The sequence below is a fragment of the Grampus griseus genome, assembly GCF_964374135.1.
Source record: "Grampus griseus genome assembly, chromosome: 17".
Classification (NCBI taxonomy): Eukaryota; Metazoa; Chordata; class Mammalia; order Artiodactyla; family Delphinidae; genus Grampus; species Grampus griseus.
The window spans coordinates 98,895-159,842 of record NC_139011.1 but is presented as its reverse complement, the minus strand read 5'-3'; the positions used below and the strand labels follow the sequence as shown (position 1 = coordinate 159,842).

The window sequence follows — 60,948 nt, the reverse complement described above, 5'->3', positions numbered from 1 at the left end:
GCTTTGTACTGAGTTGGCCAAAAGGTTCAGGTTTTTCCATAAGATGTTACAGAAAAACCCGAACGAACTTTTTGGCCAACCCAATAGTATTGTCTCAAATCTGGGACGGTTATGCTTCCTGCTTTATTCTTTTTTATAAATTTATTTATTAATTTATTTTTGGCTGCATTGGGTCTTCATTGCTGGAACTTGTGTCCCCTGCATTGGCAGACGGATTCTTAACCACTGCGCCACCAGGGAAGTCCCCTGCTTTGTTCTTTTTCCTCAGGATTTCTTTGGCAATTCTGGGTATTTTATAGTTCTATATGAATTTTAGGATTATCAGTTCTAGAAGTTTTCGTGTGGAGTCTTTAGGGTCTTCTACATATTTAGTTGGTGAAAAAGTGCCTTTGGCTTTTAAGTAAAAATAAAAGACACACTTTTAATTTTCACCAAGAATTTTATTGAACAACGTATTCACTCTTTCGTTCTACCTTCCGCCATTTTTCAGGCAACTTCATAATTCCATCTTCCCAAAACTTTTTTTTAAAAATATTTATTTATTTAATTTATTTACCTTTGGCTGTGTTGGGTCTTTGTTGCTGCATGTGGGCTTTCTCTAGTTGCGGCGAGCAGGGGCTACTCTTTGTTGTGGTGTGCAGGCTTCTCATTGTGGTGGCTTCTCTTGTTGCAGAGCACGGGCTCTAGGCGTGTGGGCTTCAGTGGTTGTGGAATGCAGGCTCAGTAGTGGCTCCCGGGCTCTAGAGCACAGGCTCACCAGTTGTGGTGCACGGGCCTAGTTGCTCCGCAGCATGCAGGACCTTCCCGGACCAGGGCTTGAACCGTGTCCCCTGCATTGGCAGGCGGATTCTTAACCACTGCGCCACCAGGGAAGCTCCCACAAAACTTTTTGAGCAAAGAACTGTTCCAGGTGCCTTTTACAGTCTTCCAGGGAGTTGAAATTTTTTCTATTAAGAGAATTTTGTAAAGACCTAAATAAATGGAAATCCAAAGGTGCAATGTCTGGTGAATATGGCGGATGAATCAGAACTTCCCAGCCAAGTTGTAGTAGTTTTTGCCTGGTCATCAAAGAAACTAGTGGTCTTGCATTATCCTGATGGAAGATTATGCGTTTTCTGTTCACTAATTCCAGATGCTTTTCAATGAGTGCTGCTTTCATTTGGTCTAATTGGGATCAGTACTTGTTGGAATTAATCGTTTGGTTTTCCGGAAGGAGATCATAATAGAGGACTCCCTTCCAATCCATATACACAACATCACCTTCTTTGGATGAAGACTGGCCTTTGGTGTGGCTGGTGATGGTGCATTTCTCTTGCCCCACGATCTCTTCCATTTCACATTATTGTACAGTATCCACTTTTCAATCACCCATCACAATTTGTTTTAAAAATGGAACATTTTCATTATGTTTAAGTAGAGAATTGCATGGGAAATACAGTCAAGAAGGTTTTCTCTGCTTATGTGGAATGCAAACATCAAAGTGATGAACATAACCAAGCTGGTGCAAGTGATTTTCAACGCTTGATCTGGATATTTTGAGTACGTTGGCTATCTCCTGTATGGTATAATATTGACTGCTCTCAATTAATGTTCTCTGTTTGATCGCTATCAACTTCAACTGGTCTACCCGACCACAGAGCATCATCCAGCGAGAAATCTCCAGTAAGACTTTGCAAACCACTTTTGACACGTTCGGTCCGTCACAGCACCTTCTCCATACACTGCACAAATCTTTTTTTGCATTTAGGTTGTGTTTTTACCTTTTTTGAAATAATAAAGCATAATATGCTGAAAATGTTGCTTTTTCTTCCATCTTCAATATTAAAATTCAAGAGTTTTGATACGTCTTTTTTTAAATGCATGCTGATATGACAGCTGTCACATACAGGCTAACGAAATTGTTTTTAATGAAGTTAAAGACAATTAAGTGCTACTGAGCCATCTTAAAGAAAGAGCCGAATGAACATTTTGGCCCACCCAGTAGTATTCAGATCATCTGCAAATGATGGCAACTTTACCTCTTCCCTTCCAATTTGGATGACTTTTATTTCTTTTTCTTGTCTGATTGCTGTGGCGAGGACTTCCAGTACTATGTTGAATAGAGGTGGTGAGAGTGGGCAGCATTGTCTTGGAACATGACTGTTTCTTACTCTGACTTCCACACGATTAGGAATTGTGTCCTGAGTAGTGGTGGGCTCAGCTGAGTAGCACTGGGAGTCAGATGCCAGTCATGGACTGAGTCAAAAAGTTTGGTAGCTTCCCTGTGATCTCAGTTCCTCTCTCATGTTACACCTGAGTGATGTAAGCTCCTCTCAGCAGTGCCTGCAGAGAGGGGAAAACAAGCTTTCACCTGCATCAGTGATTGCTGTGGACCTAAGGATCAACACTCTAGGACTTCCCTGGTGGCACAGTGGTTAAGAATCCACCTGCCAATGCAGGGGACAAGGGTTCGAGCCCTGGTCTGGGAAGATCCCACATGCTGTGGAGCAACGAAGCCCGTGCGCCACAACTACTGAACCTGTGCTATAGAGCCCAAGAACTACAGCTGCTGAGCCCGTGTGCCACAACTAATGAAGGCCGTGTGCCTGGTGCCTGTGCTCTGCAATGAGAAGCCCGCACACCAGAACTAGAGAAAAGCACACGTGCAGCAACAAAGACACAACACAGCCAAAAAAAAAAAAAAAAAGTGATCAACACTCTGGTCCTTGATTTTTCCTGAGAAGCTGATATGTTCTCAATAGAGAGAAAAAACTTTTAAAAATTATGAATAAACTAGATTACAGTATACGACAATGAATACTAGACTCTCTTGGAACTAGGAGTAAAAAATGAAAGAAAACCCTCAGTCATAGCAAAAGAAATATCAGAAAGATTAAACAAAAAGCTATTTGAGAGTTTTGTTTTAAAAGTATGTGCCAGGGGCTTCCCTGGTGGCGCAGTGGTTGAGAGTCCGCCTGCCGATGCAGGGGACACGGGTTTGTGCCCCGGTCCGGGAGGATCCCACATGCCGCAGAGCGGCTGGGCCCGTGAGCCATGGCCACTGAGCCTGTGCATCCGGAGCCTGTGCTCCGCAGCAGGAGAGGCCGCAGCAGTGAGAGGCCCGCGTACCGCAAAAAAAAAAAAAAAAAGTATGTGCCGAAGAACTGTCTTTTTAGTAACACTATTTTTGGGAAACACCATAGTGTATAAAGAGGCACCCACGTGGTGTAGCAGCTGTAAGGTCTGGGCTCTGAGTGTGAAGAGGCCTCCTAAGCCTACATGGGCCCAGAAGCCCAAGACATCCCATGATTTCTGTGCACAGGTTTTGAGGAAAAGATCCATTTTTGAGTTGAATCTTCACTAATAAGTAAGTTAGGACCTCCCTTCTTCTGATCTTGAAAAGTTAAAGGAGTAGATGAAGGGTTTTCTAAATTTACATAATTTCTCACTAATTAATCTTTAGAGTCCCGCCCCCCCCACCCCCCCGCCACCCGGTTTTCATACAAAACAAGTGGTTCCACACACACAGGATTTTCAGCCATAATACATTACGACACTTAGTGACAATCTTTTTTATGTCATTTTATCCACACAGTATTGTAGTGCTTAACAGAATACTGAAAATATCGTCCAACATTCTAATTTTAAGTGCAATACTCAGAACAGTTGTTGAGTTTAGGAAAAAGGCATATAATGTTCTAAGAAAAAACCCTCTATTTGGAGTGTGAGGAAGTTTTACTGTGACAGTAACTTCCTTTACTTCCTCACTTCTAATAAACTAACGTTAAATAATGAATTGTAACTGTCTTCACCAAAATTCTCTACAATTGTGTAATTACTCTGCAGTGTAACCTCAAGGAGTTGAGAGAAAAAAATGAGGCATCCTCTGAAGTTCTTCCAGAGACATGTCAGTGCTTCCCTTCTCAGTGATACCTGGTGACGCTGACGGGCACCTCCCTTGGACTGGAGGCTTCCTGGGGCCGGGTGCCCAAGTTCCCAAGTGCAGGCTCGCGTGCGGCCAAGGTCACAGCTTCCTGTGTACCTTCTGGTGCTGGATCAGGTGGCCGTGCTGGTTAAAGGCGCGGCCGCACTCCCCACACTCATAGGGCCTCTCGCCTGTGTGGATGCGTTGGTGCTGCACGAGCACCGAGTACTGGCTGAAGGCCTTGCCGCAGCGGCTACACTCATAGGGCCTCTCGCCTGTGTGGGTCCTCAGGTGCACGATCAGCGTGGCCTTCAGGCTGAAGGCCTTGTCGCACTGTGCACAGCGGAATGGCCTCTCACCCGTGTGGACCCGCTGGTGCTGGACCAGGGACCTGCGGGCACTGAAGGCGTGGCCACACTCGCTGCACACGTAGGGCTTTTCGCCGGTGTGGACCCGCTGGTGCTGGGTCAGGTGGGAGTGCTGCACGAAGGCCTTGCCGCACGCGTAGCAGCCATAGGGCTTCTCCTCGGTGTGGATACGTTCGTGGTTCAGGAGGGTGGAGCGGTGCCGGAAGGCCTTGCCGCACTCGCTGCACTCGTAGGGCTTCTCGCCTGTGTGCACGCTGTGGTGCTGGATGAGGACGGAGCGGTCGCTGAAGGCGCGGCCACACTCGCCGCAGGCGTAGGGCTTCTCCCCGGTGTGGACCCGCTGGTGCTGGAGCAGCGTCCTCTTCACGCTGAAGGCGCGGCCGCACTCCGCGCATGCGTGCGGCTTCTCCCCGGTGTGCACCCGCCGGTGGCTGCGCAGCACAGTGCTGTGGTTGAAGGCCTTCCCGCACACGCCGCACACGTAGGGCCTCTCCCCGGTGTGGATGCGCTGGTGCTGGAGCAGGTGGGAGAGCTGTGTGAAGGCCTTGCGACACTCGAGACACTCATGTGGCTTCTCCCCCGTGTGGATCTTGTGATGCTGAGCCAGATCTGAGCTCACTCGAAAGGCCTTTCCACACTCGTGACACGCGTAGGGCTTCTCGCCCGTGTGGATCCTCCTGTGCTTGCTGAGGACCGAGCTCTGGCTGAAGGCCTTGCCGCACACGCCGCACACGTAGGGCCTCTCCCCGGTGTGGGTTCTCTGGTGCTGGAGGAGGTGGGAGCTCCGCCCAAAGCACTTCCCGCACTCCACGCACCGGTAGGGTCTCTCCCCGCCAGGAACGGCTGGTCGCTGAGCGACAGGCATGCCCTGACTCAAGGCCCGGCCTTCAGGGGGGCCGGCGTGGCTGGGACTCAGACAGAAGCTCTCCTCGGGCTCGCAGCTTCCCTGGTCACTCCACTCGGCTGGCGTTTTCCTCAGAGCCGTTGGTGCTTCCTGTGAAGTGAGCGGCCTCAGACTCAAGGCTCTGCCCTGGTCCCGCTCCGTGTTTTCACAGCCTGAAAAAACAGAACCAAAGTGAGTGTGTTAAACGCACTTGAAACTGCAGAGCAATTGCCGCCCTGAAGGCGCTTCACTGGAGCAGGGAGGCCCCTGAATGCCCGTGGCTGAGAAGCCACCAGCAGGTGGCACAAAAGGTGCCCAGGCCAACCGTGTGGCTGGAGAGAAGGCCGGCTCCAGTCCGAGGGCCCCTGTGAGGGGCACACGAGGTCAGAGCCCACTGCCACCCCAGCCCCGCCCTCCCTGGAGTGTCCAGAGGCCATTGGAGGTGGAATCGAGGCAGGACCACACCTAGGACCGTGGTGGGTGGGAAGGGGGCTGCTAGGGAGATGCGTGAGCACTGCGTGCGTGTCCAGAAGACTGCTTCCTGGGGGACAAGACAGGGCTTTCAGGTGTCAGTGAGGGTGGCAGAGAACGCCAGGGGATGTTTCTACAGTCAGGTCAGGGGCTCTGTAGGCTGAGTGGGCGGAGCAGGGGGTGCCAAGGACATTTTTTTAAATCTCGGAGACAGAGCCGCTGAACTGACATCACCAGGAGACAGGACTGTCCTGGAGGACGGCCTGCTCAGAGCAATGTCCATCAAGGACACTCAGCAGGTGGAGCTGGCCCGAGGCAGGGCTGTGACAGCACGAGATGGGGGACAGGACGGAGCCAGTTCTCCCACGATCCTCCCAGTGGGCATCTCAGCTCCCACTGTGCTGCTGCCTCTAGCTTCCCAAAGGCCTCGCTGGGGACAGTGTTAAAAACGGCGGTCGCTGAGGGACATGCCAGCGTGAGAAGCCCCGGGGGCCGAGGAAGATCCGAGGAGGGAACTCTCACTCCCTTGCCACACAGGACACTCCTGGGGCCTGTGACAGGTGCCAGGGCCGGCAGCCCTTGGGGAAAGCAGACTGACAAATGCTATCCCAGAAACACCAGGAGATCACGAGCTAGAATGGCACCAATGTGCGTGCCCGTGGTGCCTGCCTCTCCCTCCCCTCCTCTGGGACTTCTCAGCTCAGGGGACCTGCATTCTGCTTCACAGTGAAGACCCAGAAGCCCCTCCCTGCCTGAATCTGGTGGTTAAAGGTCTTTCTGGAGTTTCTGATTAGGAAGCATACTGAATGGCAACCAGGCATGTTGTCACCAAACTGCTTTTTCTGTAGTAAGAATATTTTCAAGTCCCATCAGCTTCTCTTTTCTTTTCTTTTTTGGTGGTAACAGCATTATTGAGATATAAGTTTTACTTTTTAATTCACTCAGAACTTGGTTTGAGAAGACAGGGCTCCCTCAAACCCCAACCAGGACCCTTGGAAAATAATGGGCTCGGAACGCAAGCAGTCCCTCCACCAAGCAAGGGAGCTTCTAAGGTAGTCTTTGACTGAAGTGTTTGGAAAGAGATTTGTGCCAACGGGGTCAACATGTGCTTGATTTGACCTGTGATGTCTTGTGACATCCAGGAAATGGTTACCTTGGAGGGACTTAGACATACCAAACGCTAATACTTCTTGCAAAAGGATGGAGGCAGGGGCTTCCCTGGTGGCACAGTGGTTGAGAATCCGCCTGCCAATGCCGGGGACACGGGTTCCAGCCCTGGTCCGGGAAGATCCCACATGCCGCGGAGCAACTAAGCCCGTGCGCCACAACTACTGAAGCCTGCGTGCCTAGAGCCTGTGCTCCCCAACAAGAGAAGCCACTGCAACGAGAAGCCTGCACACCGCAGTGGAGAGTAGCCCCGGCTTGCCCCAACTAGAGAAAGCCCGTGGGCAGCAACGAAGACCCAACGCAGTCAAAAGTAAACATAAATGGGCTTCCCTGGTGGCGCAGTGGTTGGGAGTCCGCCTGCCGATGCAGGGGACACGGGTTCGTGCCCCGGTCCGGGAAGATCCCACATGCTGCGGAGCGGCTGGGCCCGTGAGCCATGGCCGCTGAGCCTGTGCATCTGGAGCCTGTGCTCTGCAACGGGAGAGGCCACAACAGTGAGAGGCCCGCATACCACACACACACAAAAAAAATAATAAAATAAATTTATTTTAAAAAACCCCAAAAAACATTTAAAAAAAAAAAAAAAAGGATGGTGGCAGCCCGACTGCAGCAAACCCTCAGCAGAGGGTCATCTCAGAAGAGGCAGGACCAGGGCTGGGGAGACTTACCCAAAGCTCCTTAAAGAAGTCACACTGAGGGCGAGGGGCCCCCACAGTGGTGTAGAGGCTGGGGCCCCACCCCGAGCTTCAGCTGCCCCCGACACGGGGACATCCTGGCTTCCCCACCCACACTGCTCTCCAGGGCTCAGGTGGGTGTCTGCCTGCAGCCAGGCCGCTTCATCTGGAGGGGCCACCAGCACATCCACATCCAAAGTCCAGAAGGGAGCCTGGCTCCTCCCCCTGCAGCCGGGGGCCTTCAGGACCCACGCCTCTCTTCTGATTCCCTTGTTTTCTGGCCGCACCATGTGCCACGTGGGATCTTAGTTCCCTGGCCAGGGATCAAACCTGCACCCCCCGCATTGGAAGCGCGGAGTCTTAACCACTGGACCGCCAGGGAAGCCCCTCTTCTGTTCTTCTCTTCCTCCTCCAGCCCCAGTGTCCAAGCCCTTGTTCCTGTTGCCAAACAGTCACCGCCCTCTGCTTCCAAGCACTGCCTCTTCATCAGAGACAGTGGGGGCCCCTCCCCGGGACCCTCGGAAGAACACAACCTCAATCTGGCAAAGTCTCGTGACTGCACTGACCAATCCAGCTGTGATTCCCATGTTCTTCTACCAGTAATGTCATTATTGTATTATTTAAGACAACACGCATTATTATATCATTTTGTTAACGGCTTTCCCCCAGGGGCTAGAAACCTGGAAAGAGCATCTCTTCCACCCCGACAGCAAGAAAAAGCCAGACAATCTACAAAATCTTAACTTTTCTGAATCCATCACAGAACTAATGTCACAATAATAACCAACTGAGCTGAAATCTAGGGGAAGACAGGTGCTTGGAGACAGGTGTGTGGGGTGGCCCACGGCTGAAGGGAGGGTGAGAGGAAGATGGAAGGCAGGGCCACCACACAAGAGGCTCGGAGACTCCAGCTAAAACCTCAACAGATTGACAGAGAGCCCCTGGGAGCATGGGCACGAGGGCGCGGCTCCATGGACCGCCCCTGGGGGTAGTAGCACAGGGAGCCTCCCTTGGGGGTTCAGGTCTGAAAGAGGGGGGAGCCTTCTCTACAGAACAGAAGTTGTGAGTCACTGGGGGAGGGTAAGCAAACTTGACACTCTGGGGACAGATGAAAATCAGGGCTGGGGGAAGGGAAGACTACCCTGTGCTTGGGGGGTGGGGGTGGGCAAGGGGCAGGAAACGACCCTGGGCCCAGACAGTTAGAACCTCCTTCAGCTGGGGGAGGGCTGAGCCCAAGGACCGACCAGGACAGCAGGGGTGGCTCCATCCCTGCTTCCCCAAGTCTAACAAGTGCTGAGCAACAAGCCACAGCAGGCTACTGCGGGTGGAGGAAGCCTCTGAGGTACAGAGACACACGGGAGACTGAGCGTCCCCGGCCTGCATGAGGAAGTGCCTGTGGAATCTGCATCTGGTGGCGCCCTGAAGGCAACTATGGGCACAAAAGAACCCAGCCCAGCTCCTGACTGAACTGACTGCCTTTCACACTAAGTTGAGCAGGAGAGGCTGTGCTTCCAGACAGACAGTTTGCCTCTTTCGCTGTCCCATGAGTGATGGCTGACATTCAATAAAAAAGTAAGAGATACCAAAAAAGAAAAGGTTGTGTGAGTGCACGCACATGCGTGCACACACACACACACACACAATCAAGACACTAAGTGGCAATACGCCAGGCTCAGAGGTGACCCGTGTGTTGGAACGACCTGCATGATCAGACACAAGACACAGCGACAGAGGTAAAGGATGCCTTTGATGTGCTCCTCATTAGACTCAACTCAGCTGAGGAAACGACCAGGGAGCTTATAAATAGGTCAACAGAAATTATTCAAACTGAAACACAAAGAGAAAAATGAACAGTAAACAATAAAAACAACACTAAACAGAGCTGTGGGTCAATACTGAACAGCCCAACTTGCACGTTGTTAGAATCCCAGGAGAAGACAGAGGACAAGGAAGTAAAACATCTGAAAAGATAATGGCTGGGATTTTTCCAACAATAACGGATGATATCAAAACACAGATCCAAGATCAAAGAAACATAAACATGTTTCCTATTCAAACTCCTAAAAACCAAAGAGAAGGAGAAAAATCTTAGACGCAGCTACAGGGAAAAAAAACCACAGAGAACACAGAGGAACGAAAGTAAGAAATACAGCAGACTCGTCATCAGAAACCTTCACGTCAGAAGACAATGCACGGACATCCTTCGAGTGCTGAGAGGAAAACGCTTGTGAATTTACAACTCTGTGCCCAGCAAAAAATACCTTTCAAAAAAAAAAGATAATTTTTTGAAAAGAAAGAAACCAATGGACAGAGTTTCCAACCATGAAATCCACATTAATGTTAAAGGAAGTTCTTCATGGGGAAAAAATATACCTGACAGAAACTTGGAATCGCACAAAGAAATGACGGTTTTTGGAAATGGTTAAAATGAAGGTAAATATAAAAGACTACGAAAAAGTTTGCTAAGTCACTCTAAAAGGCAACTGTCTAAAGCAAAAACAGTAGTTACGTATTGTGGTTTTACAACATATATAAAACTTAGGACAGTATCATAAAATTGGGGAAGAAGGAACAGGGAAGTTGTTAAGGACTGAAAATTTGTGTCCTCCCAAATTCGTATTCTGAAGCCCTAACCCCCAGTGTGATGGTATTTGGAGGTGGGGCCTTTGGGAAGTGCTTAGGGCTAGTTGAGGTCATCAGGGCAGGCCACAGTGATGAGAACAGTGTCCTTATGTCTCCTCAGGCACAGAGAGTCAAGTGAACACACAGCAAGAAAGTGGCCGCCTGCACAGTTGGTAAGACTCCACGCTCCCAATGCAGGGGGCCTGGGTTCAATCCCTGATCAGGGAACTAGATCCCACACGCATGCCACAACTAAGGAGCCCATGTGCTGCAACTAAGGAGCTGGCAAGCTGCAACCAAGGAGCTGGCAAGCCACAACTAAGACCTGGTGCAAATAAATAAATAAATATTGAAAGAAAGGGAAGGGAGGGAAGGGAGGGAAGGGGGGAAGGGAGGGAGGGAGGGAGGGAGGGAGGGAGGGAGGAAGGAAGGAAGGGAGGAAGGAAGGAAGGAAGGAAGTACAGTCTGTCAGTCAGTCTGCCTTTGGCCCCTGCTTCTCTCTATGCGATGTGTCTTTTTCTCTGGCTGCCTTTAAAATGTTCTCTGTCACCAGTTGTCAACATTTAATCATGATGTGGTTTAGTGTAATTTTATTCATGTTTATTATGCATAGGGTCCCTTGAGCTTCTTAGATTTCTGAGTTTATAATTTTCATCAAATTTGGAAAAACTTCAACTGTCACTTCTTCAAATATTTTTCCTGCTTTGTTCCCATCAATGATATATATCAGGCTATTTCAGGTTCTCCCACAGCTCACCGATATTCTTCAATCTTTTTTAGCCTTTGTCCTGTTTCCTTTTCAAAAGTTTCCATGCCTTTGTTTTCAAGTTCACTAATCCTTTCTTCTGCAATGTTTAATCTGCCACTAATTTTACTCAGTGAATTTTTCATCTCATCGTTGTTTTCATCTTTAGAAATTAGATTTGGGTTTAAAAAAAATAATCTTCCATGCCTCTACCTAATACACTATTTCCTGTAGCTCCCTGAACATATGGAATTTATTCTGTTTTAATATCCTTGTCTCCCAATTCTATCATCCCTGTCATTTCTGGTCAGTTTCACTTGACTGGTTCTTCTTCTAATCATGGCTGTATTTTCTTGCTTCTTGTTATCTCTGGTTAGATGCTGGACATCATGGATTTCCCCTTGCTTGGTGCTGGATACTTCTGAATTTTTATAAACATTATTGAGCTTTGTTCTAATATGTGGCTAAGTTACTTGGAAACTGTATGGTTCTTGCCTTTCAACTCTGTTCAGTCTGACCAGGGCAGTGTTTAAGGTTATTTCCCCCCAATTAGTGAGGCAAGACCCTACTCAGTACTCTACCTGATGATGCCTTGTGAGTTACAAGGTTTTCCACTCTTGCTGGTGGGAAGAGACAGTGTTCCCAGCCTTGTGTGAGCACTGGGAACTGTATTTATTAGCTTACAGTTCTGTAGGCCACGATTCTGTATGGCGGGGATGGGTTCTCTGCTCAGGGTATCACAAGGCTGAGCTAAAGTGTCAGCCAGTCTGAAATCCTGTGTGAAGGCTCAGCTCTTTTTTATTGTTGGCAGCATTTAGCTCCTTGGAGCTGCAGGGCCGAGGCGACCATTTCCCTGCTGGATGCTGCCTGGGGGTCACTCTCTGCTCCTACCTGCATCTTTAAGGCAGCAATGATGCATCAAATCCATCTGCTTTAAAAAAAATTTTTTTAATTAATAAATTTATTTTTGGCCACACAGAGCAGCTTGTGAGATCTTAGTTCCCTGACCAGGGACTGAACCTGGGCCAAGGCAGTGAAAGTGCTGAGTCCTAACCACTGGACTGCCAGGGAATTCCCTCCTCCTGCTTTGAATTTGACTTGTCTCTGACCTCCAGACCCAGATTTAGAGCATTCTCTGTTCCTTAAAGGCAACAGTGCCATTTCACATAACCTAATCATAAAACACATAACCACAGTCCTGCGGATTATGCAGGGCATGTATAGCAGGGATCAGAGGGCAGGGATCCTGGGGCTATCTTAGTTGGCTTGGTGTCCTCACAAAATATCATAGACTGGGGGGCTCAAACAACAGGAGGCTGGGAAGCCCAAGATCAAGGTGCCAGCAAGGTAGATTTCATTCTGAGGCCTCTTCTGTTGGCTTGCAGGCGGCTGCCACCCTCCCATCTGGCCTCTCCGTTGGTTCTCTTCTATTAGAACCTGTTCAAGTTTTGTGCCCATTTTTCTTATTGGGTGTTTCTTCGTATTTTATTCTCTTCAGAGCAATTTATTTATTAAGTGTGCACTGTACTCATAAATGGTAACGGTATTCGATAGGTTCTTCATTTAAATATCTGAATTCACTGTCATCTGTTTAATAAGATTTTTACATGTTCTTAAAAACTTATACTATGTTTTTTTTTAAGCGGAAAACAAGTTTTAGTTCTTTTTTTTTCACTTATGAGCCTCATCATCACAAGAGTAAAGCTGGTAGGTCAAAGAAATAATTACTCATTTGCATGGAAAAGTATCATTTCTAATGTTTGAAGCTTCCTGAATGGGTGGCTTCTGGCCTGATGCCAGAGTAACAAGACAAGAAAGACGACTTTAATGGTGAAGAATAATTGAACATTTCAGGAGGTAACTCCCTCCATCATCCATGGCACAAACACAGTGCACAACAGACCCAGGCTGCCGTGAATGCGGGGATGGGCTGCCTCTTGCCCCACACTCTCAGGATGGCAGCTTCATCGTTGTTTCAAGTGTACAGCAACAACAAGACAAATAAGGGGGAAAAAGCAAGTCCACCGAAACCAATTTTTTAATTTAACCCCCCCCACCGGCATTCTGTAGAGACTGTGTGTGCTGTGTAATGAGAACACACACGCTGCATCACAGCAGCCTGGGAACCTCCTCGTGTTCTTGTGAACCACGAGCCAGACACGTCAGGGATTTTGTACTGGATCGAAAAGAAGATGAGACACACACTCACCCCAGGGACAGGACGTGCTGTCTTGTTGCACACAAGCTGTCATGTGGTCATACGTGAAGTTGTCTGCAAAAGGAACAGAGAGTTGAAGGGACAACAAAACTAATGCCTCTCGCAAGAGTGGAAAATCCTCTCATTTGCTGTTATAAGACGGAAGTGCAATTCATTGGGTTAAGACAGCAGGGCCAGGCAGGCGCACACGCTTCTCCCTTTGAGGAGCCGCTGGGCGAGGCTGAGGCACATGGTGGCGGCCCGGGCTGCAGCAGGCAGCTCCTGCTCTGTGCACACCCCTCATTTCTCAGACCCCGTCCTCTGGGGCCTGCGGGTGGGGGGCAGAGTGAGCAGGTGCTTCTGTGCGAAAGCTTCTCTCTCCAACCCACCATGCTCTTGGAGAACAGCGGTCTCTTTAGCATCAGATCTGAAGGGCACTCGTCTTAAGACCTCCATCAGGTGAAAGCACAGCTGGTCCACCAGGGACCCAGGTCTGGTTGGGGGCAGCTGTTTTCTTGCCCCCTGCAGCTGCAGTCAAAGATTTGCTCAACATGATGCTGTGCCTTTTCTACATTCCCTGGAAAATCGCATTCCTCCGGGTCCAGTGAAGTTACTGCTCCTCTGAGGATACCTGATTCTGCGGGTCAGTAAGAGGCGGGCTGTCTGTAACACCTGGTGTCCCTCCACACAGTACCTAGAGACCTGGAGTGGAGCAGCCATGGGATTGGTGCCGTGCTGTCCTCACAGCCAGAGGGGCCACGTCCTGCAGGGCAGGCTGGCTGAGGTTCCCTGAGACTCCTGTCCTTGTCCTTCACTGGATGTCGCCCACCCCCACCCCGCCCTAAAGCAACTGCTGGCCACTGCCCTCAGGACTGGACGCATCTGCCAGCACCCTCCCTTCTACACTTTCCTCCATAAAGTCTGGTACTTCGTCTGTTAGATTAACTACTGGACACATCACCTCTCTGATGCTGCTGTAAATGTTATCTTTAAGAAAATCACATTTTTAAAAAAGTTTTTTTCTCTTTTGCTGTTGTACCTATATGAGATGGTGGATGTTACCTAAACTCATGGTGGTTATTATTTCACAATATATTTAAGTCAAATCATTATGCTCTACACCTTAAACTTGTAATGTCATGTCAATTATATCTCAATAAAACTAGAAAAAAAATCATACCTTTGGTGTTGATAAATAGAAATAAAACTGATTCTGTACCTAGCAAACTCTCTTGTGAATTCTAGTCAATCTTACAAGAGAAAATCATATGATTTTCAACGACTTCTTTCCAGTTCTGTAGCTTCAACCTTGTTGCTGTGTTCCGTCTGTCCTGCCTTATTCTGGGTGGGACGGCCGGACGGCGCCACGTGGCCGTGGATGGTAGGCTCCCCATCTCAAATAGCCCCGGCCCCACTACCTACCAGGTTAAGAAACTTCCCTTCTACACTGAGGGTGCTTCCTTCTTCCCTCAACCAACAAGGTATCCCTCAAACTCTGGATGTCCCATCAGAACGGGGACCGGCAGGCGCCCGGTCACCATGGGTGCTCTCCCTGCTCTGCCTGGGCCCAACCCACCACCAGGCTGCACTCGCCTCTGTGCTCACTCCCTGCCTGGCCCCACCTGCCCGCAGGGTCCCTCTGCCAAATCAGACCCCAGGAGGAAGCCACTCCGGCCACCTCCCATCAGCACTCGCAGGTGCTCAGCCCTTGGTGCAGGAAGGCGGCTCCCCACTCACCTGAGCGGCCAGTGCCCAGGCCCCAGCGCCCCTCATTTCCCTGTTTGTCCAGGACCCACGGCTCCTCTCCTCGCTCCAGCTGCGAGATCACCTCGGGCTTGGATCCTGGAATTCCTGCTCATGGGGAGGGAAGGCCTTTTGTCTACACAGCATCTGTGAGCACCCTAACCCCGCCCTGGGCAGAGCACACAGACAGACGAGGTCTGCAGAGGGGCCTTACCCACGGAGACCACGTTCCCGTAGGTTTCCATCATCACATGTCGGTAGAGGCCCCGCTGAGCAGGGCCCAGGCGGTCCCACTCCTCCTGGGAGAGGAGCACGGCCACGTCCTCGAAGGTCACCTTGGCCTGGAATGACAGGGGCTGCTGCAGGTCGACTGAGTGTCTCCATCCGAGATGAGGTGGGTGCAAGCAGCATGGGGGTGTGGGGATAGGCTCAGGGATGCGGGGCAGTGACAGGAAGGGGCTGCAGCATCCAGGATGCAGTGATGCTTAGGCTGCCACCAGGAGCCCCCGGCGTGGCGCTGCGCGGGCCTCGGGGTAACTCACCTGGGGCACCGCCGGTGGCGGCAGGAGCCTGGCCGCTGCCATCACCTGATCCCTGGGGTATCTGAGGAAGATGGAAATCGGAGGAGCCTGTGGGACTGAGGAAGAGCAGGGAGCACATGACGGGCCCAGCTGGGCCCCCCGTGAACTCTGACTCCAGTCCCAGAGCTGCACAGATGGACCCCGAGCTCTCGGGCCCAGGAAGGTCCCACCTGAGACACCTGGGGACGCCGTGCACCCCTAGGGCAGTGGGCCGTCTGCCCAGCTCACCTGGCACGGCCTGCAGTGCACGCACAGGCTCGGGTGAGCGCGTCCTCACAGGAGCCAAGCTGTCATCCAGGGAGGCACCGGGCCTGGCTGCCTCCAGAGAGGCTGGGCGTGCACAGTCCTGCCAGGGCCGCACTCCTGTGGGGACCCCATGCCAGGCCCTCCTGTGGCCCACCGATGCCCTGGCCACGCCTGGTTCTGCCCCGGTGGCAGCTCCAGCGGGGGTTGGGTTCTGGTGGGAGTCCAGAGTGACCCAGGGATTTGGTTTGAGCACCTGACAGGGAGGCCCGACGGTGGGCAGGTTCTGGGGAAATGCCAGGCCAAGTAAGCTATCTGTCACCCCCCAACTGCCACACAGAAGTGGGGACCAAGAGCTCCCCTGGCAGGGCGATGGGGCTGACATCACCTGGAGGCCGAGGCGGGTCCGCAACAGGGACACAGAAGCCCAGCAGGCAGATTGCTCGGGGAAAAACGACGCAAGAATGAGGTCAGCCCCCTCAGGCAGGCAGCTCACCAAGCAGGACGCCTCACCTCACACTGTGGGCCTCTGGGGGAGCATGTCAGGGAGCCCCCACCTCACTTTCTTTGTGAAACGTCCAGTGGATGAGTACGTTTACCACAACTTTCAGGAAAATACACACTGAACTCCTGACCGTGGCTGCCTCTGGGGAGCAGAAGCCTTGGCGGAGAGAGGCTGGCCCTCACCGCCCACCCCTCCGTCCACCAGAAATGCCCACTCCCCCAAAACGTGTGTGCGTGCGTGTCTGTGCGTGTAAAGGCAACAAGACTCTAATTAGAATTTCAACCGGAGTCTTCGATTAGAATGCAAGGAGTGAATAAAAGTACCCCAGAATTCACCCGAAAACGGATACCGACCTTTCTTAGCGGCACAGCTCTGGTCCTCTGGGAACCCAGCAGAGGTGGACAGTCATTTGCACTACGGGCTGGCCATACCCGGCCACAGGCGCTCCATTCACAGCCTCCCCAGTGGGTGCTGGTGGCCGGCCACGAGGCCTTGGGCCAGGCCAGCTCCTGCCCGAGCCCGTGCCTGTGACCTGAGCTGCTTCCCGCCGCACAGATCCAGAACCTGGGCCGCGGCAGCACCGTCCTGTCCTGCCCCCGCCATGGGAACACAGTGACTGTTCTCGGCTCCAAGGCCACCCCCAGCCCGCCCCTACACCGTTCCTGGGGTGCTCAACCCTGCCCGGGCCGCCCCTTGGCTGGGGTGGCTCCTGCCCCTCGGCTGGTGCTTGGCCATGTCACCCTGTCGCCGAGGCCCCTCCTCTCACCGAGGTCCTCTGCCTCGTCGCTCTCACACCCCCCTTCCTGCCCCAGCAGAGCAGCCAGTGGCTCAATGTTTGCTGAGTAAGTGTATGAAATTACAGGAGCAACGAGACCACACTCCCCGCTTCAGAACAGCAACAAGTGCAAGGTGAACATCTGCTGCCGGCAGCAGTGGGGAGGCGGAGTGTCTGATAGGCTCTTTCTCAGGCGGGAGAGTCACCTGGTACATTTAGATGCAGCAGATTCATCCGTAGGCAGTGCACACCCCCCTGGGAGGGACGAGAGACCAGGAGGGGAGGGGGCAGAGCACAACCCTTAAAGAACACACAGATGTCAGATATGACAAAAACTGGTTAGAACCAACCACGCCCGAGACAGCGGAAGACTCGCCCCCCAGAGCCTCATTATATGCTCACTGTAGTACATCAGCTAAATGACACACCCACGGGCCCCACAGTTCCGAGACCCCTGCCCTTCCCCTGAAAAAGCTGGAACAACCCTCCTACTAGTTAGCCTATGAAACTAGCCGGCCCATAAAAAGTAACCACCCCGTATTCCAGGGCCGCTCTCTCCTTTTGAGACGGACCACATTCTGAGGAATGCGTACCTCTCTAAATAATTCCACTTCTCACCCATCACTTTGCCTCTTACTATGAATTCCTTCTGCGCTGAGACATAGAGCAGGAGTCCCCAACCCCCAGGCCGCAGACGGGTACCGGACCGGGTCGCACAGCATCACCTGCCTCTCCCCATCGCTGGCGTTACCGCCTGAACCACCCCCCCCACCCTGTCCGTGGAAAAACTGTCTCCCACGAAACCGGCTCCTGGTGCCAAAAAGGTTAGGGACCGCCGACATACACAGCCTGAGCTTCATTAAGTCCTGAGCCTAGGTGTGTGGTTTCAATTAAAACAGTGAGCTCGAGGCTCATCCCCTGAGCTCGAATCCCACGTGAGTCGTGTGGCTTCAGAAGCAGAGGCTTCAGGATGGTGCCGCTGCCAAAGCCACAGTCCTTCCACACACCAGTCCGGCACCTGCTAAGACCACGACTCAGACTGCACCCGGTGGACAGACGGGTCGGGTCGGCAAAAGCAGGGGATGTGGAGTGTGTCCACGATGCTCCTGTTTCACAAACAATGACCTCAGGGCCACGAGGGGGTGTGAGCCCTTGTCCACACCAGTAAGACAGAGAGATGACACACCTCCTCTCAGGTGAGAGCACTTGACTAAGCCTCACGTCGCCGATGGGATTAACTCAAACCCAGCGGGCCTGAGGCACAGAGGGGCGGAGAGGGAGAAGGCGACAAGATTCCCACCTGCGGTGAGTCCCAGAGAAGCACAAAAGCAAAAGGCCTCTGCCTAGGATGACCTCTGCAAACTGCCAAAGGGAAAAAGTGTGAAGTATCCTGAAGTATGCTTGTTGCTCTGGTCTGAATGTCCGTGTCCCCCAAATGTATATGTCTGTGTTGAAATCCTAATGCCCAATGTGAGGGTGTTATGAGGTGGGGCCCTTGGGAGTGCTTCGGTCACGAAGGTGGAGTCCCCCTGATAAGAGACCCCACAGAGAGCTCCCTTGCCCCTTCCTCCACGGGAGGACACAGGAAGTCTGCAGCCAGGAAGAGGGCCTCACCCGCCCCTGCTGGCCCCCTGACCTCGGACATCCGGCCTCCTCACTGTGAGAAATCAATGTCTGTTGTTTTTATAGGCTGCCCTGTGTGTGGTGCTTTGTTGTAGCAGCACAAATGGAATAAGACACTTACATCCTGATAAAAAATAAAGAAAACAAATTTAAAAAGTGCTACTAACTAGTTTTTCATTTTTTTTGCCCTTTGGTAGATAAGGTCTGGGTCTCCTGGAACAAGTCTGTGCCAGATGCAAAGACGTGCAAAAAGCACTGCAGGCTGCTAACAGACACCACAGGCAGGACACAGCCACCTGGGCACTGAACCTGGCTTTTACCAGGCCACCCCCGCCGCGATGCCCAGAGCTCCAGGCATCAGGAAGGGCGAACAGGTGGGCAGGACAAGTCCTGTTTAGATGGTCCCCAGAGCCGGAATCACCACCACCAAGGATCAGAACTGGCTCTGAGGAGCTGCCTAAGGAGGCAACGCCGCCCCCAACACAGCGGCAAGTACAAAAAGTACCCGCCCCGGGGGTGCCCGCAACAGTGACCCACCCACCCACCCACGGGTCACCGTCATTCTTCAGATGCAGGAATTTCGTTTTTTGGAACTCCCGCCAAGGAATAACCCAAACAAACCAGAACAGGCCAACATTCCCTGCAGCAGTGGCCACACTGCAGTGAGACCTCCGAGTGAGGTCTGGCTCGGGCGGTGACTAAGGGACAGGAAGTAAAAACGGGACTGCAGAGACGCAAAGAGCTTAGGACTTAACGTTTGTTATTATTTTGTTTTGTAAGCTAAGCTTTAGTAACTTATCGCTCTTGCTGGAACTGCTGATGATCTTGATGTAAAAGAGCCTTCCTTCCAAAGACCCCGCCCACAGTGACAGGCATGACAGGCACACTCCCAGTCCCAGAGTCGCCCCCCTCATCCTCACCGTCCTCACCCCCAGGTTTTCCTGCTGGAAGGCCTGCCCCCTCCTTCTTTATCTCCACGGAGCCCCACCCTCCAGGGTGGAATCACCTTCCAAAGAGGCACTTCTGAGCCACCCGTTAAGCCCAAAGCGCAACCCTGCAACCTTCGGAAGTAAACGATCACAAACATGCATCCACGCGGATAGCTTTCCTACACACCAGCAACACGGAGTCGGGAAATACACAGCGAAAAAGGTTCTACTCACAGATGGCAACAAGAAACAAGGTTAAAATAAACCTTAGAAATGTGATGCTAATTCTGCCCACTGTATCCACAAAGCCGTGGTGCCGAGAGCCAAGCGGGCCTGGACTAGAAGGGGCAGAGCAGGGCCACGTCTATAAACAAACGGATCCCGGGGAAGATGGTCCAGTAACCGGCACTTGGACAAGGGGTCTAAACTTAGATCTTTGCACAAGGCTCAACTTATCTCCCAGAAAGCTAAGCAAAAGCAGAGATTAAAAAAATACAACAAAAAAACAAAAAACAAAAGACAGGAAAAAAATGAGATCATTTCGTATACTGAAAGCATTCGGCTAATGAATGAATAAGAGATAAATTTTTAAATTACATCATAAAAAGAACCTGAATAAAGTCTGGGGGGCAGAGATCCACAGATCTGCCGCATGAAAATCAAAACCTTTGCACATCAAAGCACCACGAATCCTAGAAATGGGCCCAAGACTTGGGAGAACTTAACGCGTGACAAAGGTGATTTTCCAAATCAATGGAGAAATGAATTATTCAGTAGGTTGTGTCAGAAATAAGCTGGATTCCCAACTTGCCCCACACCAAGATGATTCCAGATGGAGCCAACATTTCACAAGTACCAGAGAAAAACAAGAATTTATTTAAAAACTAATCGTGGAATAGGGAGAGCCCTTTAAAACACAGCACAAAGCCAAAAGCCTCGAGGGCAAGTGTCTGACCATTAAACACTCGAAATCTTCCATCTCAAAACGGAACAAGACGCCACAACCGGAGTCAAATGACAATTTGAGAAGACACGTAGGTTAAAGAACCGAGCTGATGAGAAAGGAAACGCCAAGGGCAGCGCACACCGAGCGCTCGGCTGAAAAGGCGGCACGCCGTCTCCCGCTGAAGCGCCCCGGCAAGCTGCCAGCAGGCAGACACCCGCGGACTCTGGGAAAGGCTGGTCGCGCCCACGAAAAAGGGCTTTTACAAAGTAACCGGGAAACGAGCCTCGATGGAAAATGGAGGCGGGAGGGGAACTCGGGAGGAAGCACTTTTCCCAGAGAGACGCCAAGGCCGCCGGGACGCTGAGAGCGACCCCCGCGGACAGCGGTCCCGCGACCCCGGCCCTCCCCCGGGCGCCGCGAGAGGCTGGAGCTCGCGGGGTCGAGGACCACCCGCTGGGCAGGGCTCGCCTTTCGCGGGAGCGGGGAGGGAGGGCCCGGCGGACGCGAGAGTGGGGCGGGGCTCGGAGTGCGCCTGGAGAGGGCAGCGGGCGCTTGTGGGAAGCGCCCGGCCGCGAGGAGGGTCCCGGCCCCCCGCCGCGCGAGCAGAGGTTCCCTGTGCTGCCCGCGCCCCGACTCACCGTCCCTGTCGCAGCCTCACGCGCAGAAGCGGCCGCCCGCACCTCACTCAGACAAAGGGGACACCCCGCCCCGTCTGCGCACCCGCCAATCCCGGAGCGCCCCGCCTCCCAGGGCTCCCCGCCCACGCCTCCCAGGCAACCACTCCTAGAGCGCGACACTTCCCAGTCCGCCGCGGGCCCCGCCTTCCCTGCCCGGCGCCTTTCTCCTGACTGACGCCTGAGACTCGCGCTCCGGAGCCACCGAGAGACGCGGGCTCCACCGCGCCTAGAGAGGCCACGCCGCGTCCGGGCCTCCCAAGGCCGCACTTCCGGCGTGGGCCCCTTACTGCTGGCCCTGGCAGGCCTGCTGGCCGCCTGCCGTCCCGGCCGGGCCCCGCCCTGCTGCAGCCGGTGTCACCCCGCCGAGGCGGGGACTGGCACGGGCTGGCGGTGGTCGTCGTGTGTGGCGGCGACCGCCTCCCCATCCCCCTGCGCTGGTTTTTGCGCACTTCGGGGGCGGCGCGCGGTCCGGGGCTGGAGCGTCCGAGGACGACGCTGTGGCCGACGTGGAGGACTAGCGCGGGCGGAAGGAAGAGGTGGTCATCGCTGCTTCCTACCGCACCCGCTGGCCCCCCCAAGGACGGGCTGGTGTCCTTCCAAGTGGCACGTTGGCTGAGGCTAGGGAAGAGCTCGGCAGGCTGGGAGGACTGGCCAGGCTGAGCCGGTGCCCCGACTGCGGGGCAGGAGAAGTGGTCTGGGGAGAGGCCTCAGGCTGGAAGTCGGGGAGGATGTGGCAGTAATTCTCTGGGTAGCAGGCACCGGCATCAGGGGCAGGGTTCCCACTCCGCGGAGAGTGAGGTCAGCTTCCCACGGGGAACTCGTCTAGCACGCACACCCCTGTGGGGCAGAGTCCCCTCTGCCAAGGGACTGAAGCTCAGGACCAAGGTCGTCCGATTTGGGTCTACTATTGGACCGTCGCAGGTGGTTTTGGCCAGTTGCCAGTGTTAACGTAATTAAACAAGGAGGCCGTAAGGTTGCAGTGGCTCTGCTGCCTTGGTAGCTACTTAAGGAGCCCCCAGCAAGGCTTTCCAAATAAGGTGACTGCTTAAGTTATGGCCCGTCAACTTCCTTGCTTTGCTTCTGCCTCTTTATAAAACCCTCTTCCCTAGCTCCTGTTGGCAGAGGCTCCTAACCTCTTTTGGTTTGGCGCTACCCGATTCCGTTCTATGTTTGCTCAAATAAGCTCTTCAAAAATTTTAATATGCCTCAGTTTACCTTTTAACAACAGGGAGTGAGCTCTATCCCAGCAATCTTGGTCCCAGCTGATGCTTCGAGGACCTTCTCAGCACACCCTGCTTTCTTTGTCTCCTCCACAACTTATTTTAAAAATGTTCATAAAGGTTGAAAGAATAATACAATGAATACATTGCATACCTTTCCCTTAGATTCAACAGCTAATATTTTGCTACATTTTTTTTTTTTAGCAATTCAACAACTAGCGTTTGTGTGTGTGTCTAGCTCTGCCACTTGTGTCTCTATGTTTCACAAGCATGGTATTTACTGAGTGCCTGTTGCATGCTAGGCACTGTTCTAAGTGCTGGGGCTACATGAACGAATAAGACAAGCAACATTCCCAATAAGTCCCTGTTCTTGTGGACCTTGCCTGTGAGTGGGGAAAGCAGGCAGTACACAATCAATATGTGAATTACAGAGGGTGTCCAGAGGTGGTGTGAGCTATGAAAGGTCCACGCAGGTGCCACTGCCACGCACAATGTCCCCGGCTCACTGGGTGGCACAAGATAGCAACAGGCCTACACCTGCTCCACCTTCCTTCTGCAGGACACCCACGTCATCAAAGAAAACAAAGGCTTTTCTGTCTGTCCTTAGAGGCTCCAGCTCATGACCACAGCTCATGACCACAGCTTGTGCTTGGTTTCCCCACTTTACATCCATCTTCCCTTTCCAACCCTGTCTTGCTCCAGCATCAGATGCAAATACAAGAGCCGATAGGAATTGCTTGATTACGTCCCACAATTGCGTGAGGTGTAATCCCTGTAACATACATATTTTTTATATAATTTTTTATTGTTTATATAATTTCTGTCTCCTAGTGGCTCTGCCTCTCTGAGTGAACCCTTATACAGTATATACTTAAAAACAACACATGCACATGTGTGCATGAACACATACTCTCCTATTTGTTAAAGTAAGTTGAGAATTAAGATCCCACATGCTGTGCAGTGTGGCCAAAAAAAAAAATGATGCATAATCGGGGAAATGCAAATTAAATCTCTTTTGAGCCCCTTTCCCACTCACCCCTCTGGCACGTCAGTGCTACAGGCATTCTACTCATTTTGTGAACTGGCATGTCCCAAGTACCTGGAAGAGGGCCTGGCAATGAGTGAATGGAGGGATGAATGACACTGATAAGTCAACACCCTCAGACACCACCACACCAGCCCAGCCATATCGATTTACGTCACAAAGGGACACTTCTTCTCCTCCAGCAAATCCTGGGAACTGACGCACAGGTCTGACTGCGCTTGGGAAACGACCCCTGTATGTCTCATCCAGGTCCTTTGCTGGATGTCAGGAGGGTGTGAGGAGACGGGGCCCTCCACAGTCCACACGTGTTGTCCAGGAGGAGGTGACTCGCTACTCAGAGGCTTCCAGTCTCCCAATTTCCTTTATCTGCAGCAGGCAAAGCAGAGAGCTCCTTCCTTCTGGAGCTCACATTCCGGTGGGGAAACACCATCAACATGCAAATTAGATGACTTCAGCTGGTGAGGCAGCTGGGAAGCAGGCGAGGGGGACAGGAGGCCCTCTGCAGGGACCCACTTTCCCCCTCACTCTTTCTTTTTTCCTTTTAGCTTCTTATTCTGGAACATTTCAGAGACACACAAAGGTAGGGAAAGTGTATAATGAAACCACATGTCCACTACACAATTGAACAAGTGGTTGACCCACAGCCAATCTCTTCTCACCTATTCTTTACCCAGTTACCTCCTTCCCATCATTTCCATATCTGTCTCTAAAAAATTAGGGCCCTTACAAAAGGTAATTACGAAGCCATTATCATACCCAAATAGCAACCATTATCCCCTGTTATCAAATATCCAGTGTCCAAATTCTCCCATTTGTCTCAGACGTTATTTTCATTTTTGATAACCGGTTTGTGTGAATCAGGGTCCAAACCAGGTACACAAATGCACAATGCACTTGGTCGACAGGCTGTAGAGTCTCTTAATCTATAGCCTCCTCCCACTGCTTTTTATCCTCTTTGAAATCTATTAAAATCAGGTCATGTGTTCTGTGGAGTTTCTCACACTTGGGATTTTGCCATTCGGATTCTCGTTGTGCCCTCTGTCCTTAGACGTTCTTGCAAACTTATAGAGACTAATTGGATTCAGGTTGGTGGGGGCAAGAATACTCACACGTGGGCGCTTGTATTTCCACTGACAGTCATTGTCTGGGTGCAGTTCGCTCGGAGTTTGCAAGACGGTGACATTCTCCTATTGGTATCCCTTCTGCATTTGTGGGAACAGTTCTGTAAAGACAAACTTCCCCATATCAAGTGTTTGGTTGCCTTGAAATATGGTCCATAGAGAAAAGGCAAGTTAAATGCTTAATTATTCCCTTTATTTACTAACTTTCAGAATAATGATTTGGTTTTCTAGCATTCTCCAGAGCTGACCAAGTAGGTACTTCTTTTTCTATATTATTTGAACGCAAAAATTTTAATATATTTAATGTATTTTAATTCATTACAGTTTTGAAAATTAATACTCATATCCTCCCATCTTTGGTCAGTGCGAACCTCTTCAAGTTCTCCCTGAGTCTTTTTGACACAAGACCCTTGCTCACTGATTTCTCCCTAGATTTCTGATATGACAAGACGCCCTAGGCTCAGCTCCCATACCCCTGGATCCTCAGGCTGGAATCTGTGTTTTTTTCAAGGAGCCCTAATCCACCTGAGTGGGAAATGGTGTTTGGAGGCCACGGGGGTCGGGTGGGTGGGGCTCTAGGGATGCTCATTGCCACCAGGCTGGACATTACTTCTAGGTCTTTTCAGAGGACAGAGCTAGAATACATAACTTTAAATGTAAAAAAAAAAAAAATCGTGAATTCAGTGATATTTCAAATTCAAATTTAGAGCTAGGTGGTTTTAACTTCTTTTATTTATTTATTTTATTATTATTTTTTAATACAGGCTGCACTCACTGCCATCTTGGCTCAGGTTACCCATGGGCCCTGATCGCAGGATAGGGTCTGCTATGAAGCCACGGAGACCAGGATCAGAAAGCACCCGGCACCTGCCCCCTGAACCCCGCAACTCAATCCCAGGCCAGGATGGAGGCAGATTGGAAGACCCCGCCCCAGCCTCTATTCACCCACCAGAGGCCTGGTTTTACGTTTGTATCTGTTTTTCCTATATTGAAAATCCTGGATCCTAATTATCTCAACACAATTACTTATCTACTTTATCATTTATATGTAATGGTTTCAGAATAACAATGTCAATATTATTAACAGTATGATTATTGAAAATAGTCTAGATTTTTTTTGCAGTTATTCTTGTTGTTAGGATATATCCCATTTGGGATATTACTCTGCTTCAAAGTAAATTGAAAAATTTTGTTTCTGTGGGGTTAAGACCCTAACTCTATACTAGTTCACTTGTTTCATTTTGGTTTTGCTTTGAAAAAGCAAATGTAACTTGAAAAAGTTACATTTTTCAAATTTTGATATAATTTTGTTTTATGATTGTGTAAAACTTACATGGTTCCAAAGTCAAGTTTATAAAACAAAGCACAGTCAGAAGTCTTGCTTCTTTCCCTGTTCCCATCAACCTCGTACTGCCCTCACCCTATTGGTAGCCATTTATCAATGCTATGGTTTCTCCCTCCATTTTGAAAAAGCTGAGTGAACTTCAATGAACAGTAGTTCTGTCCCAATTGCCTTGCATTTTGGCGTTTTTCCCTTCAGTGTCCTGACACTCTCTCCTCAGCAGTGTCTAGGGATGTCCCTTTCTCCTTTTAGCAGCTGCATTCGCCTCTCTTGTGAATGTACCGTCGTGTATTCAGCCAGGCTATGACTGGACGTCTGATACCATTAAAATTAACGCTATAATGAGTAGATTTATACGGCTCTTTTCATAGTTTTGCCAGTTTACTTTTAGGGTAGATGCCTAGAAGTGGACATTTGTAATCTGTTTTTGCTGTACGTTGCCCAGCTCCCTCCCACAGGGTTGTAGGATCTTGCATTTCCACTGGTGATGTTTCCTCACAGCCTTGTAAACCAAGGATGTTGTCAAATATTTGGTATTTTGCCAATTCTGCCAAGCAAGAAATGGCATCGTGGTGTGGTTTCCTTTTGCATCTCTCTTGGGGGTGAAGTTGAGCATCTTTTCATATGTTTAAGTGCCACTTTCACTTACTTGTTGGTCTCTTCCCTCTGATTTTAGAAGCACTATCATATTAACCGTTTGTGACATAAGTTGCAGATTTTTAAAAACTCTGTTTTTAACACAAAATTATCACCTGTTTAAGGTTAAAAATTGCAAAAAAAAAAAAAAAAAAGCCCTTACAGTCTTTTCTGATGCAACCTGACAAGTTATAATCAATCAATCAATCAATTTGATACCAGAGAGATGGTTGTAAAGGTTAGACTTCAAAACCACCTTTAACTTATATTCTGTTAACTGATTTCATTAACTTTCATCATTCAATTCATCCTCAACCTACTTAATGTGTACAACTTAGGATACTTAGAAATACCCTGTTCAGAGAAGAGAAATGGAAATTTCTTAGGGGGAAATACACTATAAGGTTGGTAGTACATTGAGTTTTAAAAATATTTGACTGCGGTGTCTTTTTTAAAGCTTTTATTGAGGTATAAATTGCACATATTTTAATTGTTCAGTTTGACATAAATATATGCCTGTGAAACCATCCCTGCAGTTGAGACAGTGAACGTATCTCCAACAGCCTTAAATGCATTCCCTTCCCCATTGCTGGCAAGGGATCTACTGTCCTCTAGCCTAGTTTGCATTCTCTGTAGTCTTATATACGTGGGGTCCTAGAGGAGTTATTATTTTGGGGGTGAGTGGGCCTGGCTTTGCTTTTCTTTTCTTTCTTTTTTTTTTTTTTTGGCAGCTCGCTGCCTCCTTAGTTGTGACACGTGCACTCCTTAGTTGCAGCCAGCGGGGTTCTTAGTTGCAGCTCACATGCTTCTTAGTTGCGGCTTGCCAGTTCCTTTGTTGCTGCATGTGAACTCTTAGTTGCAGTATGCGTGTGGGATCTAGTACCCTGACCAGGGATTGAACCCGGGCCCCCTGCATTGGGAGCGTGGAGTCTTAACCACTGCGCCACCAGGGAAGTCCTGGGCCTGGCTTCTTTCACTCAGCATATTTATTTTGAGATTTATTCAGATTGCTGCATGTATCAATAGTTTGTCCCTTTTGAGTGTGTGGGGTAGCATTCCATTGTAAGAATGTATCCACAACATTGTGATACATTGTAAGAATGTATCCACAACATTGTGATACATTGTAAGAATATATCCACATTGTGTTACATTTATCCACTGTGATGTATACATTTACCTGCAATAGACATGGGTTTTCTTCCAGTTTTTGGCTATTGCAGCTAAAACTGTTACAAACATTTGTGTATGTGTCTTTGTGTGGACCTGTGTTTCCCTTTCTCTAGGGTAAATTTCTAGAGGGGCATGGCTGGGTGGCATGAGAGATGTATGTTCAACTTTTTAAGGAACTGCCAACCTCTTTCCAAAGTGTTTTTAACCACTTTACGTCCCCCAGCAGATGTGATGTTGCCTCACATACTGCTCACATTTGGTATAGTCAGTTGTTTCCCAAATCAGCCATTCTAGTGGGTGTAGAGTGGTGACTCACTGTGGTTTTAATTTGCATTGATCTAATGCTTAATGTTGTTGGATATCTATTCTTGTGCTTATTTGCCATCTGTATATATTCTTTTTTTAAATTAATTAATTTATTTTTGGCTGCCTTGGGTCTTTGTTGCTGCATGCGGGCTTTCTCTAGTTCCGGCGAGCGGGGGCTACTCTTTCTTGCGATGCGCAGGCTTCTCATTGTGGTGGCTTCTCTTGTGGAGCACGGGCACTAGGTGTGCGGGCTTCAGTAGTTGTGGCACCCAGGCTCAGTCGTTGTGGCTCATGGGCTCTAGAGCGCAGGTTCAGTAGTTGTGGCGCACGGGCTTAGTTGCTCCACGGCATGTGGGATCTTCCCAGACCAGGGCTGGAACCCGTGTCCCCTGCATTGGCAGGCGGATTCTTAACCACTGTGCCACCAGGGAAGTCCCTGTATATATTCTTTGGTGAAGTGTCTGTTCAAGTCTTTTGCCTTTTTTGTTGTTGTTGTTGGGTTGTCTTCTAATTGAGTTGTAGGGTTTCTTTATAGGTTGGGATACAAGTCTTTTTTCGGATATATATTTTGCAAATATTTTCTCCCAGTTTATGCTTTGCCTTTTCATTTCATTTAGTTTTGAGGAGCAAATGTTTGAAATTTTGACAAGGTCCTATTCACTGATTTCCTTCCTTGAAAGTTTCTGTCTTTTATGTCCTATTTAATAAATTGTCACTAAAGTGAAGGTCAGTAAGGTTTTCTCCTATGTTTTCTTTTAGCAGTTTCTGCTTTAAATTTTCGTTGATGATACATTTTGAGTTAATTTTTATATATGGTGTGGGGTAAGGACTGAGATTCATTTTGTTGGTATATGGCTATTCAATAATTCCAGCACCCTTTGTTGAAAATGAAACCCTAATTTTAAATAACCTTTTATATCTTAATTTTATATGTGCTATGTATAACATAAGTTGTAAACACTTCCTCCAATTTTCCATATTTCTTTTTACTTTGATTATACAGGTTTCGGTCATGCAAAAATTTATTTCTATGTAGTCAAATTTATCATGTTTTCCCTTATTGTTTCTTGATTTCAAGTCGTAGTAAAATTTCCCTAACTTCCTGGTTCTAGAGGAATCCATTCATGTTTTCATCCAGTGCTTGTTTCTTTACATTTAAACCTCTGTTCCATTTGGACCTTATTCTGCTCAGTGATGTGAAGAATAAGTCTAATTTTATCTTTTTTCTAAATGGCTATCTTGTTGTCCCATTACTACATATTATATTATGAGGTTGGTCTTTTCCCCTGGATTTGATTTCCCCCCCCTTTTTTTTTTTTTTTTTTGCGGTACGCGGGCCTCTCACTGTTGTGGCCTCTCCCGTTGTGGAGCACAGGCTCTGGGCGCGCAGGCTCAGTGGCCATGACTCACGGGCCCAGCCGCTCCGCGGCACGCGGGATCCTCCCGGACTGGGGCACGAACCCGTGTCCCCTGCATCGGCAGGCGGACTCTCAACCACTGCGCCACCAAGGTAGCCCCTCCCCTGGATTTGAGATGCCACCTTTCTCTCATATCATATTTCCAGATGGGAATTGTCTCCCCAGTCAATGTGTGTTCTAACGTCTGAAAAGGCTCACAGCCTGGCTCATGGGCACAGAAGAAGACCCTGCACACAGAACAAGCCACATGGGGTACCTGGGAGCCAGGCTGCCCCCACGCCTTTGTGTTACTTACAAGGAAGCCCAGGGGCCAGTGCTGATTGCCTGGCTCTTGTCTGCCAAGTCCCAGGTGAGTGGTCCAGCTGGGACTCTCCTGCTGCCACAGCTGCCCTGGCGTGGCCTGCACTGTCCGCAGCCATCAAGGCCCTGCTCTCCCCTCAGACTTGGAGTTGGCTCCAGATCCATGGAAGCTTCAGGATGGCTGTGGACCCCGCTTCTGCTCTCGGACATTGTGCTCCAGTCTCTCCGCTTCTCCTTGTGTGGAGGGCCCGTGGGTGTTGAGGGAGATTCTCTTTTCCCCCATACCCATCACCTGTGGGGCACGGGCTGTGGGATCCATGGAGGAGGTCTCCCAGGACTCTGCCAAGCACGTGGAGATTGTGGCACAGGTGGTACCAGGCCAGCTACCAGCTGTTAGGGCTGCTTTTTCTGTTTTCCTCTAAGGAGCTGGCATTGTTGGTTGGAAGTAGAAATGTCTGGAGCAGGAGAACATCCTCCTGATCTCTATCTCCAGTGGCACGAGGGGGAGGGAGAGGGCTTCAGGGGACCTGTGCAATCAGGGTAGCCAGGCTTCAGTAGAACAAGAAGCTGAGGGGAACTTCCAGAGAAGTCACAGTACAGAGGAATTTGCTGACGTCCGTAAGCCAGAGCAGAGTGGAAGATGTGGGGGCCGAGGGGTGGCTTCTATTGTTTTCTTTTTTTTTAAGGCACGAAAAGATTTACTACTTACATAATGGAGGTCTCTGAGGAGAGTGGAGAAGGCCTCTCAAACAGGTCTGAGATGGTCTGAGAGAGCAAGAAAGGTCACCGGCCTAGGTCTTTACTGAGGTGAGCAGATGTGGCTGGTGGGAGGGTCCCCAAGCATAGGTGAAGGCCTGCGTGCTTTCAGTCTCCTGCTGGCATCAGAGGACAGAGCACCTGGCTCTCTTTTCAGCTTGACCAGATGTGGGCACAGAATAAGGAGGATGAGGTCTCAAAGCTGTCAGCAAACATCAAACAACGGAGCCAAACTGCTAGTCACAACTCACCCTGTTGTTTGATGACAGAGACACACCGTGTTTCACTCAATTGAATCAGAGCTTGTGCAGCCTGAGGCTGGTAGGGGGCATGCCTTCTTTAAGAGAAGTGAGACGAGGGCCTCGGCCATTCTCAGTAAAACCTGGGACTCCAGAGGGGATGAGGGCATCCTGGTGAGGCCTTGTACTGTGGCCTGAGCATAGGTAGAGACATCTAGTGACCTTGATTGATATTTTGGGGTATCTGTGAGGCAAGAGATCCCTGGAGTTTTTACACCATAGAGCGCAACTCTTAGGCAATAGCACAAGAGTTTGTAAAAATGTGCAGATGGGCCGTTTGTTAGCCAGGCCATTGGGTGCTAAGAAAACTGCCTGAAGTTTGGTCAATCATGCTGACCTTCTGGTCTGGTCCTGTATCAGCATCACCCTGGTTAAGAAATGAGGAGCGGCTCCCCTCTGAACTCCATCTCCCATGACGGTTGGCACTTCTGTTCCTATAGTTTTTGAATTCCCACTGCTGTTCACCCAGTTCATCCCAGGGGGCTCCCCAGGTAGGCAGGGTTCCAGCAGCCTGGCATCTGGAAAGGGACTGAGGACAGGTGAGGCCACCCCTCTTACAGGTGGAGTGTGCCAGAGGGCCCAGGTTTGGCTGCATCCTGTACCAAGGCAGCCTCAGCAGCCCTGCTGATGACCCAGAGCATAATGAGTACCTGGGTACAGAGGGTCACAGGCTCGGGAGGACCCAGTTAGTGGCCAGAACTGCAGCTCTAATGGCATGTTGTATGGGGCAAAGAGGGCAGTTTCTGGCATAAGAAGCCCTTGGACAACTTAGGGCCGTCATGAGTGGTCTGGAGACTCCAGGAGGCATAGAAGGAGGGGCTGAAGCCCCTTCCATGGAGCAGTCTTGGTGGGGACACTAATGGGCATGCCTGAGGTTGCACAAATTCTAGAACATTCTGTTGGAGGGAGCCCCATTCAAGATGGGCCCATTTGCAAGTACTAGGATAAATGGGCTTAAGTAAAATTTGTAAATGAGGGACATGTTGCCTCCAGAACTCCCAGAAGACCTGAGAGATGTTGGTGAGAAGGTCAGTGGCTGTTTCTTGACAGTATCAGGGATGGATCTGCCCTTGGTTAACCAATCATTTCCAGGAACTGAGCAGAGGTGGCAGGACCTTGCACTGTGTTCCTTTCTGGTGAGGCCCTTTGTGTTTCTACGTCCTGAGTGAATGACAAATGAATGGATGCCACATGGCTCTCCTTGGAGGAGAATGTCATCAATGTAATGTCACACCTGTGCTCCTGAAGAAAGGTGCACGCAGCTGATACCTCATCTGCCAAGGTACCCATGAGGATCCCAGAAAAGATGTACTGTGTCCTTTCAGAGGTGAAGGCAAACTGTGGCTGAGGGGCTACTGAAATAGGCTCAGAACAGAACATATTAGCCAAATCGATAATAGCAAAATACTTAGCAGTTGCTGATTGGATGAAGTAATTTTAACTGGGTCCCATGTTTCAAGCCACTTTGTATTACTCGTTGGGTCAGAGCATCCGTGCTCAGTATGGAATACTCTAGGGCAGTGGGTGCTATGATTATGACCAATTTAGGCAAGGCAGTACTTCTGATGGTTAGGGTGAGACATACCTATTTGTCCTCTATTTTGTATTCATTGACTGTTATGATTGTAGCGGCCCTTGTATAAACTTGGTGGGCTCCCCAGGTATAACTGAAAATTGAAACCCAGTATCAAGTCCATGAAGGTCTGCCAGCTGGTGCGTTTCAGCAGGTGTAAATTCAGCATCCACGTCATAAAGACGCAAAAGCCTTTTCTCTTTTTGTTATGTAAGTTCTTTTAGTAAATTCTGAATGTCAAGTTGGGTCAAATTGTGGATTTCTTTGTCCACAATTTCTCTTTTGGGGGTGTGTGTGGTCTGGATATACTTCAAGGGGGTCCTCTCTATTGCACTCACATTGATAAATTTCTTCCTCCAGGGAGACTTCAGTCAGTATCATCAGGTCAGGTGCTTCCCCATGGCAATGGCTGCTTGATATGGGTTAAGGACCCTAGGCTTAATTTGGATTTGAATTAATCCCTTGGCTGTGCCGGGAGTGTTTTCTCTAGAACGCTGAGCATGAGGGTTTCACTGTGACACAGATGCTGGCTGAAGCAGCAGCGGTGGCAGCATCTAAGGGTCCTGGCGAGCTTCTGCCCTGGAGTGTGGACCTCAGCCTCACCTATGCTTTTCCACGGGTCACCACCCAATGGATGCGTATCTTGCACGGGGCATAGTCTCTCCCCTGAGCCTAGTCAGTTGCAGCTTTGTTCTCAAATAGAGGTAGGTCTGGGATCCGACACACAACCCAAGGCCACTTTAAGGAGGGTCCCCATTCCATACTCTTGTCCCTAAACACCAATTAAGTATGAGGAAAACTGCTGATTTCGGTCCGCTAACTCTACGAGGCTCCACTGGATTCAACAATGCAACACGTGCAGCACGGCTGAGTGATGCCGGCCTGCAGCCAGCGGGCCGGTTAGTAACGGAGCAAGGGCTGAGACTCCTGGGTGACGTCACCGCATGGGCTTCCTGCTCACAATGCCAGTCCCAACTTTCATGGTCACCTGGCGAGGTGGCTGGGCACCCCCCACTGAAGATTTGGTTTGATGTGAAGACTGATGATGCCACACACCCCCCAAGTGCAGGAAAAGGCTTATCACTTACCTAACTGAGGTCAGCAGGGCAGGGCTCCCAAGAAGGTCCAAAGTGGTCTGAGAGCACGGGCAAAAGAGACTGGCCTGGGTGCTTACTGTCGTTGTGGTGGGGCTGGGGGAGCCCCCTCCCCCACGTTCCAGCAGGCGCCTGGGTGGTCTGAACCTTCTGCTGGCCCTGAGGGAGGGGCGCCCGGGCTTTCCCATCAGTGTGGCACAGGGGTCGGGGGAGGAGAGGTGAGGCTTAAACACTGTCAACAGTCAGACCCCAGAAAAATGGGCCTGTATATACAATGGAATACGACTCAGCCATACACAAGAGTGAAAATTTGCCATTTGCAACAACACGGGTGGACTTGGAGGGCGTCGTGCTAAGTGAAATAAGTCAGACACAGACAAAGACTGTATGATATCACTTATGTGTGGAATCTACAAATATACAACAAACCAGTGAACATAACAAAACAGAAGCAGACTCACAGACGTCAAGAACAAACTAGTGGTTACCCGTGGGGAGAGGGAAGGGGGGAGGAGTAGTATAGGGGTAGGGAAGTAAGAGGTGCAAACCATTAGGTATAAAATGAGCCCCAAGGATCTACGGTACAACACAAGGAATACAGCAAATATTTTATAATAACTATAAATGGAGTATAACCTTTAATAATTGTGAATCAGTATGTTGTCCACCTGAAACTTACTGCTCACCTCCCCGCTTGGAGTCCAGGTAGCTCTCTGGACAGTGGCTGTGCTCCCCGTCTCTGCTTCTTGCTCGGACCAAGTCTCAGCCCTGCACTGCTGTCCCTAGAGAATGAGTTAAGTGGTGGAATTATGTATGATATCTTTCCCCCTTTGCTTTTCTTTTTTTAAAAAAAAATTTTTTTATTGGAGTATAGTGCAAGAGTGTTCCCTTTTCTCCCCCCTTTTCAACATTTGCATTTTCTAGAATGATGTTGATTTTAAATTTAAAAAGTCAAATTGGGGAAGCTCTGTTTGAAATCATGGCTGTCACTCTCCCAGGGGCACAGATGTGTACCCCTTTGGAGCCACTCCCTGAGGCTGCGGCCAGGCTCTGGCCACCCAGGAACGAGGCATCCAGGCCCGAGGTCAGTGACTTTACCTATGGATCTCACAGACTCAGCCCTTACTCCCCAAGGAATACACTTCCAAGGACACCGTGAAAGTCAAAAGGGAAGACACAGGCGGTGGTTGACGGACATTTGCTTTTCAAGACCATTCCTCTTTCAAAACATGACGTCCTGAAATTAAAATTTCTCAGGCTGCAGACGGCACAAAATCAGGTGAATTCTCCCCAGCCGCCTGCAGGGCTGAGGGAGCAGAGGAGCCCCTTCCTGTGGACCTTTTGTCTCCCAGAGGTGGCAGCTGTTGCTCACCTGGGCCTCGGCCTCGGGATTCACTAGCGGTTTGGAGGCCGGGGAAGGGGAAAAGGAGCTGAAAAGGCAGTGACAGAGAGAGGGGCACACGCTTGCCCCGCCAACCTCTTCTCCACACAGCAGACAATCCTCCTGAGATGCACGTCAGGTCCAAGCCGTCTACATCTTGCCATTCCACCCAGAGTAGAAGCTGCAGGCCTGTGGGGCCTGCCTACGGTCCCACCTGTCTGCTCTTTCTTCGTCACTGTGCCCCTGGCCCACAGGCCCCCTGCTGCTGCCAACCCTAACCCTAACCCACCTTCCTGGGTCATTCTCTCACTTGCTGCAGGTCATAGCTCACACGACGTCTCACTGAGGCCTTCTCTGCCCCCATTTAAGACTGAGACCCTCAAAACACCCAGACCCCATTTCCTGCTTTACTTTTCATCACACCAATCATAACTGTTAGACAATTTTCTCTCCCCCGCTGGAATGCAAACTCCTCGACGGCAGGCATTTTTGTCTTTCTTGTTTCCTGCTGTATCCCCACTGTGAATGGCACAGAGCAAGTGCCCAGCACGTACTTACTGAAAATGGGAGTCATCAAATCCAGGCTGGATGAGGAGCTGCCCTACAGTGAGAGAGTGCGAGGTCTCGTCAGGCAGAGACCGGGGCGGGGAGCTGGAGGGTGGCAGGGCAGGACTGCCGTCCAAGCTGCATCCCACTGGGGTGTTGCCTTGGGGGAGGGGCTGAGGTGGAGGGGAGGGTGTGACAGATGCCTCTGCAGGGCAGCAGTGCCAGCTGCTTTTGCAGGGTCTCTGGGGTGAGGGTGGGCAGCCCATGCTGCCCAAGCCCACGGGACACACCTGTGCATCCAAGTCAACCCTTCCACACTGTTCTCTCCAAACTCCCACCTCTCCCTCCGCATCTGCCACTGCTGGCCTTGCCTCTACTTCCTTGATAACATAGGAGCCAAGACCTTACCTTCCCACCATAAGTACAAACCTGATGATACCTGCCCATTGCTACCCTTTCTCCTGGAGCAATGCAGGAGGTGCCCCCCACCCCAACCTATCCATCCCGTAACATCCCCAGGTCAAGGCCTCCCTGGTGGTAGAGGTGTTGCTTCTGGGCCAAGTTCCCCCAGCTTGGGGATTATGGGACCAGGGCCCACCTCCTAGGAGCACCTAGGTGCCCCATAAATGTCTGATGATGGACCTGGGAGCCTGTGGGGTGAACAGGAGGGGCATGGAGAGAATGGACCTCTGTGGGTGAGGCCAGGACTGGAGCTTGGGAAAGAGCCTCACATTTAACTGTGCTGCAGCCCTGAGTGGCCACGGGGGCCTGAGGCACAGCAGAGTGAGAACACACGACCTCAGACTGCAGGCAGGCACCAAGGAAAGGGGGCAGTGGGGGAATCCCATTATGCGATGGGAGGGAGAGGGGTGAGGAGTTGGTGGTGATGAGTATGCACCACCTCTGGGAGAGGGTGACAGCAACCAGACCTGAAACACTCTTGACCTGACTTTATGTAAACAGAATGCCAACTGTAGCCATTGACAGCGAACTCAGTTCTTATGACTAGTGACAAAACAAAAGAAGTGCTGTGGTCATATCTCAAACTGAATGTCAGTCTACTTCCTTGGTTATGTTCCGTTACAGTAATAAACTCTCTTCCTAAGTATGCAGCCTCTATAATCTTTTCCCTTCTAACAAATACGGCAGTCTGATAACAAACTGGAAAAGCAAACTGAAAAGAAATGAGGTCACACGCAGTAGGAGCAACGGCAGGGGAGTTGGGGGAGGAGCCTGTCTCACACGGCGGGGAGCCTGTCTCACAGGAGGGTCTCTGGTTTGTGGACAATGGCCTCTGTGGGCAGTGGCTGTGGAGTGGAGGGAATGAGAGAGCCCAGCTCAAGTCTCGGGATGGGAGAGGCTGGGACATTGCCAGGGGAGTCGGGGTGGAGCCTCATGCGGTTTCTTTTCACTCCCTGGTGTGAACCAGCTGGTGCTTGACCAACTTTGACCGCTGGCTGAAGGCTTTCCCACAAGCTGTGCAGTCATAGGGCTTCACCCCAGTGTGAATCCTCTGGTGCTGGATGAGGACCGAGCGCTGGCTGAAGGACTTCCCACACTCACTGCACTGATAGGGCCTCTCGCCGGTGTGGATGATCTGATGCTGAATGAGGTGCGAGCTCTGGCTGAAGCCCTTCCCACACTCGATGCACGCGTAGGGCTTCTCTCCAGTGTGGACTTTCTGGTGGTGGATGAGGTTTGAGCTCCGGTTGAAGGCTTTGCCGCACTGGTTACACTCGTGGGGTTTCAACCCATTATGGATCCTCTGATGCTGAATGAGAGTTGAGCTCTGGCTGAAGGTTTTCCCACACTCAGTACATTCATAGGGCTTCTCTCCAGTGTGAACTCGCTGGTGCAGGATGAGGTTGGAGCTGCGACCGAAGGTCTTCCCGCACTCGCGACACTCATAGGGCTTGTCGCCCGTGTGCACACCCTGGTGCTGGATGAGCGCAGAGCTGTGGCTGAAGGCCTTCCCACAGATGCTGCACTCATATGGCTTCTCTCCCGTGTGGATGATCTGGTGCTTTCTGAGCACTGAGCTGTAGCTGAAGGCCTTCCCACACACACCGCACACGTGAGGCTTCTCTCCAGTGTGGATTCTCCGGTGCTGGATGAGGCTTGAGCTCTGGCTGAAGGCCTTCCCACAGTCACTGCACTTGTAGGGCTTCTCCCCCGTGTGGACCCTGTGATGCTTAATGAGGTTGGACACCCGGCTGAAGGGTTTGCCGCACTCGCTACATGCATAAGGCCTCTCCCCGGTGTGGACCCTCTGGTGCTTCCTCAGGTGTGAGCTCTGGCTGAAGGCCTTCCCACACACGTCACACTCGAAGGGCTTCTCCCCTGTGTGGACCCTCTGGTGTTTGATAAGGTTGGAGCTCCGCCTGAAGGCCTTCCCGCAGGCGTTGCACACGTATGGCTTCTCCCCGGAGTGGATTCTTTGATGCTGGATGAGGTTGGAGGTCCTCCTGAAGGCCTTCCCGCACTCACTGCATTCGTAGGGCTTCTCGCTCACATGGGACTTCTGGTGCTTTTTAAGGCTGGAGCTCTGGCTGAAGGCCTTTCCACACTCAGTACACACGTGTGGCTTCTCTCTGCGGTGGGTAAGCCGGTGCCTGAGGAGGTCTGAATGTGTGCTAAAGGGCCTTCCACACTCATTACATATGAAGGACTTCTGTCCAGTGTGCGCTGTCTGATGCTGAATAAGATCGGGGCCTCCTTGGAAGGTGTTCCCACACTCGTTGCATATGAACGGGCTTTCGGCTGCGTGAAGCCCCTCACAGCTGATTAGGTCCATGTTGCGTGGGAAGCTCTGGCCATGCGTGTCGTGTGGATGTGGCCTCTCTTCTGCAGGGGCTCCCTGACGTGCCACTGGGCTTGGGCTCAGACTGAAGCCTCTTTTGACCTTGTCACAGTCCACCTCTTTCTCTCCTGAGGAGCTCCTGAGAAGCACTTGCACTGGTGTGAAGTCCCCCTCCCAGCAGGGGGACTGTGCCTCTCTCTCATCCTCAGGGACCTCCCAGTCTCTTTCTAATGCACCGTCACAGAGTTCTCCAAGCTCAGGCGTCTGGGAAACATCACTGGCGTGGTTTTCTGATGTTTCTGCCTGTGATTCCAAATCCTCAGAAGCTTCTTCCTTCTGAAGAAACTCCTTGCCCTCAGTCCTGGGGTCCCAATCTGAAATGACAAACAAGAAGTCACATGGAAGGAAACAGGGAAACACAGACAAGTCTGGGAGCATGGGACCCACGGTGGGTGGTGGTCCCAGGTCTCTTGAGGGGACTGTGAGGGGCTGGCAGAGCTGAGGGGACCAGGCTGCACAGCAACTGAAAACCAACCCTAACCTGACCCCCAGACCCCACATCTCAGGAAAGCACCTGCAGTCTCCCGACTAAGGCCACCCAAAATCCTGGCCTGAGTCGAGGCAGTCCCTTGGCTGTCCTTCCCCTGACCCACAGCAGGCCATCAGCAGGTCCTGTTGGCTTTACCTCAGAGCATGTCCCAAACCCAGGCACTCACCCTCCCACCTGTTCAAGGAAAACACAGCTCCCTGCACGTTGCATTGCTAGACATTCTACCTGCCTCCTGTTCCAGATGCACAAGCCTGGAGTTGGCTGCTTGGCCCAGCTCTCATTCTCTGGGCGCCCACCACTGGCTTCACAGGTGTGGGCCTGGGCCCAGGCCAGAAGGTGCAGGGCCCGTTCCCTTCAAGGAAGCAGAACTGGCTCCGACTGCATGGTGATGACTCTGGAATGTCAGACTCCATCCCACTTGACAGAGAAGGCTTCAGCAACCGTGCCCCATTTGCCAAAGCAACCTGTACCTCTCGGCACCTGCACTGTGACTGCACTTTGTTAGCTGGTACCAGGGCTCAGCTGCTGCATCCATCCTTCCGTGACAGAGACGTGCACAAGGCTGCTTGTCACATTGGGAGGCACCCCCTTTTTCACACCTGAAGGACACGGAAACTCTGCTCTACTGGATCTCTCTCTCTCGTTATACCTGAGACATCCAGGCCAAACCACCCTTTGCTCCTGCCTGGATGGGGAGTAGCTAACCTGGCCTCCCACCTTCCCCTCCCGCCCACAGCAGTCTGGTGACAAGAGCACTTTGACAACCTCCCCCCTCTGCTCCCGCTTCTCCTGAGCAGGAGGGACCCGCTCCCCTTGGGGTCTGCCCTCCCCGATGGTCCTCATGCTCCCTCCTTCCCTTCCCTTCTGCTGGTCTTGGCTCAATCACCTCACGGGAGAGGACTTCTCTGACCACTGCCCCCAACAGGGCTCTGTGTCCCCAGGCTGTCCCCTCCCTACCCCCAGCCTCCTTGGGCCTGCTGCCCTCTGACCTACCCCTCAGCTCAAGACAACTGCCTCTCCCCACCTGGAACTTCAATCTACCACCACAATAGCAGTCTGTCTCCCCCACCCCAACTGGAGGCTTCTGTTATGCTTGGATCTCAGTGCAGACCCAGCTTGGCCATACGCTCAGCCTGTTTGCCTACCATGCCCATGTGCCTGGTGGTGACAATTCACATTCTGGTCACCTGACCCACGGCCCAGCTGGAAGCCCCTGCATAGAGTCTCTGCCAGGACCCCCTCCTTGGAGCTTGGCCATGCGGCCAGCACACAGATGCAGGCACCGTGCTTCGCCTTCCTGCTGACCCTCATGCAGGCCTGTCATCACTCGCTGCACGCGGGCTACCATCTTCTCCCAGAGCCCCAGCCCCTGGGCACCTGTGGTAATGTCCACAGGCCGCTGGACTGACTGACGGTGGTGGGGGGAGGCACAGTGAGGGCTGCAGGACAGACAGGGAGGTCACTGGAGGAAACAAGGGTCTGGATGGGATGACACAGGGCTCACTATGTCCCCTGTTGCACCCCATGACTGATCCGGGGGGCTCCACCCTCTCCTGGTTGCGTGTGGGGAAGGGACGGAGCTTTTCCATAAAGGGTCAGAGAGGGACCATCTTGGACTTTGTGGCTGCACGGTCTCTGTCATATGGTCTGCTTTGTTATAATCCTTAAAAAACCTTCAACCGTTCTTTGCTTGCAGGCCCCAAACAACTGGCTAGCTGGATCTGGCCTGTAGGCCATGGCTTGCTGAACCCTGACTGAGGTAAGGTCATTACTGTGCTCAGGAAGCGGTGGCAATAGGAACTGGTTTTTGAGCCAGAGCTACTGTCGACCTGGAAGAAGTTTACTGAGACAGGAAACAAGAGCGAGTGAGGTGAGGATGATGAGAGGGCATTTTTGATTTGCTAAACTGGATACAATTCTCCTCTGCAACATAAGAACTATTGGAAAAATAATGAAAGTTCCTCTTTTGAAAGGAAATATAAAGTCATAGAAATATGGCTTCCCTTAAGAAAAATCTTTTTAAAAAATTGGGTTTAATGGTGAAGGAAAAGATTTGAAAACAAATACACTTGTTTGCACTGTCTGTGTTGCCCCCACAAGTGTGACACCAAATGGAGAAAAGGGTGAAGACTCTGAGCCCTTCCAGCACACAGCAAACCTGTTAGACTTCCTGAGAGACGACACTAAAGACCTTTATGATTAGTTGCTTCCATGTTTGTGAAAAAGTACCCCTGTCAAAGCCACACTTGTGAGCGCCACATGTGGCTGTGGCTGTTGAGGGGCAGAGCTGTGGCTCTCCAGTGCTCACCCTGCCGTCTGCCACACAGACCCCAGCGGCACCACAGACTCGGGTGGGGGCTCCGTTAGTCTCCCATCTCCCACAGGGGCTCTGTTTTCATTTTACTTAATAGTTTGTTGAGGTGAAATTGACAGACAAAAATTAACTGTTTGAAATGAGCAATTCAGTGGCATTTAGCGCACTTACAATGTTGTGTGATCAACATCTTCATCTTGTCCCAAGACATTTCCATTACCCCAAAGCCCCTATGCACTAGTTTATCTCCATATCTCCTGGCCCCCAGCTCCTGGTAACCACAAACCTGCATTTTGTCTCCATGGATTTACCTACTCCTGACATCTTATATGAATGAAATCATATCATTATGTGACTTTTGAGGCACACTGCAGCAGGTGTAAATGAGGGAGCTTCACTCCCTTTTTTGACTGAATAACATTCCATGGTGTAGATAAAGTACATTTGGCTTATACATTCATCCAGTGATGGATGTCTGGGCTGTTTACACCTCTTGGCTATTGTGAATAGTGCTATGAACACGATGTACATGTACTTGTTTGGGTATCTGCCTTGAATTCTTGGCGCATATATCTAGCAGTGGAATTGCTGGGTCATATGGTAATGCTATGTTTAAACTTTCAAGGAACTGCCAAATTGCATTCCAGGGTGGCTGCACCATTTTACATTCCCACCAGCAATGTATGAGGGTTCCAGTATCTCGAAATCCTTGAAAGCACTTGTTAATTATTTACTTTATTATTACAGCCATCCTAGTGGGTGTGAAGTGGTAATCTTACTCGGGTTATTTATTTATTTTTTCTTGCGGTATGCGGGCCTCTCACTGTTGCGGCCTCTCCCGTTGCGGAGCACAGACTCCGGACATGCAGGCTCAGTGTCCATGGCTCATGGGCCTAGCCACTCCGCGGCATGTGGGATCTTCCCGGATCGGGGCACGAACCCGTGTTCCCTGCATCGGCAGGCGGACTCTCAACCACTGCGCCACCAGGGAAGCCCCTTACTCGGGTTTTGACTTCATTTCTCAAATCACTGATGAATTTGAGTATCTTTTTGTTTACTAGTTGGTCATTTGTATATTTTCTTTGGAGAAATGTTTATTCAAGTCCCTTGCTCACTTAAAGAGTGGCCTGTTTGTCTTTTGTTGTTGAGTTGTAAGAGTCCTTTATATATTCTGGGTACTAGACCTTTGCCAGATATACAATTTGCAAAGATCTTCTCACATTCTGTAGGATGTCATTTCACTTTTTTCATAATGTCCTTTCATGCCTCGAAGTCTTTAATTTTGATGAAGTCCAATTTACCTTTTTCTTTTGTTGTTCATGCTTTTGGTGTTGTATCTAAGAATCCACTGCCAAACTCAACGTTATGAAAATGTAATGTTTTCTTCTAACAGTTTTATGATTTCAGTTCCTGAATTTGGTAGTTGGATGATTCTGAGTTAATTTTTGCATATGGCATGAGGTAGGGAGCCAAGTTCACTCTTCTGCACATGGAAATCCACTTGTCCCAGCATCATTTATTTAACAGAGTTCTCTCTCTTCACTGAATGGTCCTGACACACTGGTTGAAAATCAATTGGCCTCAGATATATGGGCTTACTTCTAGACTCTCAATTCTATTCCATTGTTCTGTATGCTTATCCTACGTCACTACCAAACTGTTTTGATTACTGAAGCTTTGTAGCAAGTTTTGAAACTGGGAAAAATGAGTTCTCTTTGTTCTTTTGCAAGCTTGTTTTGGTTATTTGGGGCCCCTTGAATTCCATATTAATTTGAGGACTGACTTTTCCATTTCTGTAAAAAGGCTGTTGGAATTTTGACAGGGATTGTATTGAATCTGTAGGTTGCTCTGGATAGCACTGACATCATAACACTATTAAGACCGAAACATGGACATGGCATGTCTTTTCAATTATTTAGGTATCCTTTCTTTTTTTTTTTTAAATATATAAATTTATTTATTTACAGCTGCATTGGGTTTTTGTTGCTGTGTGTGGGCTTTCTCTAGTCGCGGTGCATGGGCTTTCTCTAGTTTTGGTGAGCGGGGACTACTCTTCGTTGCAGTGCATGGGCTTCTCATTGCAGTGACTCCTCTTGTTGCAGAGCATGGGATCTAGGTGTGCAGGCTTCAGTAGTTGTGGCATGTGGGCTCAGCAGTCGTGGCTCGTGGGCTCTAGAGCGCAGGCTCAGCAGTTGTGGCACATGGGTTTAGCTGCTCCGTGGCATGTGGGATCTTCCTGGACCAGGGCTTGAGCCTGTGTTCCCTGCATTGGCAGGCAGATTCTTAACCACTGCATCACCAGGCAAGTCCCAGGTATCCTTTAATTTCTTTTGGCGATGATCTGCAGTTCTCAGCCAACACATCTTTCACCCACTTGTTTAAATTTATTTGTAGATTTTTTTCTTTTTGATGCTATTATAAATGAATTGTTTTAATTTCCATTTCAGATTGTACATTGTTGGTGTACAGAAGCGCAACTGATTTTGTGTGTTGACTTGTACCCTGCAACTTTGCTGAATTCATTTATTAGCTCTAGCAGCTTTTTAATGGATTCTTTGGTATTTTCTATATATAGGATCATGCCTTAGGCAAACAGAGGTAGTTTTATTTCTTCTTTCCCAATCTGAATGACTTTTATTTGTTTTTCTTGCCTGATTGCTCTGGTTACAACTTCCAGTACAATACTGAATAGCACAGGTGAAAGCAGGCATATTTTCCTGATCTTTGGGGAAAAGCTTTTAATCTTTCACAAATGTATATGATGTTAGCTATGGGTTTTTCATGAATGCCTTTATCATGTTGAGGATGTTGCCTTGTACTGAGTTCCCTCAGTGTTTTTATCGTGAAAATGTATTTGGTTTTATCAAATACATTTTTTTGCATCAATTGAGATGATTATAGCTTTTCTCCTTCATTCCATTAATGCAGTAAATGACACTGATTAGTTCTTATGTTGAACCACTCTTGTATTCCTGGGTTACATCTCACTTGGTCACAGGATATAATATTTTAATGTGCTGCTGGATTCAGTTTGCTAGCATTTTGTTGAGGGTTTTGCATATATAGCCATAAAATGTCTTAATATATAATTTTCTTTTCCTGTGATGTCTTTATTTGACTTTCCTTTCTCTTCTATAGTTTGGAGGAGTTTGAGAAAACTTAGTGTTAATCCTTCTTTAAATGTTTGTTAGAATTCACCAGTGAAGCCACTTGGTCCTGGATGTTTGTTAGTTTTTTTCTTTTTTTTTGTTTGCGGTATGCGGGCCTCTCACTGTTGTGGCCTCTTCCATTGCAAAGCACAGGCTCCAGACGTGTAGGCTCAGCGGCCATGGCTCACGGGCCCAGCCGCTCCGCGGCATGTGGGATCTTCCCGGACCGGAGCACGAACCCATGTCCCCTGCATTGGCAGGCGGATTCATAACCACTGTGCCACCAGGGAAGTCCCTCAGTTTAATTTTTGTAGTGTACCATTTTTTTATTCCTTTTGTGTATATTTTAAAGATATTTTGTTAGTGGTATCATGGGGATTATAATTAATATCTTAACATCCTAAAACAATCTGGTTTGGTTTCCCACCCCCCTCAGCTTTTTTGGTCCCCTGCCCCCAGCTTTATTGAAATATAATTGCCATATAACATCATGTAAATTTAAGGTGTACAATGGGATGATTTGATACATGTATATATGCAAAATGATGACCACCATAGGGTTAGTCAACACATCCATCACCTCACATAGTTACTATTTTGTGTGTATGTTTGTGTGGTGAGAACTTTTAAGATCTACTCTCTTAGCAATTGCCAAGTATACATTATTAACTATAGTCACCATGCTGTACATTAAATCCCCAGAATAGAGCCACTGAGTTTGAACTGTTACCAACTTAGCCACAACAGCATACAAAAACTCTGCTCCTATACAGATATGTTCCCACCTTAATGAGGTTGCTGTCACAAATGTATCTTTATATGCTGTATGTTCAATAGTATAGGTTTGTGATTATTTTTATGCATTTGTCTTTTAAATGATATAGGAAATAAAAAGTGGGTTTATAAACCAAAAATACAATAATACTAGCTTTTACCCTTACCTATGTGGTTAATTTTACCAGAGTTCTTTAGTTCTTTTTTTTTTTTTTTTTTTTTTTTGTGGTACGCGGGCCTCTCACTGTTTTGGCCTCTCCCGTTGCGGAGTACAGGCTCCGGACGCACAGGCTCAGTGGCCATGGCTCACGGACCTAGCCGCTCCGCGGCATGTGGGATCTTCCCGGACCAGGGCACGAACTCGTGTCCCCTGCATCGGCAGGCGGACTCTCAACCACTGCGCCACCAGGGAAGCCCTCTTTAGTTCTTTGTATGGCTCTCAGTTCCTGTCTAATATCCTTTTTTTTTTTTTTTGGCGGTACACGGGCCTCTCACTGTTGCAGCCTCTCCCGTTGTGGAGCATAGGCTCCGGATGCGCAGGCTCAGTGGCCATGGCTCACGGGCCCAGCCGCTCCGCGGCATGTGGGATCCTCCCAGACCGGGGCACGAACCCGTGTCCCCTGCATCGGTAGGCGGACTCTCAACCACTGCACCACCAGGGAAGCCCTCCTTTTATCTTAATATGTAAGAACCCCTCTGACACTTCTTCTTTTTTTTTTTTTTAATATTTATTTATTTGGCTGTATCAGGTCTTAGTTGCAGCACATGGGATCTTTCGTTGTGGCATGTGGGCTTCTCTCCAGTTGGGGTGTGCAGGCTCCAGAGCAAGTGGACTCAGTAGTTGCAGTGCGTGGGCTCTCTAGTTGTGGCGCGTGGGCTCCAGAGCATGTGGGCTTAGTTGTCCCGTGGCATGTGGGATCTTAGTTCCCCAACCAGGGATTGAACACATATCCTGTGCATTGGAAGGTGGATTCTTTTTTTAAAATTTATTTATTTATTTATTTATTTATTTATTTATTTTTGGCTGTGTTGGGTCTTCGTTTCTGTCCGTGGGCTTTCTCTAGTTGCGGTGAGCAGGGGCTACTCTTCATTGCGGTGCACAGGCCTCTCTTGTTGCGGAGCACAAGCCCCAGACGCGCAGGCTCAGTAGTTGTGGCTCACGGGCCTAGTTGCTCTGCGGCATGTGGGATCTTCCCAGACCAGGGCTCGAACCCGTGTCCCCTGCATTGGCAGGCAGATTCTCAACCACTGAGCCACCAGGGAAGCCCCGGAAGGTGGATTCTTAACCACTGGGCCACCAGCGAAGTCCCTCCCTCTGACACTTCCTACAGAGCAGGTCTATTGGTAATAAACACCCTCAGCTTTTGTTTATCTGAGAATATCTTAACTTTGCCTTCACTATGAAAGGTAATTTTGCCAGATGTAGAATTCTTAGTTGGCAGTTTCATTCTCCCAGCAGTTTAAATATGTCATCCCACTACTTTCCAACCTCCAAGGGTTCTGATGAGAAACTGGCTGTTAATTTTATTGAGGATCCCTTACACAAGACGGGTTGCTTCTCTCTCGCTGTCTTCAAGATTCAGTCTTTCGACAATTTGATTATAATGAGTCTTGGTGTGGATCTCTTTGAATTTGTCCTAGTCAGAGTTCGCTGAGCTTTTTGGATGTGTAGGTTCATGTCTTTCATGACATTTAAGATGTTTTGGCCACTATTCAAATATTCTTTCTGCCCCTTTCTCTCTCTCCCTTCTTTCTTGGCCTCCCATATGTGTGTTGGTTCCTTTGATGGTATCCCACAAGTCTGTTAGGCTCTGTTCACTTTTCTTCAACCTTTTTTCTTCCTGTTCCTCAGACTGGATAACTTCAATTGTCTATCTTTAAGTTCACCGATTCTATTGCCTGCTCAAATCTGCTGTTGAAACCCTCCAGCAAACTCTTCATTTCAGTTATTATAATTCTCACATCTAGCACTTCATTTTTTCAAATTTTTGGCTGCACCACGTGGCATGTGGGAGACCAGGGATTGGACCCATGCCCCCTGCAGTGGAAGCGTGGAGTCTTAACCACTGGACCACCAGGGAAGTCCCAGCTCTAGGACTTACACTCTGTTTCTTTTTATAATAAATAAAATATAAATTGTATATTTACAATTATCTCTACTGATTTTCTCATTTTGTTCATACATAGTTTTTAGCTCTTTGCCCATGGTTTGTTTCAGATCTTTGAGTACCTTTAAGACAGCTGATTTAGTCTGTCAAGTATCTGTGCTTTTTCAGGGACACTTCCGCCAATTAATTTTTTTCCCTTGAATGGGCCAGCCATATTTTCCTGCTTATTTGTATTCTTTATGATTTTTTGTTAAAAACTGGACATTTGAATATTTACTGTGATAACTCTGTAAATCAGTCTCTCCTGCCTCCAGGGTTTGCTACTCTTAATTGTTGGAGGCTCCAGTCATCCGTTCTTTTAGTCACTTTCCAAACTACTTTTGCAAAGACTGCATCCCTTGTCATGTGTGGTCACCAAGGTCTCTGTTTCTTTAGCTTGTGTACAGCTACTGTTTGAATGGAGAGTTCCTTGAACACTAACAGTAAAATAAAAATAATACACCTCTCCCAGCCTTTGTGGGTTGGCTCCCCTGGGACACTAACACTATTACTCTGCTGTGGCTTCCTGCTTTCATTAATTTTGGAGATCAGCTACAGGTTATGCTACAATCTTCATAGACCTTTTCTTTCTTTCTTTTTTTTTTGTTTTTCATAGGTCTTTTCTTAGCATATATCCTATCCTGGGCAGGTACGTGGCTTTCTAAATTCCCTGATATACAAGGGTGCTTTTGAATGCCCTCATTTCTCCAACTTTCCCTCCTAGGCTTTAGGAGGTCAACTGTACTGTTAACTGATGTCCCAAGTGGCTGTGGGATTTTAGTTCACCTTTCAGTGTTTTTGAGCCCACCACTTTTCTGCTGAGTAAGTTCTGAGTTAGGCAACACAGGGACAAACACTTTGCATTCTTTATCCAACCTCACACAGGTGAGAACAAAGAAAATAATTTCTGAATAAGTTCTGCTCTGCTCCTTCTGGAACCAGGGACCAGGTCCCACACTGGGAACACAGGCTGCTCACTTTCAATATGCTGCTGAACCAGGGAGTGTTTGTAAAGCTTTCCATGTTAAGTTGCCTTTTTCTTGACTCAGCATTTGTTTGGTTGTGTAAACCTGTTTTCTAGATTTCTGACAAAGTTGGTCCTGATGGCTTCTACCTGTTTTTTTTTTTTTTTTTAAATAATTTACATGGAGAAAGGGGTGTTTGGAGCTGCCTACTCCACCATTTTGCTCTATAGCAAAATGGTTTTTAAAACATGAGCTACCATCAATCTGTTTTTTTCCTGGAGCAAGAATCCTGGCCTAACTCACCATTCTCTGCCTGGTATACCCCTGGCCATCTGGCAGCAGGCTTTGTCCCTCAGGGCCACTTCTTTGGCTCTGTCATGTTTTTCATCCTCTATCCATCTCCTCCCTCCAACACACCTAGGACTGCCTTGTGCCATCTCTGCCCTTAGCCCAACCTTCCCTGGCCACACAGGGTCTGAACAGGGTACTCTGCCCAGATGTCCTGAGTATGACAAAAGGTTCCACGTAGTTAAGAGTGTCTTCTTGTATAACAGCCACCATCAGATCCCAGTAAGGAAAGCTAACAGTGAGTAACCATCCTGATCACTGCTGAGAGGTCCACAGAAGAGGTGAGTTAGTGAGTGGTGTGCAGGAAGGACTCTCTGGTATCTGACGGGGATGGGAGCAGCTGGGCAGTGTGAATGGAACAGGGCCAAGGCTTGGATTAGGGCAGAGACCTGAGGGCACGGACTACCACCAGCCTGGTGAGTAAGTTAGGCAGGGCTCAGCTGGTGACCATCATGTCACACCCCTCTATGTCAGGTGAGGAAAGCAGTGTCCCACTCAGGGCACCAGGGCAGCCAGGTGCCAGGCCAATTTCCTCTCTTGGCCCCTTGACCTCCAGCCTTGGCCCCTCAAGTCCACAAGGCACTCTGCCCCTAATGGTGACACACAGACCTCCTGAGGTAAGTGCAGGGTGATGTAGACAAAGTCTCCTCAGAACAAGGGCATCAGTGGGGAACTCACACCCAGTACCTGGCTGCTGATGGTGAGGGGGGGTGGCTTCTGGCTCAGCGTCACCACAGCAGAGGGGACCATGAAGTGCAGATCCAGGGTGGGTCACAGCGGGAGCATCACTCACACAGGCCTGTGTTCTGGGGGTCCAAGGAGATGGTCCAGGGACTGAGGGTTCCATTTCTGCCTCTTCAGGGCGTACTCTGAGGCTGGGCATGGCTGGGACCTGGAGACCAGCAAGGACACAGGTGAGTGTGCAGAGGGGATAACTCCAGGGGTTCACCCACCCACCAGGTAGGGGTCACTTCCTTCACCCCTGCAGCCTGAGACCTCTGGAAGGCCTGGTGATTGGTGCCACATTCCCTGATCTTGGAACCAAGGGAAGGGTGAGCCAGCCACGAGGACACAGACTCACAAGCCAGGGCCACAGGTGGGAAATGGTGAGATGCTGACCACAGAGCAAGGTGAGCACACAGTGCCTTGTTGGCACCACCTGGAAGGGCCCAAGCTTTCCCTGATAAGAGGAAAGCAGCTCCCATGGAGCCTGTGCCTGCTGTGGTGGGCTTGTTCCTGACACAATGCCCTGAAGGTGGACCACTGGACCCACTCACGGGGGAACAGCAACTCCAAAGGTTGGGCTGCCAGGGGTAGCCTGAGCTGCAGACATGCACAAAATCATCACAGTGCCACCCTATTGGTCAGCCCTGAGTTGTGTCCCCCTGGCAGCATCCAGAGTGGGTGTTCCCATCCCCAACCTCCTGGGCTGTCCTCCCACTGCACCAGTGTCTCCCTCCCAGACTCCTCATCTCCCTCTTCACGTTGGTGCTCCAGGGTTCACTTCTGTATCTACACCAACTTCCTTGGTTAATCTGTCCAGTCCTGAGGCATCAACATCATTTATCCCGTGAAGACTCTCAAACCTGGGCTCATCTCCAGGTTTAAGTGGTCTCTCTGAGCAAGGGACAGGACATTCCCACCCAGACACATGATGGGTTCCCCACATGGACCAAGTTACTGATTTCCTCCACCCCTCCCACTACCCTGTCTCTGAGCAAATGCACCATGCCCTGCCCAGCAGCCCATCTGGGAGTGGGGCAACATCCCTCTGCCCCTTATTCATATTGTACCATGAGCAGGTACCAGTGACCCGTCTGCCCTTCAGGGGTGGAGAAGATGAGGCAAAAGCCCATTGTAGACACTGCCTGCCAACCCTTGGACTGAATTTCTCCTCTTGGGACACACGCTTTCAGTGTTTCCAAAATACCCACTATATGCCAGCGTCTATTCCAGGGACAATGTAACCATCACCCTCATGGGTTTCAGTGGGGAGACAGATAATAGCAAATGCATCAGTGAGATGGGCAAGTGCTCTGGGCACAGGTAGCAGAGAAGGGGTGGAGCCTGTGGCAGGCGGGCATTTAACCAGGCCCAGAGAAGAGAAGGTTTAGGCCATGCCTGGCTGGAAAAGTAGAAGAAAGCAAGGGTGAGATGGGGCAGAGGTGTGAACAGAGCTCAGAGACAGTTGCTGGGGGACAGACTATAAGAGGTCTTGACTGCCTGGTGAAAGTGAGACATCAGCCACATTTCTACATTGGGAGACAGAACTAATGAAACATCTTAGGAAGATTCACCTGGCATGGGCACTCAGAGGGATGGTGCATAAGATTCAAAGCAGGGAAAGCACTGACTCAAGGCACTCATCCATGTAGCAGCAGACAGAGAAGATGATGCTTCCAAGGGGCGAACCTTCACTTTCTTCCAAGGGAAGAGTCAATCATTTGTAACATTTATTCAGTTCATTTTATTTTAAAATCTTCAAGTCATTATCACTGTTTCTGAATAGGGGCACAGTCATATGGCTCAAAATTCAAAAGGTTAAAGAGGACTTAAGGTGAAACATCTCCCAGCCAGCCACACTACTCCTTCCCAGTTTCCAATGTGTCCTTCCTGATTACTCTAAGCTTACACAAATACGTGTGTTTTTTCTTTGCCTTTTTATTATAAATTGTACCAAACTAAGCTCATTTTAAAATTTTTATTTATTTATTTATTTAGGGCTGAGTTGGATCTTTGTTGCTGCACGCGCCCTTTCTCTCGTTGCAGTGAGCGGGGGCAACTCTTTGTTGTGGTGTGTGGGATTCTCACTGCAGTGGCTTCTCTCGTTGCGGAGCATGGGCTCTAGGCGCCCAGGCTTCAGTAGTTGTGGCTCGCAGGCTCTAGAGCGCAGGCTCAGTAGTTGTGGCGCACGGGCTTAGTTGCTCCGCGGCATGTGGGATCTTCCCAGACCAGGGCTCGAAACTGTGTCCCCTGCATTGGCAGGCAGATCCTTAACCACTGCGCCACCAGGGAAGCCCCGAAAACTAAGCTCATTTTACATTTTGTTTTTCTCACTTCAGTATTTGTGGGATCTTGCCCAGGAGGACACAGACTGATCAGTGGTAGCAGACTGCTCCTCCTCACCCATGTCCACATCCTATCCCTAGAACCTACACTACACAGCGAAAGAGATTTTGCAGAGGAAATTAAGTTTACGGGCCTGGATTATCTTGGTGGACCCAACCTAATCACATGAGCCGTTGCTGACTCAGATGCACGGGTCATATGCAAGGAGTGGGGCCTCCAAGAGCTAAGAACAGTCAGCAAGGAAAAAGCAACCTCGGGAATTGGATTCCACCAGTGAGCTTGGAAGCTGATTCTCCTGGCTAAGGGCTCTACCTGGTGCTAAGCAAAGATACAACTGTGAAGACCAGCAGCCACTTGTCCATAGCAGGCGTCCACGGGATGGGCATGACCCAGCCTCAGTCCCACTCCCTTGGGGGAGAATAAATTCCTCCCCATCCCCAGAGCCCCTTCTCCACCTGGAGGGCGAATCCACCACCGACTGGGCCTCCAGGCAGGACACCTGGTGCCAAGCGACAACCCCATTCATTTCTCACCCGGCTCCGTACAGTTCCGACGTTCGCACCAATTCCTGAGGCCCTTCCTCCGCCCCAACCCCGCGCGTCAGAACACTATTCGCGCACACTTGCCCGTCGCACTGTAGCAGCCGCGCCACGCGGTCCCGCAGCCCGGCTCCAGGTCAGGGGTTGCTCGGCTCCGCCGCGCACCCTCTGCAGGGCGCCCCTCGCACGCCCTCCCGGGAGGGGCCCTCGAAGGCTGTGACCCGCCCACGCCCCTTTACGGACCCCCGCGCACCGAGCCTAGGCCTCCCGGGGCCGGCACCCACCGCGGCGGCATCGAAGTGACGAGGGAGCGCGGTCAGCAACGCCGAAACGCCACCACGGCAATCGCCAACTACGGGACTCGCTCCGGGAACAGAGCAAGGCCGCGGGTCCCAGGCCACTCGGCCCTTAGGCGGACCCCGGAAGTCCCGCTCCGACTTCCGGCTCGCGGACCCGCCCAGCCCAGCCCAGTGTGGCCGCTCTAGACCGCGGGAGGACGAGCGACTCGGTGGATCCATACTTGACCAGCGCGAGGTGCCAGGAGCCGCCGGGAGCCCCGCGATCAGAGTCGGTTCGTGCAACTAACCAGGGTGGCAACTACCTAAAAAAAGACAAGCGATTATAAATGCAGGGAGAACTAGGGACTTAGATACACAGGTACCTAGAATCGGAACAGGTTTTGCTTGATAAAAACATGATGATGCACGTGGAAGAAACTGAATCCCTCAATCAGTAAATGATTCGACAGATAGATGGGAAAATCTCAAATTCCTTAAGTGGGACTGTCCATGAAACATTTACAAAAATTGATTATACAGTTAGACATAAAGAATACAAATATTTTAAAGTATGCATTTTAAACTACCAAAATTAGAATAGAAATACATAATAAAAAGTTGACTCCCAAAACTCTTTAACTATTGGAGTTTACGAAACGCTATCTACATAACCTTTGAATCAAAAATGATACTAGCTGGAAAATTGCAGACTATTTATAAAGCAATGAAAAGCAAAACACTTCATTCTCACACCTACGGAACCCAGTGTAAAGTGTAAAATATATAATATCCACTGAATATTTTCGGAGAAAAATATATATGACTATATCGCCTTAAATACTTTTTCTTTATTAAAGAAGACAAAAGCATTTATCCTTAAGAAGTTAGAAAAAGGAGCATTTCTCCGAACCAGCAATAACCAATCAGATAATGTAACAAAAATGAAATGTCTTGGGACTTCCCTGGCGGTCCAGTGGTTAAGACTCCATGCTCTCAATGCAGGGGGCCCGGCTTCGACCCCTGGTCAGGGAACTAGATTCCGCATGCCGCAACTAAAAAAAGGTCCCGAGTGCCGCAACTAAGACCCGGTGCAGCTAAATTAACAAATATTAAAAAAAATGAAATATCTTCCACAATAGCAACAAAAACTATGAAATACTGGGGAATTAACAAAGAGCACTCAAGTTTGTACGGCAGGTTCCCCTATGCAGTGATCAGGGACCGGCGTTCCTTGGCTGAGGATTTTCCGCTTGCTGACTCGGAGGGGAAGAGCAGAACACATAACAGGGATAAGAAGCTGCTTCTCCCAGTCTTCCCACGTGGCCGCCTGCTGTAGCAGTATGCAGCCCTTGCCAAGAGTACAACCCAAGTCCCATCCCGTCCCTGATGCAGCTCAGGTGAGTCCCTCTGGACAAGGTGCAGCCTCTCCACCAGGTCGTATAACTAAAGGGCAAGTTGCCTGCCCCCTGACACCCAAGTTGCAGTGTGGAGAAAGAGGATGGGAGACACAGCAGTGTCCAAACTATGCTGGCTGGGTCCGAAGAAAAGTCTGATGTGGGGTTGTTGTGCACACTGTGTAGATATTTTCTTTTTTAATATTTATTTATTTATTAGAAAAAATCTTTTGGCCACGCTGTGGCATGTGGGATCTTATTCCCCAACCAGGGATCGACCCTGCGCCCCCTGCATTGGAATCGTGGAGTCTTAACCACTGGACTGCCAGGGAAGTCCCTGTAGATATAAATATATATATATTTATATATATATATAACATATATATAATATATATAAATACATATATATAAATATATAAATATATATATTTCTATATATATATTTCTAAATAAATTTATTTATTTATTTTGTCTGCATTGGGTCTTCGTTGCTGCGCGTGGGCTTTCTCTAGTTGCGGCAAGCAGCGGGGGTTACTCTTCGTTGTGGTGCTTGGGCTTCTCATTGCGGTGGCTTCTCTTGTGGAACAAGGGCTCTAGGCACGCAGGCTTCAGTAGTTTGGGCACATGGGCTGAGTAGTTGGGGCTCGCGGGCTCTAGCGCACAGGCTCAGTAGTTGTGGTGCACGGGCTTAGTTGCTCTGCGGCATGTGGGATCTTCCCAGACAAGGGCTCGAACCCATGTCCCCTGCATTGGCAGGTGTATTCTTAACCACTGCACCACCAGGGAAGTCCCTGGTAGGTATTTTAAATGCAATTATTTCACACGTGTAAGTGACTTCATCTCTGTGCAGGGTGTGCAGAGTCTCCTGTGGGCAACTCCACATGAGTGCTGGAGCCCCTCTCCCTGGCAGGGAGGAGCTCCAGGACAGCACCCGGTACCCAGACTCAACTCCAGGAGGAGCTCTATGGGCCCTGGGCCTCATCAGGTCTGACTTGGCCCTCCGGGGGCCTTCCTTGTCCATGACCCATCCTCTTGCCCACCTGTGGAGGGAGGTGATAGGCTGCCCTGGCTGGGACTGTCCAGATTTACAGGGGCCTCCTCATTGACAGTTGGAAGCCTGGGTCAGCTTCTTGTCTGCATACTTCCATTTAGTTCCACATGCAAAGGCCCCATCTAGTCACAGGTTAAAGCCCGAGGTCCCTTGTCTTTTATTTATTTCCCTCTATATGCTTGCCCTCCTCCTCTCTCTCTCCAGCTCAAGGTACCTTGAGACCACCTGCAATGCCAGGCCTGCTTACGAGACTTGGTCAGCACAAATCACAGGCCATAGGCAGAGGGAAACTCCCCTTGTCCATCTCTGCTCTCCTCCACCTGTGCCTCCATCTGCCTTCCTGCAGCCTGAGTCTCTCTAGGGGGGCTCTTTTGAAAGTGGCAAGAAGTAACCAACACTTGCCAACATTCCAAACAATTCTGAAACAATTTCTCTAGGGTTATAGTTTTAGTCACACGTTGTCTACTCCTAATACATCATAAGCAAGGGTCATACCAAATACTTTTCCATGCATAGCAAGGGTCACCAGCTTTCTACCTGTAACACCTCTGCCCTCACTGCCTGATCATTAAGCCAACTGCACATGTAGTAGGTTCTGTTTCAGCACCTACCTACTGCCAGGTATCAAGTACTGGATTAGTTAGAATAAAGCTCAGCTGATGTAAAGAGGCTCAAAACTAACATTGGCTTCAGTGAGACAGAGGGCTGTTTCTGTCTTCTGTGATAGACCACATGGCCGTGGTGGCTGTCCTCTTGAAGATGGAGGGGCACAGGCCCCTTCTACCTGAGGGCTCCACCCTGCCCAGAGCTCAATCACCATTTCAGCCAGTGGGAACAGGACAAGGTGACACCTTGAAGATGCACGTATCCCTTCTGCCTGTGACCCACATGCTACATCTCACAGCATTGCCACTTGGAAACATCACCTTTGCTTGGATGGGCAAGTGTCAGGTAAAATTTCACGTCTGAAAAGGACAGGGAGAATGCAAAGACAGTCAGGAAGAACCAGCAGGCTCTGCATGTCCACCACAGGGGAAAATAACACAGTCAACACAAAACCAGGCAGCAACATCAGAAAACTAAGGAGGAAAAAACTGATAGATGTCCAAGACAAAAACCCACCATAATGTGTCCATTGAAAAGCACGTTTGAATAGAATATGGTTGATCATAGAGCCTTTGACCAGGCCTCTGCCCAAACCCCATCTCCAGTGGGCCTCAGGTTCTGGTCAGGGGTGGGGTGTAGGCTGGTGGTTAGAAAGTCACCACCTCAGGACCACTGGCTGTCCCTCTCAGTGTCAGCACATCTACCTTTGTTTTTCTGTGACAGTTCAGATTGGCTGAAAAGTAGTGTTTTTCATCAACTTTGCAATAAAATCATTTAATTCTAAACTAATTCATGAGATGGTGGTGTTTTTACTGTAATACATAATAGACCACTAAGAAATGTATTGAGAAGAAGTTATTTAATAAATTTAGAAGAAAAAAAAGGGGGAAAAAACTGAAAATAAGAATGGGCCATAAAAACTATCCAAAATTGCTTTTCACAAGACAAACTATATAGTGAAGCCTGAAAATTTCTGTTAAATGGTTGATTGCTAAAAAACAAAACCAAAACATAAAACTAGATAAAAGCAAAAAATGAAGAAGAAATCAAAACTAGTTGTTATGGACTGAATGTTTGTGTCCTCCCAACATACATTCATATGTTGAAGCCTAACTTCCCAAAGTGATGGTATCTGGAGGATGGACCCCTGGGAGTTAATTAGGTTTAGATGAGGTCATGTGGGCGTGGCCATTGACAGAACTAGTGTCCTTATAAGACACAGAACTAGAGTCCTTATAAAACACTGCAAAAAAAAAAAAAAAAAGAAAAAGAAAAGAGGAGAGCTGTAGAGAGAGGTCCCGTCTTCTTGGAGAATACATAAGTAATCATGTATAGAATGTCGGTAGAAATATGGACAGTAGAGGCCATTCTGGTGAGGCCTCAAATGGAAAAGAGGAACATGCTATCGGAAATTTGAAGAAAGGTGACCATGGTTATAAAGCGGCAAAGAACTTGGCTGAATTGTGTTTGTGGGAAGTAGAACTTGAGCGATAAAACTGGATTTTTAGCTGAGGAGATTTTTTTTTTTTGAGGAGATTAAAAAAAATATTTATTTGGCTGCACTGGGTCTTAGTTGCGGCACACGGGATCTTTAGTAGTGACATGTGGGCTCTTAGATGTGGCATGTGGGATCTAGTTCCCTGACCAGGGATCAAACCTGGGCCCCCTGCTTTGGGAGTGTGGAGTCTTAACCACTGGACCACCAGGGAAGTCCCTAGCTGAGATGATTCATAAGCAAAGTGTTGAAGGAGTGACTCTTAGAGTAAAATGTGAGAGGAGTGAAGTGAATTGAAGAGCCATTGTTAAGCAAAAAGGAACTAGAATGTAAAGATTTGGAAAATTCTCAGCCTGTCCATATTGCAAAAAATGAGAAAGTACGTTTGGAAGAGGACACCATGGATGTGGCTAGGTTATTACTCAGTAAAGAGATTATGGGATTATATGAGCAGAAACACTTCTGAGATCCCGCAGGACTGAACCATAGAGCTATTTAGCTATGATGTGCACTTTTCTGCAAGACATGGGAAGAATGGTCATAAAGGCGATTCAGGTATCATCAGGGTCACCTTCTCGGTTTCAAAGGGGGAGCCCATCACCATGGTTTCAACAGGCCAAATAGTGGCCAACTGATGCCTTGGGGGGTGTTCTCTGGAGCCTTCTCTCTTTTTTTTTTTTTTGTGGTACGCGGGCCTCTCACTGTTGTGGCCTCTCCCGTTGCGGAGCACAGGCTCCGGACGCACAGGCCCAATGGCCATGGCTCACAGGTCCAGCTGCTCCGCGGCATGTGGGATCTTCCCGGACAGGGGCACGAACCCGTGTCCCCTGCATCGGCAGGCGGACTCTCAACCACTGCACCACCAGGGAAGCCCTCTGGAGCCTTCTTGATGCGACCCCGGGGGGGTCACTGCTCACTCCCCATGGCTCCATCCTGCGGAGGCCCCTCACTGCTTTAACACCGCAGAGTTTGCTCCCTCACTGTGCCAGCAGCAGCTCCACCGCTCCTCTCCAGGGCACCCCATTCTACACCTGGGGCCTCAAGTGTTCCCAGTGGCCAACACCATGCTGTCTTCAAGCAGCCCCACATTTTGAGGACTAGACTCCCGCTCCCCAGCAGCCCTCCTGTACCCGCCCCAAAGCCTCACTGCAGGTGCATGCACTGTCTTTCTCAGACCTTGGGGCCCATGCTTCATGCCCTCGTGTGGACTCCCCTCAACTCACTGCCCTCCACGCCCTTCCTGCTGACCTTACCCAGCCTCACTGCTAGACTGGCCCTGGCTCTTTTGGTTCGGGATGTCACAGAAGACTGTCTGCACTTGCCGCCCACACGTGTGCACGCCTGAGACAGCCTGGCTCCGGCCCCTCTCCCACCTTCCCCAGGGCTTTACGGGCCAAGCATCTGGAGGTGTGAGAATGAACGCGTGGGTTGAATGGAAGCTCCGTGGGGCTCCCAGCTTCCACGTTGATTCTCTGCTGCTTCCTGGGTCTCAGGGCTGCCGTAGCCTGGTTCTCTAGTTTTTCTCACAATAAATGCCATGCAGAAGACTGGCAGGTCTGCTGCCTCAGGGAGGATCTGCTAGAGGTGGGTTCTGGGCAGCCTGCACTCCCTCCCACTGCCCTGTTCTCCCTTAGCTCCCGGGACCTAGGGGAGCTGTCAGTCCTTGGAGCCTGGGTGCACTAGGTCAAAGCCTGTGATCCCAAACCCAGAAATCTGATCCCCTAACTTCTTCCCAAGGGTGTGCAGTTGGAAGTAAGAGGTGGGGAACGAGTGACTTGAGATTTCTCCATGGTTGGCCAGTGTTTGAAACACGCAGTGACCACTGGTCTACATGAAATGCTTAGGATATGGAAGCAAATAAAGACCAGTCCTCACTCTCAAGCAGGCCCGCAGTGTTGAGGGGGAAACAACTGTGCCCATCACAGGGCACGCAGCATGCAGGGCTTGGGGACCCGGGCCCTGCAGCTACTTGCTGTATTCTTCTAAGATGAGAGCTTCCTGAGGTGTTCCTTCAGCCGTAGTAGATGGAAAGGATACCTTACTTCTTCTGTTCCATGCCCAGCTATTCTACTCCCTTCCCCCCTCTATTTTTCTTCATAGAAAAACAGAATGTTGGAGCATTCACCACCGTCCATTTATCTGCTCACCATCTTTCTCCCATGCTAGAATGTATGCTCTATGAGGGCAGGGATTTTGTTTCATTCACGGCTCTGTCCCCAGCATCTAGAACCATACTCACAATAGGTACTAATTATATATGTTTGTGATTACGTGAACCCATGAATCAACAATACTAGTTCTCTGTTAAGGTAAGAGAGTGCTCTCTGGGAAAAAATTATGCCACAACGTTCCATGGGTTATCACACATAAATCTCTCTGTAATACGAGTTGCCCCACACCCCACCCCCTCTTCTTTTTTACAAATGAGAAAACAGGCCAGTGAGGTAGAGGTAGGATTATTACCCAGGCTGTCCCTCTCCAAAGGCGATATGCTCTTTCTACAGTTCTTGCTGCTCTGACAAGGGTGGCAGGGAAGAGAGCTGGCTTTGCTCTGCCCCTGCTGTGTTCTGAGCAGCACACTGGTTACTCTGTAAACTTGGTTCTACCTAACCCCCTAATACTCCTTCAGAGATTGGTATTTTTATCCCCATTTTGCCCACAAGCACAGTCTGAGAGTTTAGTTTGCTCAGAGTAATCCAGTATACAAGGGGGGAGCTGGACCCACCTCCTGTCCTGTCTAATCCAAATATTTCTATCATAACAGCCCTCGCTCCATGAGCCAGAGGACTCACGTGAGGATTCTGACATGGTCAGTGTGTGTACCCCTCCTATGTATTCTTGATCTGGGTAAATACCATGGGGTGATTTTTGGGTCCCTCCGATCCTACCATGAGATGGTCCTGAGCTAAAACTTCATTTGCCCGTTGACTCCCTAAGCTCCTACACTGGCTGCTGAACAAGATTTTGAATTAACATCAATTCAGAGCCAGAGTCCAGTAACCCCTGCCATAGCCCAATCAACCTCAGACCACTTATACTCTGACAAAGTCAGGGTTATAGATCCATTACAGTGAGGGCAACAAACACACGAACGACAAATGTCTCACCAAAGAAAGGAAAACAGAGTTGTTACAGGACTTGGGAGGGGTGGAGTTTAGGTGAAATCTAAGTGGAGCAGTGTCTTGATAGGCAGGCAAGGCAGGGCTGAGTCATCGTGGGTCATCCTCAGGTCTGGACTGTGAAATGGACCTAAGCTCCTGTTTCCTTGGAAACCACAAAATTTAGATGTGGAACGTGGTGTCCAAAACTCATTATCTGATTCCAGCTGTAAATCAAGGCTGCTCCTCTGCGTCAGTGACTTAGATCCACCAAGAGTGGGGTGTTTCATTCTTGATGTCGTTTCCAACACTTGCTGATGTTACAGAATAAAGTTTCTCCACGAGCAAGAAAGCAGAGGCAGAATGTTGCATTTTGTAGCTGCACATCTCTTTGGGAGAAATATTGTTTCCTATTAACTCTGAAGCTGGTTTTTTTATCTGTGTCTGTTATTCTAGCCTGATGAACAGTTTACCAGATTTTTTCTTTCTGAGTCCGAGCTAATTTTTACTTTCACATCCTTGAAAAGTGTGGGTATTTCCTGTCTTCTAATGTACAGTTACCCCATCAAATGGCCACATTCCCTTTGGGGGAGAGAATAAAACATAGTATAAATTTTGGGAAGAGTATCAGGGTCTTTCCCCAAGGGAAAGCTTGCCTCTTCTTCTTTCATGAGGTTCAGGTGTCTTTTCACCAGATTTAATGTTTTTTTCACTAGTATTGATATAACCTTTAGTAGGCTGCCTACTTATTTCAGTCACCATCACCATTATCCAGGGCCAAAACATGTGGTCAAACAATTCTATTACTACTCTTGCCCTGGGCCTGTTACAGTGACATGACTGCCCTGTCTTTGAAAGGGTTACATGCTACTGTCTGCTATTTGACCACCCCCACTGAGCATGGAAACCATTTTCATGACAGCCCCTCTTACCATCATTCCCAGCCTATAGAAAATAGCCACTGTAGTCTTTCATGGATGCTGGCACGCCCACCACCAACGCATTTCTCAAAGCCTGGGTGAAAGAAGTGTCTCTAGACTCTCCTGGAGGACACAGGCAGGGGTGGGTGGGCAGGTCCCACAGCATCCACTCCAGCATTCCCATCGCC

General features: G+C 49.6%; 2 protein-coding genes across 2 annotated transcripts; both read right to left on the bottom strand.

Moving 5' to 3' along the window:
- Positions 1 to 3,562: 3,562 nt before the first annotated feature.
- ZNF250 (zinc finger protein 250) lies at positions 3,563 to 15,765 on the bottom strand. Its single transcript, XM_082675210.1, has 6 exons — positions 15,584 to 15,765; positions 15,317 to 15,411; positions 14,989 to 15,115; positions 14,769 to 14,882; positions 13,044 to 13,106; positions 3,563 to 5,328 (listed from the first exon to the last, which is right to left on the bottom strand). The coding sequence occupies exons 2-6, from the start codon at positions 15,356 to 15,358 to the stop codon at positions 4,004 to 4,006; spliced, it is 1,671 nt and encodes a 556-aa protein (XP_082531336.1). The 5' UTR covers positions 15,359 to 15,411; positions 15,584 to 15,765; the 3' UTR covers positions 3,563 to 4,003.
- Positions 15,766 to 36,212: 20,447 nt separating this feature from the next.
- Positions 36,213 to 52,436, bottom strand: ZNF16 (zinc finger protein 16; the record flags this gene model as incomplete). Its single annotated transcript, XM_082675299.1, has 3 exons — positions 36,213 to 38,437; positions 48,998 to 49,202; positions 52,203 to 52,436. The coding sequence occupies 3 exons, from the start codon at positions 52,434 to 52,436 to the stop codon at positions 36,672 to 36,674; spliced, it is 2,205 nt and encodes a 734-aa protein (XP_082531425.1). The 3' UTR covers positions 36,213 to 36,671.
- Between the last annotated feature and the right edge of the window lie 8,512 nt (positions 52,437 to 60,948).

Bases quoted from the DNA above. Each gene is read 5' to 3' on its own strand.
- ZNF250 (XM_082675210.1), bottom strand. From the start codon at position 15,358: ATGGCAGCGGCCAGGCTCCTGCCGCCACCGGCGGTGCCCCAG. The intron at 13,107-14,768 runs GTGAGTGGGGAG...TTCCTTTTGCAG, and splicing joins CCTGGGCACTGGCCGCTCAG to ACAACTTCACGTATGACCAC. The intron at 5,329-13,043 runs GTGAGTGTGTGT...CTGTTTTTTCAG, and splicing joins CAGCACGTCCTGTCCCTGGG to GCTGTGAAAACACGGAGCGG.